The following is a 72,089-nucleotide window of genomic DNA, read 5'->3' as shown; positions in this document are numbered from 1 at the left end:
TTTTGGCAGTGCTGATTGTCACTCACATCTAGTTCAATGACTGGGCATAAAACCCAGGTGAGAAAAGAAAGCAGCGAGCTGCTGGAGTTTCCATTAGTTACTCTTTAACCCTTGGCATTATTTCAGCTGCATTGCACCTTTTTCTTCTTTGTGCATTAGTAGATTTAAGGATTATTTGTTCAGTGCTTGTAAAATTTTCAATCTAGGTCCGGATTAGGATAATACTTCTCTTTCGGTATTCTCCTGCTAGGAGGGTGGGGGCGGGCAGGGGAAATCCTTATTTGCCTATCTCGAAGCACTATTGTGAATTATATCTGTTGCTCAGGAACTTGACAAGGCCAATATTTTTTCTTGGTAACAAGACACTACCCTCACTTTTTACTTACAAGGGTCCCTGGCAACCAGGTGGAACATACATCATTGGCTTACTGAATAATGAATAGATTTTAAACTGTGACTGGAAGCTGCTCATTTACAGTATATTAAACCAGAGAAAAGGTTTAATGAAAACCCAGCTTTCTGCAGTAGAATTAACTACATTAAAATGAGGCTGCTTTTTTGGTCAACCTTATTGAAACTCATTCAACTTTCCAAGAACTAAAAATGAGCTTCCTGTCTTGACTGTTTGGAATTACTTACTGTCATCTGTTTCAGACGTTAAAGGATATGATTTAATATCAGCAATAAGGACCCCCTTCCTCATTTGGCAGGTGTTAATTATTTAAACACCACTCATTTTAATTTGATTCCAATAACTCTTTTGAGTGATTTGCTTCACAGGTTTCATTATGTGCTTTTTTTTTTTGTAAAGCAGAAAAAAACTAAACAAAACAAAAATCAAAATAAAGGCAGAGTGAAAGCCTAGAATGGTACCAGGAAAACTATTGAGAGGTGGGGCGAGGCAAGGCTATATTCCATGTATTATGATCTCCATGATCTCTGCTGATGGAATATAATATACAATACATCATTTTTATCTTCTTTGTAATAAAAAGTTGCTCTAGGCATAAAGCCTCAGGTTCCTGCATGCTAATGATGCTGGCTGCTTAGAGAAAGTCTTTGCATTTCCTGATCTGCCAATTAGAAGTAAGCCACAGACATCCAGAGGAGTTAAAGATACAGGAGGGACATTTTTCCCAAAGAAACTGCTTCTTCCTGGCATTCTGGGCATCTCCCTCTTTGTCAATTCTTGCTGCTTTCTCCCCTTCAGCTAAACTGGATTCGGCTCCTCCCCAACTCTTGCTATAGACTGCCCTGGGCTCTCCTGTCCCCACACCCACACATTTGTCAGAGCTGTCTGCCCACAGGGAGGCCTTGTGTGTGCTGGGATGGCAAAGGAGCTTTGCACTGAGCAGAAGTGCTGGCGTCGCTTTCGCAGGCCACTAGTCTAAGGGCTTGATAGAAAACTTTGAGAAATCTAACATCTAAATTTGAAAAGCAGAGGGGTGAGGAGAAGGAGAAAGAGCTTTCACAGCCCCTCTGGGAGAAGAGAAACTGACAACCCCAGTCTTTTTTCTTCTTTGTCTTCTTGTTTCATTATCCACAGCAAAGTGATTTCATCTCAGTGTGAAATGGAAAAGGTGGGTGTTTGTTTAGATTGAGGCCATTCGGTAATGATTTTAACACTCGTTGGAATCTCTTAGCCAAAGTATTCCAGGGACAACATCTGTAATGAACACTTCTTCTCCCAATTAAAGTTTCAGTCCCAATGAAAATGTTACCTGATATCCCCTTTGCCTGTTTTCAGAATTTCAGTCTTTGTATGTTTTTACCTTCGTGATTGGTGGCCTAGTGCATCATTTTCCTAGTGAAATTATTCTTCCACTGGCAACCAGAAGGCAAGGCCAAGTAGGCTTAGGAATTGGGTTCATCAAATTCATTCTCCCTTTAGATTTGAAAGTCAAAAGAAATGATTGAATTTCTATGTAGAATAACTCCTTGACTAAATGAAATGGGGATTCATTAGGAGTCCTTGTCAATAAGATGTTAATAAACAAAACTCCTTCTATGTTTCAAACGAAATTCAGTTACTGAAGTTAACTCTGTTTCCCAGCTCTGAGATCGCTCAGGTGATTTTGGTGATAGAGGGATGCGGATGGGTGGGTAAAGTGGTGGCAAAGATATACAATGTGAAATCTTCTTTGTGATGCAAATCTGAAGAGCTTTCTTGTCATTCCTCCCCATGTGTGTGTGATGGTGAACACAACACGAGAGGCTTCATTGGAAATCATTGCAAGAGTTGGCAAGGTTGGCAGGCTCACATGGATGAGAAGCAAAATGAGAACCAAGCCTTTGCAGATGCATCAGCTTTCCTTCTTTTGCTTATTCATTTATTCAACAGAGCCATGCTCGAAACTTGGTGGATCAGACAAACCTGTCAACAAAGAGTTCATAGAGTGTGCCACATGAGCCAGAGAAGCAGTTTTCCAGAAGGTACTCTTTTTCATAGAAAAAAAGAGCAGCTGACTATCTGTGGGAGCTTTGGAATGCTTCCGAGAGGAGGTGTCATTTGAGTTGGGTATTGAAATAATGGGTAGAAGTTTGTGGCGTAGAAATGGTCATGGGTTGGGATGACTGAAGCTAAAGGGTATTCTAGGCAGAGAGGGGCCTGGACTAGTGCTGAAGATAGGAGAGTCCTCAGGGCTTGGCAGAGTGCCAAGATGTGCCCAGATTGTCCAAGGCTATGCAAAGATTAGTAATTGTCCTTAAAGCATGTGCGATGCTCTAGAAGTATAATATAAGAATGAGTTAGTATTCAAATTGAGTATTGGAAGATAACACTAATGACTGGAGGGTGAATATATCCAATAGGGGGCACAATAAAGATGAGAGAACACTGAGGAGACCACAACCCAGTAAGAAATAGTTGAATCTACTCTAAGGCATTTGCAGTGAGTGTTCTGTCTAAAATGGGAATGGTCCAAGATTTTATTCTCCTTGCAAGCTAACAAGTCAGTCTGCCCCAGTTTTATGTACAAATGCTGACAGAAGACTTAAGAGCTCTGGGCTAGAGGCACAGATGGTTTATTACAGCACAAAACAGCAGCCAGATGCACGACTTGCACCTGTTCCCCATGCCCTCGGGATCTTTCCTGTATGAGCAGAGATATAAGTGTGGGAGAGGACCCTGAGATGGTTGGAGAGAGAGAGAGGATTGCTCATCACTGTACAACAGTGGTGGTGAGGCTATGGCACTTGTGCCACAGTGGGCTGTTTGTATCATTGAAAGCTCTAAAGGGTTCGCCATCTGTGCCCTAGAATGAAAGCCAACCCTCTCCAGGAGAGAGAGTCACTGTGGATTTATTTCTAGGGATGGAAGTCTCTGGGGACATGGATCTCTAAATCTTTCTGGAGGGTTATAGCATCTCTATCGGGTTGCTATTTAAACATGGCCTTTGCTCAGGAAACATACTATATAGGAACAAGAAACATCCATATAATATTGTTTTCTAATATGAATATGGAGGAAGTGCTAAATGTGAAATCCATGAAGAATATCTGGGGGAAGGCCTGGATGCTGAGTGTGTGGGGAGAAAGTTGGGATGGAGGCTGAGGGAGGTTTAGGTGTGTCTGAGGTTTCTAGTTTGATCGGAAAGTAGTGCAGTGCCTTTTGGTTAGTTAATTACCTATTGATTTATGACGGTGATGGTGGGAGTGGGTGCAGATCTATGTATGAGTTAGTTTTAGAAGTTGGTTTGTGTAAAATTGAATATAACTGAAGATATTATGAGATTCTTTAGTGACCACTTTCAGAGTCATCTGCTATTACACAATTAATAGAAAAATACCCACATGTCCTGTGGACTCAGATTTTTTTAACAGGGTGGTAGTGGGATCTTAGTAGACAAGGAAGAACTCAGAGCTCTGTATTCACTTAGCTCCTACCTTGAGAAATGATTTTCAAAGGGAACTTGAACTTGCCTAGAATAGAGTTCTTAAAACATTTTCATCTCCCAAATAGCTCGAGTAACCTCAGCTCTTACTTTCCACCAAGCAGACCCTTGGAAGGCTCTGGAGATGTGAGAAATAAAATGGAATAGATGAGAATTGACCAGTTTGATGATCTGTTCTTAGGACTGCTCTACTCCTCACGGTTGCTGGGGTTGGGAATTCAGGGGTATGTTCTACATTGGTATGGGGTACATTCAGCACAGTGTGGTGAAGAGAGCCCTGGGTCAGAGGCTAGAAGATCAGTGTGACAGGTGATTCGTGGACTGACCATGGAGTCCCGAGACACTGCTGAAGTCCTCACCACTGGAGAAAGCTGTCTGCTTTGTAGTGTTTTGATGATCAAATGAAGAATACGTTGCACCCTAATCTTTTCTTGTAAAGTGGTATTATTAGAGTACCATTGCCTGTGCATTTGAGTCTGGATTTTTAAAATATTCAGTGAAGGTATTCAATATTTATTGGATATTTGAAGTAAAAGATATCGATGCCAAGTTTTTGTCTTTTCTCTGAATATAAGAGAAACTACTGTCTCTCCTTTCCTCAAAGCTTATGAATTGGGTCAGCCATGGTTTCTTTGTGTGATGGTAGGTAAAGCTGCTTGCATGAGCCTTCCTCTTTCATGTACAGGAAACTTTAGAGAGCTTGTACCTAAATCAACATAGCAAAAACAGAAAATTGCATTATAAATAAATAAATTTCTTATTGTATTTGCTAAGTTTAAAACATGAGTGGTTTTTGGAGAAAATTAATTTTCATTTTTTTTCCTGGTTCAGATTTACTTTTAAGTGGAAACTCTTTCTCTGGCATCTATGGTATTTAAAATACAATTTCATTACCCATGGTAGCAATTGGCCATATATTATCCAATGTGCAAAAGGTACTCTGTCGGGATTGTTATTAAAATGTCAATTATAATTGCATCATTTTAAAAGTAGGGTATTTAATCTGAGAAAATAAACTAAGTCCTCACCCTCCTCTTGCATTCCAGGGATTTGGGTACTAACTTCTTTCTGATATGTAACTACTGGCTGCTAAATACACGAGACTCTACTTGATTCTAATGTAATAAATCAAACCCTTGTTACAACTTGTCTGCAAAAGTTCACATGCTTTCCTTCTTTAGTCATTTTTAAAACATTGGAAGCTACCCTTTATCTTTAAGTATTGCTCTTTTATAGACTAATTGCATAGGCCGGCATTGGGTGCCTTTATAATGTTGGTACTGCTTGACATTCTGGATGTGTGCATTTATTTCAGGGATGAGCTGAGCACCTAATGAAGGTGGGAAGGTGCAGGAAAGTGCAGTTTGGCTTCACAGGTACAAGAGATGTGGCCAAGACAGCTCCATGCAGGTGTCCAGGGAGCCCAAGAAGCAGGGGAGTGGCCGAGATAAGAAAGTCTCCCTCCCAGAGAAGAATGGTGCGTGGCACCTGGCGTTAGTGTTGCGAGCCGTGGAAGTGATAAAGAAATCTGTCAGCTGGATGCAGGCAGTCAGTCAGCTTTTTCATCAGTGGCCCAGGTAGACAAAAACCCTGTTCAGAGTTGCATCTTGGCCATTCTGCTCCTACCTCAGGCTACGGAAAGAGCTCCAAACAAGGGAGAGAAGGGAGAGACCCAGTGACAGGAGCAATGGTAACTCATAGAAGAGGTGTTAATGGAATTGAGCTCGGATTTCATTTCATGGAAAAGAGATCAGTCAATGTTATGAAGTACTAAATGTGACTAGATTGCTTAAGAACTAGTGAAGATTTGCAAACTCCTTGGGCTATTTCCTCTGAATTGCAGTAGATTTTCAGACAGTTCTTGTAGTTCAAGGCATGCTGGGTTGAACAATGAATCGAACTTTTTTGTTTCACACTTGTTAATGGTTCATAAATTAAAGCTTTCTTCTTTGCAAAACAAAGTATTTCCAAATAATTTAAATATTGCCCAGTCTTGGATATTACAAACAAATTCTTTGTACTTGGGTCTTAAATAGCGACTCAGCTAGTTGCTGGAATGGTGAGAATAATCACGTGAACCCAAAACACCTGGAATCCTCATCAATTCCTGGGAAACACTGCTGTCATTGTCCACTGGTGGGGTGAGCTAATTGTGGAGTTACTGTACAATAACCTTTTATTTGCGTCTAATAAAATCATAACTCCATTGGAAAGAGTGGTACTTACCCATTGGATTCTCGAATATGCTCAGTAATTTTTAAGAGAAATAGAAACACTCTTCTACTGCTAACAGAAGAAAATTATCTATGTATACCTAGGGACCATAGCTAGAATACTTCTTCAGTAAGATTGTGCAGTGTGTGCGTAGTTGCCCGTGCCTGTGTATCAGCACACACGTTGCTGCTGGAGGAGTATGGACACAGTCATGCAAAGACCACATAGAATTTGGAGGCCCTGGAACCCAGCGTGTGGCGGACAAGGTGTGTGCAGGGCATGCACTTGGTTCCCGTGGGAACAGCTTACCTCCATGTCATCTCAGTATGACAGGCAGAGGCCGTGCTGCTGAGTTTCCCTAAATGCCACAGCCTAACTTCCAGAGTCACAGGATGGATTGATCATTAAGATGTCTCCTCATGTTTTTAAAGAGACAGCCCACTGACAAACAGGATGGGGCCTTAAAAACAATCTTCACTGGGAAAGAAGACAGAGAAACTAAAACTGTTTGCAAGATTGTTTTGAAAAATATTTCCACCTAGTGCTAATTTTTAAAGTTCTGGTAAGTGCAATGATTTCAAAGATAGACAAAATTCTCTCAATAAAGCTCTCAACCCTGCGCCCTTTATGTCCCTCTTCTGCCTCTAATGTCCAGTGTCATCAATTGTCCTTCTTACCTCGTTGCCAGTGAATCTCATCTGCACTGACTTTTGCTCATTATTTAAATTTTTGGGTGCAGGCTGACTTTGCCTTTGTTGTAAAAAGCTCTGATTTTTCCTGAGGGGGAAGCATCCTCTTCTATGTCTTATTTTTCTCCTAGCAGAGCGACTTACATATGTCTCAAAAATATGTCTGTTGAATTGATTTGCTACAGAATAACTTGAGTGCAGTTAAAGAAGTAATTTCACTCCTCTCCTCAGCAGTAAACAGCCATTGGTTTGTTATTGCAAGGTTGCCTCAGGGCGGGCTTTCAGACTAAAAGTGAGTGTGCAGCATCTATCAAGGACACAGAATTCCTTAGCACAATAAACATTTTAGTGTGCATTTGGCCTAGGGGAAATTTTTTGTCTATCTGTATGGCCCAAATTCTTCAAATAATGACTTATTCTTTGTGTTTATGTTCCTGGTTATCAGGGAAATCTAAGTCTAGTCTAAGAAGGCAGAAAATGCACTCTAAATGTGGTCTAATGGTGAGTAAAATGCAAGGATAATTTTGAGAGTGTCTCTTAGAAAACTGTCAATAAACATTCCGACTTGAGACTGGGACTCCGGGACTTAGATCTCGGGGTAGAGGCCTGCACTAGACTCTGCAAATGATTAAGATTGCAGGTTGCTGGAAGCACACACCTCCTGGGTACAGCAGTGTTTCTGTTCACAACGTCCGGTCGTGGTCATCACTGGTCGCAGGGAGGAGGAAAGGAGTTTGCCATCCAGCCTGTCTCCTGACCCTGGGAAGCCTCAAGAGTTCTTAATCAGTTGATTTCATGTTTTTAGGCTAATTCCATTTCCTATGCTGAAGACAGAAAGAAAAACATTGGTGCTTAAAACAACAGTTTAGGATTCTTGCTTTTATCTTTGGGAATGTAATTATTAATGGCTATTTTAGAAGTGCTTTTAAATTTGAAGACATTTTCCCCGTCCTTTTTTATTCATGAATCCTGAAGCTGCAACCAGTCTGGCTTCTCCCCTTTCTTCCAGATTCTTCCCTCTTACTGTTTCAGACCCTCAGGCGAGTCTTTCATCCTCCTCCTTCATGCTGCAAAGGGGAAGAGCTAGTTTGAGACCTGTAGCTGTGTGTGTGTGTGTGTGTGTGTGTGTGTGTGTGTGTGTTTGTGAGAGAGAGAGAGAGAGAGAGATCCAGACTTCTTTAATACAGCAGCACCCACTGGCCACTCCATCTCCCCAGTTTCCAGATCCGTCAGTATCTCCCCAAATCCTTTGGCACCCCTTTCCTTGGAACCAAGGCCCAAGGAGGCTGGACAGCCTCTCTTGCTCTGCCAACCATCACTCAGCCTCAGCTGAAGTAATGTTTACATATATGATCTTTCCATGCCATTTAAAATATGTAATGGATACTGTGAAAACAATAGGCATATTCAGGCTCCAGTGTTGTGCACAAATGAGAGAAATATTCCAATACTCATATCAGAGCCTAATAGGTATAATTTTGCTCATGATGGAGTAATGCACAGCAGCTTTCCCCGGACTGCAGCGTAAAACAAAGAAGTGGTTGTCAACCTTTTCAGAATCAGATGTTAATGATATTTCGTGTCTTTGTTGAGTCTGTGGAAAGTAGCTACTGCACCTAGAAGGGAAATGACTTCCATACCATCCGCCCTCAGCCAAAGTCATTCAGAGTGGGAAAGCTGGACTGAGTCCATATTTACATTTCAGAAAGAGGTGTGAAAGAAGATTTCAAGACAGCATTGACTGAGCTGCCGCCCATTTGCATCACCCTCTGTTCAATCTTATCAGTGCTGTGAGGGGTCTTATTATTCCTGACATAGAAAGGGAAAATGTAACGTAAACAAAGGGCCCATGTGTTTTGGCAAAGGAGGGAAGTGTTTTCTGTATTTTTGGAAACCCCTGGAATCCCCAAGTCATACATCTTCCAAGGTTTGGAGGAGGATTTATTCAAGCCTGGCCTGGACTCGGCAGCTCTGAGTCCTTAACTTCACGATGTCTTCTGCAGCGAGGAGCTGTACAAGTCTTTTTCTCAGAGCGATTTGTAATGATTGGCTGCAGCCTCAGATGGCTCGCCGTTCACTTCTTACATTCTCCTCTTGCATCACAACTGTTCTGTCCTCATTTCAGCAAAATTAGGTCTCATTTGTTTTAAGACAAGGAGTTCATTCCGATCTCAGGCCCATCCAAAAAGTAGGGCCCCTCAAGGCTGTGTTCCAGCTGCTGAGACCCGGGCTGCTCTTTGAGCTGCATTGCAGTTGTAATCTGCAGTCTTAGATACTGTACAGCTAACTCAAGACTCTGATAGAAATAGCTCTCAGGGTTGGAGTCATAGTTTTCATAGGACACAAGGTCCACGACAACTTTGGAAAGGAGAACAAATAGCAAAAATCACTTTTTAAATACCATGCCTAACATCAAAATTTTACTTTCATAATAATAGTGAGGCATTTAAAAATAAATGTCTTCCTGTAGTTGTGCAAATTAAAATTGGAGGATAGTTCTCCCCGTTGTGTATGACCAGTTATTGAAGACTGCCAGTTCATTGCTGTCACTCTGAAACTTTATTGTATAAATTAAATCCCAGGCAACATGTCTGCCAGTATGGAACTTCTGATGTGTACATAGGTCCTCATGTCAGAGTTCCATGTGAATTCTAACATACTATACAGGCGGGATTGTGAGACATGTCAAGTAAGTCATTTTCTGAACTTGGCCTATTAAGAGGGCTGCACTGGACAGCAAGGCCCTCGTGGACCCTAAACTAGGTGTACAGGTTATTTTCAGAGTTGAATGGCTTTGAAAATATGTATGCATTTTTCATAATCCGGAGAGCATTATTACATATATGATTAAATAAAGTAGTAATATCATCTAAGTTACAATGTAGTTTTCTAAAAACCACTTTTTATTTTTTTTTAGTATTTTTCGGTTAATTTATTAATTTATGAACAATAGTGAGTATTAGGAAGATTATGGGAAAACACTGTACATTTACAACCAGGAATCTTAACACTTTAAGAAAGTAATTAAACATCTCTAGAAATCAGAAATAATAAAAATAATAATAAGCAATATTTATACAATTCTCAGAATGTCTAGACACTCTTCTAAGCACCTTTCATTCAGTAACCCACTGAATCTTGCTGACAATCCTGTGAGACATCTTATTGTTACTATGCCCACTTGAGAGATGAGGGAACTGAGGCGAAGAGAAGTAACAACTTGCAGAAATCCACAGGGCTAGAAATGGAGAAGTCAGGATTATTCTGATTGCTCAGTAGATAGTGATTAAGCAAGGACCTGAAGCTGGGATGGGCCTTTAGAGGTCTGCATGCCTTCTTGTTTTATATATATAAAGAAAATGAAACAGAAGAGCTGTGAGTTCTCTATAACATTAGAGATAAATTAGGGGTAACTGGGAACATAACTCAGTACCCTTGTAATTTATACATTTGGGTCTTAGAGCTTCCTGGGAAATAAGCAGGTTCCTTGATGTCAGACAGTAATGCCCATAAATTGAATGTTTCTTGTGTGGTAGAATTGCTTCTTTTCTCTTTTCTTTCTTGTTTTTATTATTTTCATTTTATGTGTGGTACTGGGAATTGAACCCAGGGCCTCACACATGCTAGGTTCTTTCTGTTTTTTATGTGTCAGCTCAGCCTCATGTGGTTGAGCTTTTTCGCACTAATCACCTTGGTTTGTGCCATTTGTTGACATGCCCGTTCCATGCCAAGACATGAGAGCTGAGGCCATGTTTGATTCTTTCTTACGGCCCTGGTAATTATGATGGAATCTGACACATGGTAAGCCCTTAGGAAATTGGTGCCCATGGGCAAATGACTGCTCCCCATCACCTTACTTGGCATATAGTCCAGATTGGCTGTGAGGCCCAGATGGCTTTTGCAGGAGTAGAAGGAACTGAGCCTAAGATCAGCATGGAAGACTAGAGTTTGGTGGACACGGGAGGTTCTGGTAGTGCTTTTGTCATTTAAGTGCACATGTCAGTGTTGTGGTTGCTTCTTTCCCGTGTCTCCTCATGAACACGTTTTTGCTTTGGTTGTAAGTCTAAAGGCAGCAACTTCCTGTCTGTACTTTTTTGCATGCAGAATCTTTGTATCTCACAAGAGGAATGTGTGTGGGATAAATGCATGTGGGAATAATAGTGAAACTGCTAATCTTCACCTCAGAGGGTTTATAGTACAGGATGAGCATCCCTGATGTGAAAATTCAAAACCCCAAATGCTGCAAAATCTGAAAATTTTCGAACACTGACGTAATGCCTCAAATAGAAAATTCCACACTTGATCTCATGAGATGGGCTGTAGTCTAAATGCAGGTGAGCTAAAAATACTGTATAAAGTTACATTAGGCTGTGTGTATCAAGTGTTTGTGAAACATAATGAGTTTCATGTTTAGAATTTCATATTTGGTCCCATCCTCACAGTAGCTCATTATGTATCTGCAAATATTAAAAAATCTGGAATATTTTATCAGTATCTGTGAACAACTACCAGGGAAGACAAGGTGAAAGAATTTGTGAGCAGAAAGGAGCTGCACTCTAGCATGCTTTGGACAATTATTCTTGAGAGTCCATAGAAAACAATAAAAGAATAATACAAATACTTAATATTTATAGCAATTTAGAGTTATAAAATACTTTCCTAAATACCGGATGTCCTGTAGATTCATATTAATATATTATGTATATCTTTGTGAGCAGTAACTATAGTTTCTTTATTTAACAGTTTTAATGGTAACTAATGAAGACAAACCATGGGTTATTAGGTGGATCTTTAGAATGGAGAAGAGTTCTCATAATTAACTAATGGTCAGTTACAAATTAAACAGAATTCTGATATTTCCTTACGGGAGCAACCAAACAATTTGCAGTTGTTTTTTTATGTTTTTGTATTAAATTCTTTTATTGGTACATTGTAGGTATACAACACAATTACATTTCTCATTGGGAATTGTACCTTTACATGATGCATCTTGGTTCTTATTTTTTCCCCATTCCTAGCCCTTCCTTCACCCCCTCCACCCTTCCCTATTTACAAAGACTTTATTTCCATTTTTTCCATTTCTCATCATTTTTCCTTTCCCTTCTTTCCTTTCCCCTGCCCCTCCCACTACCCCTACCCCTTTGGACCATTTCTCCCTATTTTACATTATCGATTATTCATTCTAATCATTGGTACATTTTAGGTATACAATATAATGACATTCATCATTGGAAATCTGCACCTTTAAATAGTCTCTCTTGGTTCTTATTTTTCACCCTTGCCCAGCCCTCCCTTCAAACCCTCCAGTCCTCCCTATTTACAAAGATTTTGTTCCTATTTTTCCATTTTCTCATATTAATCCCATTCCCTTCTATCCTTTCCCTTAGCCCTCCCACTTCCTTCCCCTTTGCCCCTTTTCTTCCTATTTCACATTGCCCATTATACATTTAGTCCTTATTTACACTTTCAGTTTCTCACACCAGAGAAACTATTTGGTATTTACACATGTGTGTCCTATTTATTTCACTTAAGAGTATTGCCTCAATGTGCATCCACTTAGCTATAAATGTCTCTAATTTCTCATTTTTTATGGCTGAGTAGTACTCCATTTTATAAAAAACCACATTTTCTTTATCCAGTCTCCAGTTGATGGGCATTTGGGCTGTTTCCAAGTTTTAGCTATTACAAACTGCGCTGCTATGAACATGGGTGCACATATATCCCTGAGTTATGATTCTTTTAATTCTTTGGGGAAGATCCCCAGCAGTGGAATAGCAGGGTCAAATGGGACTTCAAGTTCTAGTTCTTTGAGGTATCTCCATACTGATTTCCACAGTGGTTGCACCAGTCTACACTCCCACCAGCAGTGGAGAAGGGTTCCTCTTTCCCTATAGCCCCGCCAGCATTTGTTATTGGTTGATTTCATGACAGCAGCCATTCTTTCTGGGGTGAGGTGGAATCTAAGGATTGTTTTCATTTGCATCTCTCGAATGACCAGTGGTGTTGAACATTTTTCCATGTATTTATTTGCTATTTCTACTTCTTTGTCTGAGAAATGTCTGTTCATTTCAGATGCCCATTTTTGGATTGGGTCTTTAAATTTGGGAGGTCTGATCTTTTTAATTTCTTTATAGATTCGAGATAGTAGACCTTTGTCTGATGAAGAGAAGGTGAAGATTTCTTCCCACATTGTGGGTTGTCTCTTCACACTGCTGGTGGTTTCTCTTGCTGTGCAGAAACCTTTTAATAAGAAGAGATCCCACTTGTTGATTGTTTGTGCTAGTTCATGGGCAACTGAGGTTTTGTTCATAAAATCTTTTCCTACACTGACGTCTCCAAGGGTTCTACCTAACCACTATTCCAACTGGTTCAGAGTTTCTATTTTAATATTTAAATCTTTAATCCATTTGGATTTTAGTTTAGTGCATGCTGAGAGATATAGGTCTATAATCTTTGGCAAGTTGAAGCCCAATTTTCCCAGCACCATTTATTAAAGAGGCTATCTTTCCTCCAGTGAGGGTGTTTGGCTCCTTTGTCAAAGATGAGATGGCTGAGTGTGTCTGGCTTTGTTTCTGCATCTTCTAATCTGTTCCACTGGTCCTCAAGTCTGTTTCTTTGCCAGTACCATGCTGTTTTTATCACAGTAGCTTTGTAGTAGAGTTGCAGGTTGGGGATTGTGATACCCCCTGCCATGTCTCTGTTGCCTAGAATTGCTTTTGCTATTCTGGGTCTCTTCTTGCTCCAAATGAATTTTTGGATTGTTTTCTCTAGGTCTATGAAGTATGCTGCTGGTATCGCAATTGGAATTCCATTAAATCTATATAGCAGTTTTGGAAGTATGGCCATTTTCACTATATTAATCCTTCCTACCCAGGAGCAGGGGATGTCTGTCCATTTTCTGATATCATCTTCAATCTCTCTTTTCAGAGTGCCATAGTTTTCAGAGAAGAGGTCTTTGATTTCTTTCATTAGGATGATTCCTAGGTATTTCAGTTTTTTGGATGCTATTGTGAAAGGAATTATTTGCCCTATTTCTCTCTCAGTGAGTCTGTCATTGGTGTAGAGGAAAGCTATTCATTTTTGTGTGTTGACCTTGTAACCAGCTACTTGACTGAATTTGGTTATTAAGTCTAGAAGACTTTTGGTGGAGTTCTTAGAGTCTTCTATATAGAGTATCATGTCATCTGCAAATAATGACAATTTGACTTCTTCATTACCTATCTTTATTCCTTTTATTTCTTTCTCTTGTCTAATTGCCATGGCTAATGTTTCCAGAACTATATTGAACAAGAGTGGTGATAGTGGACATCCTTGTCTTGTTCCTGATTTGAGTGTGAAGGATTTCAGTTTTGGACCATTTAGTATGATATTGACTGTTGGTTTTTCATAGATGACTTCTATCAGTTTGAGGTAGAGACCATCTATTCCAATTTTTTGTAGGGTTTTTAATCATAAAATTTTTGTCAAATGCTTTTTCTGCGTCTATGGAGATAATCATATGGCTTTTGTCCTTGGCTCTATTGATATAGTGTATTACATTGATTGATTTTTGTATATTGAACCATCCCTGCATCCCTGGGATGAATCCCACTTGATCAGGGTGTACGATCTTCTTGATTATCTCCTGCATTCTGTTTACTATTATCTTATTAAGGATATTTGCATCTATGTTCATTAGTGAGATTGGCCTATAGTCCTCCTTTTCAGTTGGATCTTTCTCTGCTTTGGGGATCAAGGTGATGCTTGATTCCAGGAATGAATTTGAGAGTATTGCTTCCCTTTCAATTTCATTGAATAGTTTAAACAGTAGTGGCAGCAGTTCCTCTCTAAATGTCTTGTAGAATTCAGCAGTGAAGCCATCAGGGCCTGGGTTTTTCTTAGTTGATAAGTTTTTAATTACATTTTCAATATCATTGGTTGATATTAGGTTGTTCAGAATTTTTAGGTCTTCTTCATTCAACTTTGGTAATTCAAAGGTATCTAGGAATCTGTCCATTTCTTCTGTGTTGTCCATCTTATTGGCATATAGGTTCTGGAAGTAGGTATTGATGATCCTCTGGATTTCTGCTAGGTCTGTTGTAATTTCACCATTTTCATTCCTAATTGCATGGATTTGGGCCTTTTCTTTCCTTTTTCTGATAAGGTTGGCTAAGGGTTTGTCAATTTTGTTGATTCTTTTGAAGAACCCACTCTTGGCTTCATTGATTTTTTGTATCGTTCTCTTAGTCTCCATTGCACTGATTTCTCCTCTGATCTTTATAATTTCCTCCCTTGTATGAGCTTTGGGGTTGTCCTGCTCTTCTTTTTCTAGAAGCTTGAGGTTCAGCATCAGGTTGTTTAATTGGGCTCGTTCTGTTTTCCTAATATGCGTATTCACTGCTATGAATTTCCCTCATAAGACTGCTTTCATTGTTTCCCATAGATTCCAATATGCTGTATTGTCATTGTCATTTAATTGAAGGAACTGTCTGATTTCTTCTTTAATTTCCTCTGTGACCCATTGGTTATTCAGAAGTGTGGTGTTCAATTTCCACGTGTTTATGAAATTTTTCGAGTTTCTTTTGCTATGGACCTCCAATTTCATCGCACTATGGTCTGATAATATACAGGGGATAACTTCAATTCCTTTGCACTTACTGAAACATGTTCTATGTGTGAGTATGTGGTCTATTTTTGAGAATGACCCATGTGCAGCAGAGAAGAATGTGTATTCTGATTTTGTGGGGTAGAAGACTCTGTAAAGATCTGTTAAATTCATTTGTTCAAGAGTTCAATTGAGTTGTAGTATTTCATTACTTATTTTTAGTCTAGTTAATCTATCTATTTGTGACAGTGGGGTACTGAGGTCCCCCACTACAATTGTATTAGTGCATATATGACTTTTCATGTCCGTTAATATTTATTTTATGTATTTGGGTGCACTAGTGTTTGGTGCATAGATATTTATGATTGTCACCTCTCCGTCTTGGATTGTTCCCTTTACAAGGATGAAGTGTCTTTCTTCATCTCTCTTAATCAGTGTTGGTTTAAAATCTACTTGATCTGCCAAGAGGATAGCTACTCCTGCTTTTTTTCGGATTCCTGTCACATGCAGTATTGTTTTCCACCCTTTAACTTTCAGTCTATGAGTTTCCTTTTGAATGAAGTGTGTTTCTTGTATGCAACATATTGTTGGATTTTGCTTCTTGACCCATTCTGCCAGTCTATTTCTTTTGATTGGTGAATTGAGACCATTACCACTGATGGTTATAACTGAAATGTATTGACTTGTCATTGCCATGACTTTTTCTTTTTGTTGGGTTCTCCCGCTTCACATATAATTTCTTGTCATGCCAGATGAGTTCATTCTGCTTTGCTTCCTGGGGTTGTGATCCTCAATGTCTGTTCCTAGGATACTGTGTAAAATTCTTTGGAGTGCTGGTTTGGTATTCACGAAGTTCCTAAGGTGTTCTTTGTCATGAAAGTATCTTATTTCTCCATCCATTTTGAAAGATAGTTTTGCAGGGTACATCAATCTGGGTTGGAGGCTGTTTTCTTTTAGGGCTTGGAATATGTCACTCCAAGCTCTTCTTGCCTTGATGGTTTGTGTTGAGAAGTCTGCTGTGATTCTGATGGGCTTTCCTTTGTATGTGATTTGTTTCTTTTCTCTGACTGCTTGAAGAACTGTGTTCTTCTGTTGAGTTTCTGGAATCTTAACAATTATATGCCTATGTGTAGATTTTTTTTGATCAAGGCTATTTGGAGTCCTATATGCCTCACTTATCTGTATGTCAAGCTCTTTTCCCCTGCTTGGGAAGTTTTCTGCCATTATTTCTGTGAAGAGATTTTTTATGTCATCTCCACTCTCTCCTGTTTCTTCATTGAGCCCAATCAGTCTTATGTTATTCTTCTTTGCATCATCTAGCAGCTGCTGGATTGATTTCTCATGTTCCCTTATAATTTTGAAGCAATTTTTCTTTTCCTGTTCACTAATTGCAATCTTATCTTCTATATCTGAAATTCTGTCCTCACATTGGCTCATTCTGCTGTGTAGACTTTCAGTGGAGTTTTTCATGTCCTGGAAATCTATTTGCATCTGTTTTATGGATTCCATTTGTTTCTTATGTTGGGATTCCATCACGTTCCTGAGGTCCTCTCTAGATTTATTAATCATGTCTTGCACTAGGGCACAATTTCTCCTGTTATCTGAGAAATTATTTCTGATTTCATGTTTTCCAGATCCCCTTTTGTTGCCAGTTCAGTGGATCCAGGTGGTTGAGTATCAGAGTGTTCCATCTCATTTCCATTTGGGGTTGCTGTAGGTGATCTGGAAGTCTGGTTTTGAGACTTATTTACGTGTTTTCTCATTTCGACTGGGGCGGGGGACTGTTAGCGCCTGCATGGATTACCTCCTCTGAGCTGGGTGAGGTGGGACAGGGGCTGGGAGCAGCGGTAAGGATGGTGACCCAAAAGCCCTTTCCTGTGGGCTGGGAGCAGCGGGAGGGATGGTGGCCAGGAAACCCCTTCCTCTGGACCAGGAGCAGTGGGATGGTGGTTCAGAAGCCCCTCCCTCTGGGCCCGGAGTGTTGGGAGGGATGGTAGCCCAGAAGCCCCTTCCTCTGGGCCAGGAGCAGTGGGACAGAAGGTGTCCCAAAAGCCCTTTCCTCTGGGCTGGGAGCAGCGGGAGGGATGGTGACTGGGAAACCCCTTCCTCTGGACCAGGAGCAGTGGAACGGCTGCTCAGAAGCCCCTATCTCTGGGCCAAGAACAGTGGGACTCAGTACCTTGGCCTGGTGGTCTGGTGTCCTCTGCGTCTTTGTAGTGTGGAATCCGGTGACTGCCTGTCTGCAGGGGGTGATTCGGTGTCTTCCCTGCGACTCAGGACCTCAGTAGGGCGTGCACAGACCTGCCTGTCTGCAGCGGGCTGATTTGTCATGTGTTCTGTGTGACTGGGGACCTTGGTAGGGTGTGGGCAGACCTGCCTGTCTGTAGCGGGCTGATTCGGCATGTTCTGTGGGACTCAGGACCTGAATAAATTGAATAATGAAACATCCTTAATTTTGTTTCCCTTTTCTTCTCCTCTCTTCTCCTTTCCCCTGTTTCTTCAAAATATATTAAAAATCTCCAAGAAATTATTGCAACTTCTTTTTTGATAGTTTGCAGAGGTTTCCTTCCATAGTCAACTGGCTTCAAGGCAGGGTCACATGGAAGAGGGGCTTTGCAAAGAGGAAACAGTCCATGGCAAAGCAAGTGGGAGGAAGTGAACCAGGAAGCAGCAAGGAACCTGACTTTCCTTTTTATCTCCTGCAGTTGTTGAACTTGCATTTTCAAAGGTTGCTACTATTCCATATCCTATCTGCAAAAATGATTCAGAATCTTGAATTTTTACTGCAACATTGGGAAACTTATCTTCCCATGAATAATGTCACACCACAGGTTATAAAGCACTGACCACTGGCTTTATTCAATGACTAATTTGGGTATTTCAAATTTCGGAACATGTCGTGTCTTTCAAGGCAACTCAGATTTTACATAATATGGATTTCTATCTTATGGTGGGGAAACAAAAAGAGTTGATCTTATGCTGATGACCTTCATTGACTTGGTCAAAGTAGGTTTGAGTTGAAATCTGGCCAATTCCAACTGGTCTCACTCATTTATGTCACCTCCCACTTTAGGTTAATGAATAATTCTGAAAAAATTTCACAAAATGCCTTTGAGGTTTGTGCATTCCTGTAGATAAAATAATACAAGAAAGGTATAGGGTATGAGATTCCAGAATTGTATCCAAAGCTGTGTTCTCATTATGAATTATTATCCTAATTATTATCAGAACCTGTAAGTGGAACTTAGAACTGGAATTTGGAATCAATTTATTATCTAGTTAGAAGATGTCATAATTATTTTAATATTGTCTTATCATTCTTAGTACATTTTAATCTTCAGTTACATGTGTCAATGAAAAATGTGTTTAGCATTGTGACGTTTCATTAGATTAGATTATAGATTAGGTTCATATCATAGAGAAATTAATATTTATTGGGCACTATGTGCTAACCACTTGCTATATTAGTATTAAAATTTCTCACACAGTATCCCCTTAAAAAAACTGATTTTCACATTGTAGAAAAGGCGACTAATGAAGATGCAGTAATCTCTGCAAAATCCACTCGCAGAAATACACGAAGTCTGTCAATTTGGAAACTCACGAACTTTTCTTTAAATCCTGTTTTCTTTATTCCTCTTAACCGCATCCCCATTTTAGTTTAATTTGTTCAGAATTTTTCCTTTCCAGGTGCTTTACACCAATTACTTTTTCCATGAACCATGTTTTGTGAGTCAAGACTGCTTTTCTTAGATGGAAAATTGTATAGAAATCGAAGCTATCTTTTGACACATCTTACATTCCTTTTCGTTTTTCTACCACTGTCCTCCCCCAAGCTCCCTATACATTTCATTCCTTAAAATCCTGTGAGTTTGAACACTACTGTTCTTGCTGTCATCACTGCAGTGCCTCAGAAAAAATCTCATTCCAGATGCTTTCAGGCATTCAAGGAACCGAGACATGAAAACCTGGAATTTGTCATTACCCATTTGGCCTCTGCTCCATCAAATCCAGTAGCTTGCCTCCAGGAGAGATCAGTCCTTGATTCCTCAAAGAATCTCCGTTCTCTATTGTAAATTTGGTTAATTGAAAAATGCTGCTTTTTTTCTTTAAGGTAAAAGATCCTGCACTTGGATTGCAACCAAGTCAGCCATATGGGAAGGAAAATAATCTGGTGACTAGGAAAATAGGACATCGTGGTCCTTGTGTTACTTCGGATGGCTTTTTATGGGCTATGAGGGACTCTTTGAGCTTCAATTTATAATTCTTATAATGGAACTCTCCTTGGCTTTATTATAAAATTGGAGAATATAATGAACAAACACATGTAACCAAATTTTTTTATGGGGGAAAGAGTTTCTTTGCAGTATTCCCTTTCCATGACCACTGAGAAATGCAACTGAATGATTTGACACTCTTCACAAAATTAGAGATTTCATCTCTTTTTATTTCATGTTCTAGTCTGTTGTGAAAATGGGTGTGTGTGTGTATATGTGTGTGTGTTTTGTGAGTCTGGTTCTTTTTTATTAGAGAGTAGTACTAGAAACAAAGAAGTTACAGCAAAATGGGGCAGAAGATTCAGAAATTTTCCATACACTCTGTGTCTCCCCATATACGTAGTTTTTGTCCTTATCAATGCCCATATCAGGGTGGCACGTATGTCACAATGGATGAGCCTACATCCACATGTGGCAGTCACCTCAACTCTGTAGTCTACACTGGGCACAGCTGCACTCTCGGGGTTTGGATGGATGGATCATAAGATGGATCATAAGATGGATCTGCCACTGTAGTGTCACACAGAAGTTTCCCTGCCCCAGGATCCTTTAGGGTTCTGCTTACTCTTATTCTCTGCGAACCCTGAAAACCATGCATGTTTTTACCATATTCATAGATTTTCCTTTTCCAGAATGTCAAACAAAAATGTTGAAAATATATCATTGGAATCATAGAGAATGTGCTTTTTTATATTGCGTTTTCACCTAATAACATGTGTGTAAGACTCCTCCATCTCTTTTAACAGTTTGATGTCTCATTTCTTTATCAGAGTCTGGATGTACTATCATTTGTTCACTTATGGGAGGATATGTTGGTTTGCTCCATCTTTTGGCAGTTGTGAATAAGGCTGTCATGAACATCCATGTGCAGGTTTCTTTGTGAACATAAGTTTTCAAGTTAAGGAAAAAGTTTATTAGTATTTATTTGTGATACATAATAATTACATGAGTCTCGGGAGAACTGCTACATATACAGGACATATTGCACCTTGGCATATACTCCAGATGGGGTGGAAGACCCAGGTGGGTTGGGCAGGACTGGAAGGAACTAAGCCTGAAATCAACATGGAGGACTAGAGCTTGTTGGACCATTGGTGGTGCTGGAAGTGATTTTTGCATGTAGTACACAATGTTCAGGTGAATGTGTTTTGTTTCCTATGTCTCTTCATTTAAATATTTGGCAATTGTGAATAAAGCCACTATAAACATGCATCTGCAGGGTTCTGTGTGGACATAAGTTATCAACTTGTGGGAAAAGAATATTATCTGCATGCACTACATAATAATTACATTCGTTATGAGGAATTGGTACATATGCATGTCAGATCTTGATCACTTTTACTCCTTTTCACCTACACTTCTGTTTCACCTCTTTCCTGGTCTCATTTCCATCTCTGCAAAGTCTACCTCTCTGTTTCTTACCATCTCTCTTTTTTTGCTCTTTATGTTATTTATGTTTTGGGTTTCTCATATGAGAGAAACTATGTGATATTTAACCATCTGTGCCTGGTTCGTTTCACGTAGCATTATGGTCTCAGGAGGCATCCGTTTTCCTACAGATGACTCAAATTTATGCATCCTTGTGGCAGAGTAGTACTCCACTGTGTATAAATACCATATTTCTTTATCCATTCCTCTGTAAGTGAACATATAAGCCACTTTTATCCTTCAGCTATTATGAATTGTACTGGCATAAACATGGGAATGCATGTATCACTGTAATATGAATTTAACTCTTTCAGGAAGACCCAGGAAAGGTATAACTGGGCCAGATGGAATTCTTCTGTTTAGTCTTTTGAGGAATCTCCATATTGATTTTCACAATGGTTGTGCTAATTTACATTCCCACCAAGAATTGTAGAAGGGCTCCTTTCTCCCTACAACTTCACCAGTATTGGTTGTTTTGTGTCCTTGAGGGCAACAGTTCATACTGGAGAAAGATGGAATCTCAGTGTTTTGATTTGCATTTCTCTAATGGTCAAAGATCCTGAATATATTTCCATGTGCTTATTGGCCATTTGCAATTCTTTTGAAAAGTGTCTATTCATTTCAATTGCCTATTTTTGGATTGGATCTTTTGTTTGTGGGGTCTAATATTTTTAGTTCTTTATTCTCTATATTAGTTCTCTACCTGAGGCAAAAAATTTCTTCCTATTCTGTAGGGTGTCTCATCTTATTGGTTATTTCCTTTGCTGTGGAAGAAGCTTTTTTTTGGTACCAGGGATTGAACTCAGGACCTTGTACTTGCAAGGCAGGCATGGCACCACTGAGCTAAATCCCCAGCCATGAAAGAAGCTTTTTAATTTGAACTAATCACGTTTGCTAATTCTTGGTATTATCTCTTGTGCAGCTGGGGTTCTGTTTGGAAAGTCCTTGCCTGTGCTTATTTCTTCAAGAGTTTTATCAATTTAATCTTCCAGAAAATTCGGTGTTCCTGTTTTTATATCTAGCTTTTTCATCTACTTTGATTTGATTTTACTATAGGGTGTGAGTTCTGCATATAGATAAGCAGTTCTCCCAGCACCATTTGTTAGAGAGGTCATCTTTTCTCCAGCACTGGATTTTATTCCTTTGTCCAAGATCAGATGTTTTGAGACACATGGGGCTGTCTGCGTCTCCTGTTCTACTTTGGGCAACATGGCTATTTTTGTGCCAATAACATGCCAATTGTATTACTGTAGTTTTGTAGTATAACTTGACGTCCAGGATTGTGATGCCTCCCCCTTTGTTCTTTTTGCTCAGGATTGCTTTGGGTATTCGGGTCTCCTCTGGTTCCATATAAATTTCAGGACTTTTTTCCCCCCATCTGTGAAAAATGCTATTTTTTATTGTAATTGCCTTAAATATATATATTACTTTTGGTAATATGGTCATATTGACAATATTGGTTCTGTCTACCCAGGAACATAGGATGTCTTTCCATTTCTAATATCCTTTTCAGTCTCTCTTTTTAAGAACTATAGTTATTGTTGTATAGGTCTTTCACTTCCTTGATTAGGTTAATTCCCAGGTATCTAATTTTCTTTGATGCCATTATAAATGGGATTGCTTTCTTGATTTCCCTCTTGGTAAATTCTTTGTTGGTGTACGGGAACATTATTGATTTTTGTGGGTTCATTTTGTATCAGTTACTATGCTGAATTCACTTATTAGTTCTAAAAATCTTCTGGTGCAGTTCTGGGGGTCTTGTTTCAAAGGATCATGTCATCTGCACATTGGGAGAGTTGGGCTTCTTTTCCTATTTGTGTCACCTTTTTTCTTTCACTTGTCTGGCTGCTCTGTTTAATGTGTTGAGAACCATATTGAACAGGAATTTTGAGAGTAGACACCCTTGTCTTGTTCCTGTTTTTAGGGGGAATCCTTTCCAGCTTTTCCCCATTTAGTATGATGTTGACCATGGTTTGTCATAAATGGCTTTTATTAATTTGAAGTAAGGTCCTTCCATGCCTATTTTGTCAGGGTTTTTAGAATGGATGGATGCCAGATTTTCTCAAAAGTTTTTTTTGCATTTATTGAAATGATTGGATGATTTTTTTTTTACCTTTCCTCCTGTTGATATGGCTTATTTAATTTATTGATTTAGGCATGTTGAAACATATTTGCATTCCTGGGATGAACCCAACTCGATAAAGTCTACCATTTTCTGTCCTTTCACTTTCAGTGTACGCTTTTGTTTGTGGGTGAGGTGTGTTTCTTGCAGGCAACATTTACATGAGTTTTATGTTTTGATCCAGTCTTCCAGTTTGTTCCTTTTAACTGGGGAGTGTGTTATTATTGAAAGACATTTACCATATTCTGTCATTGTATTATTTTTTTCAGTGTTGATTCTTTTCTTTTTTCCTTTTGTCTACTTTCCATTTAGCTGTATTTCTTCCTTTTGGATCTTTGGTAGTATTGGCCTTACTGTCTCCCTGTAAGTTTCCCTTGAGTATTTCTTGCAATGCTAGTTTGGTGATGATGAATTTCTTTACATTCTTCTTGTCATGGAAAGTCTTTACTTCTCTATCAAATTTCTTTACATTCTTCTTGTCATGGAAAGTCTTTACTTCTCTATCATTTTTGAAGGATTTTTTTCAGAACATAGAAACCCAGATTGGGAGTAATTTTCATTTACAACTTCAAAAACCTGGCCCCATGATCTCATGATCTTTACAGTTTGTGGTGAGAAATCTTCTGTTATTCTGGGCTTGTCCTCATACATTACTTAGTACTTTTCTCTAGTAACTTTAAGTTTGTTCTCTTTGTGCTAAATTTCTGGGACTTTGATTAAGATGTACTATGGGAGATTCTTTTTTGGGTTGTGAGGTTTTAAATACCTCACTTACCTGTATATTTATTTTATGCTCTAGATTTGGTAAATTTTCTGCTATGCTTTTTGCTGAAAAAAATTTATGGTGTCATCTTCTAATCTTTCTTTATCTCATAATTTTCAGGGCTTTGTTTTGAGTCATGCAGCAGTTGTTGGATTTAGCTTTTCTGGTGTCTTCTTTTTAGAGTAGCACTGAGTACATGATCTTCTACATCAACCTTGTCACCTTGTCTTGAGATCCTCCCCAGGTTGGTCACACTTGTTGCCCCTACTTTCAACTGAGTCTTTGATATCCAAGATTTCTACTTGATTCTTTGTCATATTCTTTAATCCTTTACTAAAGTGGTTATTCATGTCTCACAGTCTTTAATTCAATTGACTATTTGTTTGCATCTTCTTTATGCTCACTGAACATCTAATTAATTAAATCTTTTATCTGTTTCTTTACATCCTCTTTGAGCTCACTGAACATCTCTTGCATTTGCTTATTTGACTTTTCTTCCATATCTTCAAAAATTTTAATCATTTGGTTTTCCAGTTCTTTGCCTAAAACTTTCTCCACTTCTTCTTCCATGAGGTCAGCTTTTATGGGGTTAAGAGTTTTTGGAGGCATCTTTTTACCTCGTTTCCTTGTGTTTCTAGTATTTTTGTGCCGAGGATTGAAGACACGTTAAGTTAGAAAACTGTTTACTGTCTGGAGAGCTCTTTAGTTAGTGTCTATCTCCTTGGCTATGTCCTTGGCTTTGGTTACATTTTGGTGTTCATGCACCTATCCAATCCACTCAACCTATTAGCATCCATCTTAGTCACTTCATTGCAAGGACAGAACAAGTACTGGGTATCTCAGCATCTAAAGAAGCAACCATATATCAATTATATAATTTAAAACTTGTTTTAAAAATTTTACACTTTTTTCAATAACCCAGGAAGACCATAAAATAGTGCTGATGATGAGTAGGCTGTGACATAGAGGATGAGGGAAGGGAAAAGGAAGAAAATAGCTTAGAAAGAAAGAAAAGGAAAAAAGACAATGGCAAATGAAAGAAATAAAAGAGATATGACCTTGGTGATATTATTTTTATAACCAGAATGGAAGAAGGGGATTTAGGGATTTGATGGGTCATTTGGGGGGTAAGAAAAAGGAAGAAGAGGGAGAGAAGTATAACTGGAGATTAAGGGAAGCTGAAAGAAGGTTGGGACCAATTAATATGCCGATAGGAAGCTTGTGTCCGAATAGCCCTGCCCTTTTGTTGAGGGTTAACATGGCATGACTTTGGAAGATATTATAAGCTAAGTCAATGATTGATTTATTCTTCATTTCATAGACAAATATCTCACATGTACATTCTAAGAAAGGAAGAAAGGAAAGGCAAAGAAAGAGAAAAATAAGTAAAAATAAAAGCAGACATTGTGCTGACAGAGTATTTTTGTCTCACAAAAGCAGGGAGTGGGGTGTTGCTTTGAAATGGTGTTCAGAGGGAAAGGGAAGGAGGTGGGGAGAAGTTTAAAAGGAGGTGGATGGAAGGTACAGGGAGGTTATGTCTGATTCTTGGCCAAACCAGGAAAACTGATTTAGCTAACCCTATGCTAAGAAACCACCTTTGGCATGAGTTGACTAGGTAAGGACTTAAGCAAATAAAAGCATTAATTCTTAGTCTATACTCTTACTAGGTTAGTGCCAATCTCATAGCTCATACTAAAAGCATGTGAGAAAAAAAGGGAACAGGGAAGAAAGAAAAAATACGTTGTATTGTGTTATTTATGTAATGCAAAAGAAGGGGAAAAGGAAGGAAGATTTGGGGTGGGGTATGAGAGAGGCGCTAAGTACAGCAAAAGGGAGGAGAGAGTTTCAAAGGAAAGTTGGGGAGGGTACAGGAAGACTGGGACCAATTTACAGTGAAACCCAATAGGTCATTTAGTTATCCTTAGGGGACAACACTTGGCATGGGAAATGTAGCTACTGAACTCGAGTGTAGCTTGCTAAGAGCAATAGCTCAGATTCCTACACTCTTGGTAGCACACAAGGCCCAGATCTTTCAAAAGGCCAAAGCAGATAAAAGGAGACCAAAAAAATCACACACAAACACACACACAAAAAGGCAAAAGTGAAGATTCCGCTCAGTCCTATTCATCATGCAGGCAGAAATCAACCAGTGTGCTCTTCCTCCTCAGCCTAGGAACGGAGAGGCCTCGTCTTGCAGCACTTGTGGGAGGGAGGGTTGAGCTCTGTTCTCTGTGGCTGTGACTGCAAGGCTCTGTGTGTCAGCCAGGCCCTGGTTCCTCTCCAGTGCCTTGGCCTCTTGCCTACTGGAGAGTGACGGTGGTGGAGAGGTCCAGGTGGACTGCTTCTCCTTCCCCTGCAAGCAGAGCTCTGGTAGGTTTCAGAGGTGTTCTCATGGGTATGGTTAGGTGGAGATTTTTGCCTCTGTCTTACGATTGGCTCCCTTCAATTGTATCAGAGGAGAGGGCACAGCAGGACTGGTCAAGCCCTCGGTCTTTCTCTGATCTCTGCAGGGCGTTCCACAATCTCTGTCTTCTTGCTCCCACGGTAATTCCTACAGCTGTCCGCTCTTTCTATGACATCCTGGGTGCGTACACTGCTCTTCTCCAGCTTTCCACCCATGCCAAGCTCTGTCTGTGCCTCCTCTCAGACTCTCTCTCTCACCCATGAATTCAGTGGAGTTTGGGGCTTGGCAAAAGAGGGCCCTTCTACTTAGAATTCATAGAGTTTGGGGGACCATGGGAGGGAGGTCACAGGGGCACAGAGCTCAGCAGCTTCTAGTGGGCAGTGGTAAGGGTCTCACACAGGCCCCCAGCTCAGAGCCACTGGGAGGGTGGGGGGTGTCATAGGCACTGCCTGGGCCCAGAGCTCAGTGGTGTTTGGAGGTGGTGGGAGAGAATCTTCTCTCCACTTGTGATTACACCAGTCCCAGCCCATACATCTCTCACCTTGCTATGGATGCCTCAGCGTCTGTTCCTGGATTCCTAACCAGTCTGTGCCCCTGTTCCTTGCTGGCCCTGTGGCTCCAGTCCTAACCCCGCAGTGGCATCTGGGTGATGCTCCATCAGAGGTGGCCTTCTCCAGCAAATATCTCTCTTGCTGGGCTCTGTCTTGCACTGGGGACTTGGGATGGGTAGGTGGGTGGTGGCTGCTAGGCTGGGCATCACAGCCTTGCAACTACTGCTGCTGTTGTGTTTGGCTTCTTCCCTTGAGGGTGAGATTTTTTTCCCAAGATGGTGCATTTATTAGATTGGGCTATAAGCAGTGCTGGGGTCAAGAAGCGACCCTGCTTCTTTTTCTGAACGACCTTTAGACTAGAATTCATATGGTGGGCTTCTTCTTCAGGTTGGCCTCTTGAGGTTGAGCTTTTGTTCAGCCTCTGCTTCTGAGGACCTGTGGACCTGGGCGAATGTCTTCTGAGTGTCTGGGAGTGCTGCTGCCTGCAGCTTGCTGCAGTGTCTCCTCCCGTGTTGAGACCTTTAAATTCTCAGGTGACAGCCTTGCTGGAGGAGGAAACTGACCAATAAAAGCCAATAATACTATTTCATGTTTTCACCCTCCTATTCCTATGGATTTGTCTCAGATCCATCGTATCACTTGAGAACAAACACAAAAGTAAGAAATATGGCAGAGACAGTGACAGAGTCAGAATGGAGATGCCAGACAAGGGGGGGCGGGGAGAGAGAACCAAATAAATTATTTAAATAGACATTATGCATTGTCAAGAAATCTTCTTCTACCCAAGGGATGAAAAGAAAAGAGCCTCGATACGGTATTTCATGAGAATTGGAGGAACACTTGGCTGGTGTTTTAAGCAATATATTGGCCAAATAGAAGACTGTTACTTGTGTAAATAAATCAAGGCTAATGAGTTGAAAAAATGTTTATTTCTTTCTGAAGCCTACAGGGAATTTCATACAATTGTAGTTGTCATTCAAATGCTGAAATTATGCAAGTGTTTCAAAATGGCAACGAATTCATTCAAAATGTCTTTTGAGAAAGATTTAACTTTCGGAGGTGTCAGTGTCCCCAACGTGGTCTTTATAATTTATAAATCCATCTTGTTACTTCTAAAAGGATCATTTTCTTTTTTTGGGGGGGGAGATGATACTGGGGATTGAAACTTTCACCTTCACACTGAGCTACACTCTTGCCCTTTTTAATTTTTTTTATTTTGAGACAGGGTTTTGCCAAGTTGCTAAGTTGTCCAAACTCGGATTGAATGTGTGATCCCCCTGCCTCAGCCTGCCAGGGTGCTGCTCATATTCTTTTTAACAGATCTCGTCCTAGACTCCCCTGGTCTACACAACAAATCTTTCTAACATGACTTGAGAAGACAGCATGTCTAGAGAAAAGGAATCAATCGATCACTTATCTCCCTTGGGCCTTTGGAATTCGGTGACCTTCTGAGGGAAATCCCACTGGTAGAGAGTGAACAATGCACTCCAGCTTTGTGACAACGTATTTCTTATCTGCGCACATCTTTAGAAACTTCCCTCCATGGAACATGAGAATTTAACTAGAAAATAGACAAAAAGGTCTAAAATATCCTTCTAAGGAATCATTAAGAAATATAGCAGGACCCCTAAGTCCGAAGAACCTCATTGGCCAGGGACCTCATAGGGTCATGTGTACTCAATTTATGATATGGTTTTGTAATGGATCTGAAACTAATCATTCCTTAGCAGGCTATCTTTGACCCCAGTTCAGCCACATGACTCATGGTTACTCATAGTGTTATTTGCCAAAGTTCAAAATTTGGCTAAAATGGAGCAGTTGGTAAAAATAATAAAAGATTGACTAAATTTGTTGGTCGTGAAATGGCAGCAAGAAACACAGTGTTAGCTATGGAAAGAAAAATATCTATGAAAAGCTGAAGCAAAATGATCTTTAGCTTTTTGCACAAACTGCTGGTAGGGGCATTCTGTAGAGTCCCCTCTCTCTGGTGCTGAAACCGTCTGGCTAAGGATCCAACTTGGTCAGTTATTCATACTTTTTACTTTATAGACAAACTTTCTCTCTGGAGTCTGGAAACAGTATCATCATACTCTGAAAAATCCACTGATTTTGAGGCAAATAAAGTCTCCACTTCTAAAATATCTGTGCCGTAATCCAAGAGAGAGCTCCAAGTTTGGGCATGCACACTGCCAAGTTGCCTAGCCTCACGAGCACCTGCGAAGGAACTTCTGAACATACTGCTAAGCCACATTTTCTCCTTCTCCAGGGGAGGATATAGGGAGGCAGGAAATGGATTTTTGTATTTTGATTCAGATACTGTTGTGAAATCACAAATGCAACATGAATGTCATCGACATGTGGTTCTTCCTAATTCTGGCTATATTTCTGGCTCGTGAGTGACCACTGGAGGAGTTAATGAATGGCCACAACTTGAAGATTATATTTATATATTTATATATATGTATAAGAAATATTTATATTTATTCAATGCCAGCAGAATAATTTAGAGATCTTTCCAGTCTTTTGAGATGCTTCATATAATAAAACATTATGACAGACTTAGGGGTATTATATTTTACAGGGTTTTTTTCTCCTTAAATTCTTTTATTGGTACATTTTAGGTATACAATGCATTTACATTTATCATTGGGTGCTTGTACCTGTACATGATGTATCTTGGTTCTTATTTTTTCCCCATTACCTGTGTGCCCTTCACCCCCTCCACCCTTCCCTATTTACATAGATTTCATTCCCATTTTTTTCTTTTCTCAAAATTTTTCCTTTCTCTTCTTTCCTTTCCCCATCTCCTCCCACCATCCCTACCCCTTTGGACCTTTTCCTATTTCAAAGTATCAATTATTTATTTTAATCATTTTCATCCTTATTTACACTTTCAGTTTCTCACACTAGAGAAACTATTCAGTATTTACACATGTGTGTCCTATTTATTTCACATAAGGGTATGGCCTCAATATGCATCCATTTAGTTATAAATATCTCTAGTTTCTCACTCTTTATGGCTAGGTAGTACTCAATTTTATTAAAAAAACCACATCTTTATCCAGTTTCCAGTTGATGGGCACTTGGGCTGTTTCCAAGCTTTAGCTATTACAAACTGTGCCGCTATAAACATGGGTGCACATATATCACTGTGGTATGATTCTTTTAATTCTTTTGGGAAGATACCCAGCAGGGGGAATAGCTGAGTCAAATGGGACCTCTAGCCCTAGTTCTTTGAGGTATCTCCATACTGATTTCCACACTGGTTGCACTAGTCTGCACTCCCAACAACAAGGGAGAAGGGTTCCTTTCTCCCCGTAGCCCCATCAGCATTTGTTATTGGATGATTTCTTGATAGCAGCCATTCTTTCTGTGGTGAGGTGGAATCTCATCTTCATCTCTTGAATGACCAGTGATGTTGAACATTTTTTCATATATTTATTTGCTCCTTTTACTTCTTTTTCTGAGAAATGTCTGTTCATTTCAGATGCCCATTTTTGAATTGGGTCTTTGAATTTGGGGGGGTCTGATTTTTTTGAGTTCTTTATATATTCTAGGTAGTAGTCCTTTGTCTGAGGTACAGCTGCTAAATTTTTTTCCCACATTGTAGGTTGTCTCTTAGCTCTGTTGGTGGTTTCTCTTGCAGTGCAGAAGCTTTTTAATAAGATGAGATCCCAGTTGTTGATTCTTTGTGCTAGTTCCTGTGCTACTAAGGTTGTGCTCATAAAGTCTTTTCCTATGCCAATGTCTTCAAGAGTCCTACCTAACTTATCTTCCAGCAAATTTAGTGTTTCTGTCTTAATATTTAGATCTTTACTTTACTTTGATCTTAGTTTAGTGCATGGTGATAGGTATGGGTCTAGTAGATTTTACAGCTTCTTCATAATAAACATACCTCACTGGTCATCTCTAACTGATAAAGCTTTAATTAGTCAGGTTATTTAAATGTGAAATGGTGACCCAATGGCGCTTTACACTTGATAATAGCCAGGTGAAAAAAAACACATGAATGAAAAGATCCTTGATCTTTACAGAGATGATAAGCAAGTCCATATCTGTAATTTTAAAAAGTTTTAATAAAGTTCCAATGCTTTATTCAACCTCATCTCTTTTCTTTGGCATTATTACTTGTTTAGGATACACATCCTGAAGCTGAGTTTGTAAAGTAAAGAAATGTACTGAAAGTTTAGGTCAAAAATCTTTGGAATAAAATATTCATATATATAACTAGTATTAGAGGTTAATTCATTTTATGCTAAGGAGGCTATAACAAAACCATTGTCTTTACACGATGGTAGCAAGACTACATAACTTTGAAAGAATGTTTGGAAATAAGTCTTCAAACAACTAATTTCATGGTTGGGATATTATCTTAAGAAAATAGTCTGAAATATGAAGGGAAGAGGTGTATCAACAAATATATACATAGCCACATCTTTATTTACACTAGTAACAATCAGAAACAAGTTAAATGTCCAAGAATAGGTAATTTATATTATGTGATGTCACATTACTTTAAAAATCATGTTTATATTTTTATTTATCAGCATAAAAATGATTATATCATAATGTTAAATGAAAAATTATATATTATACATATTTCTTTAGTTTGTTTTCTTGTGCATATGTTTATGTAGTTATAACCACTTCAAATCTTTCTTAAATATGCATATAATAAACAGTATATAATAATGAATAAATATATACAATATGTATTTTATATATATTATATATGTATTTTATATATATATTATATGATATGTATTATATATATTATATGATATGTATTATATATAATATATTATATGATATGTATTTTATATATTATATGATATGTATTTTATATATAATATATTATATGATATGTATTTTATATATGTAATATGTATATTATATGATATGTATTTTATATATTATATGATATGTATTTTATATATAATATATTATATGATATGTATTTTATATATGTGATATGTATAATATATTATATATTATACATATTTATTCATTATTATATACTGTTTATTATATGCATATTTAAGAAAGATTTGAAGTGGTTATAACTACATAAACATATGCACAAGAAAACAAACTAAAGAAATATAAACAATTGTGTTTCAGAGTATCATTGTCTGTTTTTTATCTTTTGTAGTTATTTTTATAATGAAAAATTATAATTAAAAAATAAATCTTACTGGCCAAGGATGTAGCTCAGTGGTGCTGCTCCTGCCTGGCAAGTGCAAGGTCCTGAGTTCAATCCCCAGTACCAAAAAAAAAATCCTACTGTATACAGTAACCTCACCCACACTCCACAGGGAGGAAGGCACAGAGGGATGAGAACGAGAAAGTAAAAAGAGGGTCAGGTGAAAGGTGAAGGGCAAAGCTGGAGGGGAAGAAATACCTAAGTCTCAGCACATTCCAGGGGGAAGCCAAGCAAATTGGGCAGATACCTAAGTGGTCTAGAAGTTCACTTCAGACAACTGAAGCTTGGTGACCAGCTCAAGGTGAAAATTGTATTGAAAACGAAAACAAAACATACCAGCCTCCCAATGTGGTGGAAGCCTGATGAAAATTTGAAAAATAACATGACAAATGGGGAGATGAGGGGCAATTAATCATCCAAATCACGTCCAGTTCCTCGGCCAATTCTCAGTACATTGTCTATGGGTTCTGATGAGTGCGGAGTGGCAGGACCAGTTCTCAGCACTGGGATTGGGTCAGAAGCAGGAGTCATCCTAAGGAAACTTGGCCAAGTGAAAGCCTGTGAAAGAACTGAAGATACAAAGTTATTTAAATAAGTTATAAAATACTGTGCTGAGGCAATGTTCTCTTGCAAATGGAACATTGGTGTTTCATCATCATAATCTTTAGGAAAAGTAGTATCCAAGTTACCTTTGGGCTGACTTTGGCAGAGTAAACAAAACAAATGGCTGTAATTAAACATGTACTTTTGGAAACTTCATATAATGATTTACTTCCTATGGAGTTTCAAGCTCTCATCTATCCACCATGTGTCTTCATGTAATTCATAAATAATACATGTGTGCTCTCTCCATGTGTGAACAGAAGGAACTATTTGCTAAAGTAGAAAGATTAACTGATTTAAGAATGAATGGTACATTCTGAAGAATCACCTGTTAGACCCTAAGCCCTGCTGATATGATGTATTATATTTTTATCTTTTTATATTGTTGCACTGCCAAACCAAAAGTAGTCAATGCTTATGACCATTCTCTTATTCCATATTTATTATTGCTTAATTGCTTAAAATTTAGTTTCCATTGTCACACTTCATTAATGTACTTAGACCCTCTTATTAGTGACAGAGACCATTGGTGTTTTCTTTGTTCCTCTGTTTATTTCTCCATTATATGCACAGGACTTGGGTACCAGTTGGTTTCTTCTCCTGACTGGGTAAAAGCAGCTAACATTTTATGACCACTTACTGTGCACCATACATGGTACTCAGAGCCTCACTGTTCTCTGCTTTGAGTTCTGTCCGAGTCCAGGTTTGACCAAGGGAGTCCCTGAGGCTGGGCTGAGACAGTTAGCCAGATCCATTTTTCTTGAAATCAATTGCAGATGGAGTTCTAGGCTATAAAAAAGAGCAGAGGAGCTCACTATCCAGAGACAATCATTTCCGCCAAGTATTTTGGATATACTACTTATTAGAGGAGTGCATTTGGAATTTACACAAGGAAGGTTTAACTGTGTAATTACACAAGGAAGGTGTGACATGCATTGCGCTTGCACAATAATTTACTATTATGCATGTTTACTTCCATTTCTTTCCTAGCTCACTGTGAAGTGGACTTTCGGTCAGCTGGAGGAGGAACACTTTTTGTCCTGAGCTATTCACTTATCTGTTCGACTGGTAATATTAACCGAGCAATTATCACTGTGTCGTGTAGAACTGAATTGAAAATACCTTAAAATGCCACAAAGAATCCTCGCTTCTCCACTGATATGGTGAATTTTATTATAGATACTTAAAGACCCTAAATGTGGAATGTCTGGAAATTATAACAAAAATAGTTTTATTTTGGATCCTCTTCCCTGAGTCCTAAGTTTAAGGTGGAAAGAAGCAGAGACAGGAGAGAGGACATGACTTTCCACCCAAATGCACACGAGCCTCATTTCATGTTTTAATTCAGCATTTCACTCTCTGCCTTCATTTTCCTCCTTGTTACTGCATTCTCTGTCCTTTCCCTATATTTAGAGACCTCCATTGAGGGTAGAGCACATCTAGGCTCCTGCAGCAAATTTTTATACCTTTGCACACTCTTCCTTCAGTAAGCATTGCCTGTTAACTATAGAGTGGACTCTCTCTCTCTCTCTCTCACACACACACACACAAACAGACACACACACACACACACATGTGCACAGCCCACTGCAGAGCTCCTGAAAACTGCTGCCAAGTGGCTATTGCCCAGGAGACTGCAAAATCCCTGGCACCAAGCAGAATGGATGGCTGGGGCCAAGTGAATGTTGCTGCACTCACCTGTGTGGAAAGGTCAGCCTTGTGCTGCGAAGGCTGGGCACAGGTCGCTTGTGAATGGAGCCTGAGGCTTGTTCTGCACTTTGCAACTGGTCTGGCAGGCTCAGCTCCACCTCCTCCCACCTGCCACAGATCTGAGAAACAACTGGGCAGCAACAAAGGTGGTTCAGGTGGCTTCGCCAAGGTACAGTCTCAATTCCCTCTGCTTCACACACGACGGTACAGTATTACCCGTGTTGCTAGAAGCTGATCATCTAATACAGTGCTGCAATGAGAAACTCATCTTTGCTTAAAATGACTCATTTCCTTCAAAACTTCAATGCAAAAGTCATCCGTTGAGGGGACCCTGTACTGATTTGTGTATCTGTACCAACTCAAGAAAGTACTAATGAGTTAGGGAACAACATAAAAACTGTTTTGTGTGGATATTCCTTTGCAGGGGAGGGTTCACAGATTTAAAAAGAACCATGCACTATCAAAAGAATACAAAGGAACAAAGTTGTCTTATTTTTTTTCCCCTAGAAAATGCTGAATACCTCTCAAATGCTATCATTTCTGTCTTAATGTGGCTCTTCATGAAACCTTTTCAGTATCACCCTTGGTTTTGTCTTAAAGCTATTCTAACAGCATCCCTGTGATGCATTTCTGTTGTTAGCTTACGTTTATTAAGTACCTACTATGTGCCTTACATTTCACAATTTGAACTTTCCCAACTTGATTCTGGTAAAAGTTGGATAGAGAAATGACAACTCTTCCTTGTAGCCTGCAGGGTTAGACATTCCTCTACATCACACCATTAAAGATGAGATCCCCCCAGGTCTGCACAATCACCCTAAAGTCATGTTCTTCCCTACATTCTTTGCCACAACTCGATATCCTTGTTCAGAACATCGCATTTCAAGAATGTCTAAGTAGTTAAGTAATGACTTATCTGATGTTTGCTATTCCAAATTGAAGTTATAACTTTAAGCTCTTAGAGATAAAATCAATATTGAAACCCTCAGACTCCAGCCTTTAAGAAAAACTTTTAATCTACTCAGGACTTCAGCCTCACCAGAAATACTTCTTAGATTTCTTTATTATGTTTCCACTTCCCTATATTGGGTGCTGGTTGTTGAGTCTAATATCTCAGAGCACTGTCCACTACATCTCAAAAATGTGCTCCAAAAAGACAGCAGACACTGATTGTTCTTGTTGCGCACTTGTTGTACAGTAATGAAACAGAAAAGACTCATACGAGGAATCTACAAAAGTAGAATTGGTCTAATTCAGTTGGCTGGAGGACAACTAATTTTCTGGGGATGGGGTGTGACTTTATTCTTCCTCCTGGAACTTAATAATGTCTAGAGACATTTTTAGTTGTTAGAACTTGGGGAGTGGATATCACTACTGGCAACTAGAAGGTAGAGAAGATGAGGAGGCTGCAAAACACTGTAAAGTGCATAGAACAGCTCTAACCTCTTCTCCCAGGACAAATGGCAATAAAGCAGAGGTCAGGATGAGAACTTCTGCTGTAAAGAAAGAGGGGAAAGGAAGAGAAAGGTGACTTTGTAATTTTGAACTTGGTGACTCCAGATATGGTGATTTCATTGGGAACAATTCGAAGCCCAAAAGTTTTGTTGAAGTATTGGATAAAGGGAGAAACTTTCCAGCCGACTTGAGCTCCAGGTTGGTGTGCTACAGCTGGCAGAAAAGTTGTTCAACTGAAGCAAGTGAGGAAGTGTGAGTGTAGAAATAACTCACCTCTAGGTGATAGTTGAGACCACAAAAGTGGTTGAAATGTTCAAGGACATGTGGAGAAACAGGAGTAAAGGCATTTTACCACTGCTTTAGCAATATAAATCCTTCATAAAGAGTGAATTTGTGAGTGATACACAGTAAGAATTATTTCTGATTTTCCCATCTGTTTCAACACACAAAATTAAAATTTGAATACCAACCTTTCTAAAATAAAGGTTCTTGAGTAGTGCGGAAGATGCTGAATCAGCCCGCTGCAGACAGGCAGGTCTGTGCACGCCCTACCGAGGTCCCAAGTCATGCAGAAGATGACAAATCACCCCTCTGCAGACAGGCAGACACCTGTTTCCACACTACAAAGACGCAGAGGACACCAGACCACCAGACCAAGGTACTGAGTCCCACTGCTCCAGGCCCAGAGGTAGGAGCTTCTGAGCCGCTGTCCCACTGCTCCTGGTCCAGAGGAAGGGGCTTCCCGGTCACCATCCCTCCCGCTGCTCCCAGCCCAGAGGAAAGGGCTTTTGGGACACCTTCCATCCCGCTGTTCCTGGCCCAGAGGAAGGGGCTTCTGGGCCACCATCCCTCCCACCACTCCCGGCCCAGAGGAAGGGGCTTCTGAACCACCATCCCACTGCTCCTGGTCCAGAGGAAGGGGTTTCCCGGCCACCATCCCTCCCGCTGCTCCCAGCCCACAGGAAAGGGCTTTTGGGTCACCATCCCTACCGCTGCTCCCAGCCCCTGTCCCACCTCACCCAGCTCAGAGGAGGTAATCCATGCAGGCGCTAACAGCCCCCCGCCCCAGTCGAAATGAGAAAACACATAAATAAATCTCAAAACCAGACTTCCAGATCACCTACAGCAACCCCAAATGGAAATGAGATGGAACACTCTGATACTCAACCACCTGGATCCACTGAACTGGCAACAAAAGGGGATCTGGAAAAAATGAAATCAGAAATAATTTCTCAGATAACAGGAGAAATTGTGCCCTAGTGCAAGACATGATTAATAAATCTAGAGAGGAGCTCAGGAACATGATGGAATCCCAACATAAGAAACAAATGAAATACATAAAACAGATGCAAATAGATATCCAGGACATGAAAAACTCCATTGAAAGTCTACACAGCAGAATGAGCCAATGTGAGGACAGAATTTCAGTTATAGAAGATAAGATTGCAATTAGTGAACAGGAAAAGAAAAATTGCTTCAAAATTATAAGGGAACATGAGAAATCAATCCAGCAGCTGCTAGATGATGCAAAGAAGAATAACATAAGACTGATTGGGCTCAATGAAGAAACAGGAGAGAGTGGAGATGACATAAAAAATCTCTTCACAGAAATAATGGCAGAAAACTTCCCAAGCAGGGGAAAAGAGCTTGACATACAGATAAGTGAGGCATATAGGACTCCAACTAGCCTTGATCAAAAAAAATCTACACATAGACATATACTTGTTAAGATTCCAGAAACACAACAGAAGAACACAGTTCTTCAAGCAGTCAGAGAAAAGAAACAAATCACATACAAAGGAAAGCCCATCAGAATCACAGCAGACTTCTCAACACAAACCATCAAGGCAAGAAGAGTTTGGAGTGACATATTCCAAGCCCTAAAAGAAAACAGCCTCCAACCCAGATTGATGTACCCTGCAAAACTATCTTTCAAAATGGATGGAGAAATAAGATACTTTCATGACAAAGAGCACCTTAGGAACTTCATGAATACCAAACCAGCACTCCAAAGAATTTTACACAGTATCCTAGGAACAGACATTGAGGATCACAACCCCAGGAAGCAAAGCAGAATGAACTCATCTGGCATGACAAGAAATTATATGTGAAGCGGGAGAACCCAACAAAAAGAAAAAGTCATGGCAATGACAAGTCAATACATTTCAGTTATAACCATCAATGTTAATGGTCTCAATTCACCAATCAAAAGAAATAGACTGGCAGAATGGGTCAAGAAGCAAAATCCAACAATATGTTGCATACAAGAAACACGCTTCATTCAAAAGGAAACTCATAGACTGAAAGTTAAAGGGTGGAAAACAATACTGCATGTGACAGGAATCCAAAAAAAAGCAGGAGTAGCTACCCTCTTGGCAGATCAAGTAGATTTCAAACCAACACTGATTAAGAGAGATGAAGAAGGACACTACATCCTTGTAAAGGGAACAATCAAAGACGGAGAGGTGACAATCATAAATATGCACCAAACACTAGTGCACGCAACTATATAAAATAAATACTAATGGACATGAAAAGTCATATATGCACTAATACAATTGTAGTGGGGGACCTCAGTACCCCACTGTCACAAATAGATAGATTAACTAGACTAAAAATAAGTAATGAAATACTACAACTCAATTGAACTCTTGAACAAATGAATTTAACAGATCTTTACAGAGTCTTCCACCCCACAAAATCATAATACACATTCTTCTCTGCTGCACATGGGTCATTCTCAAAAATAGACCACATACTCACACATAGAACATGTTTCAGTAAGTGCAAAGGAATTGAAGTTATCCCCTGTATATTATCAGACCATAGTGCGATGAAATTGGAGATCCATAGCAAAAGAAACTTGAAAAATTTCATAAACACGTGGAAATTGAACACCACACTTCTGAATAACCAATGGGTCACAGAGGAAATTAAAGAAGAAATCAGACAGTTCCTTCAATTAAATGACAATGACAATACAACATATTGGAATCTATGGGACACAATGAAAGCAGTCTTATGAGGGAAATTCATAGCAGTGAATATGCATATTTGGAAAACAGAATGAGCCCAATTAAACAACCTGATGCTGAACCTCAAGCTTTTAGAAAAAGAAGAGCAGGACAACCCCAAAGCTCATACAAGAGAAGAAATTATGAAGATCAGAGGGGAAATCAATGCAATGGAGACTAAGAGAATGATACAAAAAATCAATGAAGCCAAGAGTTGGTTCTTCGAAAGAATCAACAAAATTGACAAACCTTTAGCCAACCTTATCAGAAAAAGGAAAGAAAAGGCCCAAATCCATGCAATTAGGAATGAAAAGGGTGAAATTACAACAGACCCAGCAGAAATCCAGAGGATCATCAATACCTCCTTCCAGAACCTATATACCAATAAGATGGACAACACAGAAGAAATGGACAGATTCCTAGATACATATGAATTACCAAAGTTGAATGAAGAAGACCTAAAAATTCTGAACAACTCAATATCAACCAATGAAATTGAAAATGTAATTAAAAACTTATCAACTAAGAAAAGCCCGGGCCCTGATGGCTTCACTGCTGAATTCTACAAGACATTTAGAGAGGAACTGCTGCCACTACTGTTTAAACTATTCAATGAAATTGAAAGGGAAGCAATACTCCCAAATTCATTCCTGGAAGCAAGCATCACCTTGATCCCCAAAGCAGAGAAAGACCCAAGTGAAAAAGAGAACTATAGGCCAATCTCAGTAATGAACATAGATGCAAAAATCCTTAATAAGATAATGGCAAACAGAATTCAGAAGATCATCAAGAAGATCATACACCCTGATCAAGTGGGATTCATCCCAGGGATGCAGGGATGGTTCCACATACACAAATCAATCAATGTAATACACTATATCAATAGAGCCAAGGACAAAAACCATATGATCATCTCAATAGATGCAGAAAAAGCATTTGACAAAATCCAACATGCATTTATGATAAAAACCCTACAAAAAATTGGAATAGATGGTCTCTACCTCAAACTGATAGAAGCCATCTATGAAAAACCAGCAGTCAATATCATACTCAATGGTCCAAAACTGAAATCCTTCACACTAAAATCAGGAACAAGACAAGGATGTCCACTATCACCACTCTTGTTCAATATAGTTCTGGAAACATTAGCCATGGCAATTAGACAAGAGAAAGAAATAAAAGGAATAAAGATAGGTAATGAAGAAGTCAAATTGTCATTATTTGCAGATGACATGATACTCTATATAGAAGACTCTAAGAACTCCACCAAAAGTCTTCTAGACTTAATAACCAAATTCAGTCAAGTAGCTGGTTACAAGGTCAACACACAAAAATCAATAGCTTTCCTCTACACCAATGACAGACTCACTGAGAGAGAAATAGGGCAAATAATTCCTTTCACAATAGCATCCAGAAAACTGCAATACTTAGGAATCAACCTAAGAAAAGAAATCAAAGACCTCTTCTCTGAAAACTATGGCACTCTGAAAAGAGAGATTGAAGATGATATCAGAAAATGGACAGACATCCCCTGCTCCTGGGTAGGAAGGATTAATATAGTGAAAATGGCCATACTTCCAAAACTGCTACATAGATTCAATGCAATTCCAATTGAGATCCAGCAGCATTCTTCATAGACCTAGAGAAAACAATCCAAAAATTCATTTGGAGCAAGAAGAGACCCAGAATAGCAAAAGCAATTCTAGGCAACAGAGACATGGCAGGGGGTATCACAATCCGCAACCTGCAACTCTACTACAAAGCTACTGTGATAAAAACAGTATGGTATTGGCAAAGAAACAGACTTGAGGACCAGTGGAACAGATCAGAAGATGCAGAAACAAAGCCAGACACACTCAGCCATCTCATCTTTGACAAAGGAGCCAAACACCCTCACTGGAGGAAAGATAGCCTCTTTAATAAATGGTGCTGGGAAAATTGGGCTTCAACTTGCCAAAGATTAAAACTAGACCTATATCTCTCACCATGCACTAAACTAAAATCCAAATGGATTAAAGATCTAAATATTAAAATAGAAACTCCGAACCAGTTGGAACAGAGGTTAGGTAGAACCCTTGAAGACATCGGTGTAGGAAAAGATGTTATGAACAAAACCTCAGTTGCCCGTGAACTAGCACAAACAATCAACAAGTGGGATCTCTTCTTATTAAAAGGTTTCTGCACAGCAAGAGAAACCACCAGCAGTGTGAAGAGACAACCCACAATGTGGGAAAAAATCTTCACCTTCTCTTCGTCAGACAAAGGTCTACTATCTCGAATCTATAAAGAAATTAAAAAGATCAGACCTCCCAAATTTAAAGACCCAATCCAAAAATGGGCATCTGAAATGAACAGACATTTCTCAGACAAAGAAGTAGAAATAGCAAATAAATACATGAAAAAATGTTCAACACCACTGGTCATTCGAGAGATGCAAATGAAAACAATGCTGAGATTCCACTTCACTCCAGAAAGAATGGCTGCTGTCATGAAATCAACCAATAACAAATGCTGGTGGGGCTGTGGGGAAAGTGGAACCCTGCTCCACGGCTGGTGGGAGTGTAGACTGGTGCAACCACTGTGGAACTCAGTATGGAGACACCTCAAAGAACTAGGACTGGAAGTCCCATTTGACCCCTCTATTCCACTGCTGGGGATCTTCCCCAAAGAATTAAAAGAATCATACCACAGTGATATATGTGCGCCCATGTTCATAGCAGCACAGTTTGTAATAGCTAAAACTTGGAAACAGCCCAAATGCCCATCAACTGGAGACTGGATAAAGAAAATGTGGTTTTTTAAATAAAATGGAGTACTACTCAGCCATAAAAAATGAGAAATTAGAGACATTTATAGCTAAGTGGATCCACATTGAGGCCATACTCTTAAGTGAAATAAATAGGACACACATGAATAAATACTGAATAGTTTCTCTGGTGTGAGAAACTGAAAGTGTAAATAAGGAGTAAGTGTATAATAGGTAATGTGAAATAGGAAGAAAAGGGGCAAAGGGGAAGGAGGTGGGAGGGCTAGGGGAAAGGATAGAAGGCAATGGGATTAATATGAGAAAATGGAAAAATAGGAACAAAATCTTTGTAAATAGGGAGGACTAGAGGGGTTGAAGGGAGGGCTGGGCAAGGGTGAAAAATAAGAACCAAGAGAGACTATGTAAAGGTGCAAATTTCCAATGATAAATGACATTATATTGTATACCTAATATGTACCAATGATTAGAATGGATAATCGATAATGTAAAATAGGGAGAAAAGGTCCAAAGGGGTAGGGGTAGTGGGAGGGGCAGGGGAAAGGAAAGAAGGGAAAGGAAAAATGATGAGAAATGGAAAAAATGGAAATAAAGTCTTTGTAAATAGGGAAGGGTGGAGGGCGTGAAGGGAGGGCTAGGAATGGGGAAAAAATAAGAACCAAGATGCATCATGTAAAGGTACAATTCCCAATGAGAAATGTAATTGTGTTGTACACCTACAATGTACCAATAAAAGAATTTAAAAAAAAAATAAATAAAGGCTCTTGGACAGATTTTTACTTGTGTTAACTGTTCACTTCTGTACCCTTGATGTCAGTCTTTTTTTTTTTTCAAAAAATCTGTTACCAAATTTAGTATTTATTTTTGGTTAGGGTTTCCATGTAGAGATTACAACATGACAATGCCAAGAAAGTTTGAAGGTATTTTTTTTTGCTGTAAGTCAGGATTGGGAAGGTTGTCCACAAAGAGGGGTGTAGCCTGTCTTATTTTAGGGTTGACTGCTCACTGGCTTGGTTTCAAAGCACTAATAGTCTCCGATTATAATTGCTAATCATGGAATCATTGAAATACCACACCCTTGTGTTGCTTATAATGAATAGTGTCTTTAGCATGAACTTTTTTTTTTAGTCAAAGCACCTAGAGACAGGCAGCTGCACCCGTCATGTTATTAATGTGCCACATTCCTCAGCTGCCCAAAATTTCTTTGGGGAAATTGTGGGGTCGGGGGCTTCTCAGGCAAGCTACTCAAAGCTGAATAATTTTAATGACGGCCTAAGGATTACACCAATGCATCTGTGCCACCCTCTAAAGCAAGACACATAGCCATGTTAAGAAGTTCTTATTTATAGATGCTTGTAACTCCGTTTATCTGATCCTAGAAAATCCTGGGTTGTTTGGCAATGTTGCTACTGAAAAGACACCCACCAGTTCTGTAGGAGGATGAGTCGGCAGCAGTTGAGGCTTCCAAGGCCTTCGGGCACAGTGAGCTTTGGAGTTTCCCTGATTGGAGGAACCAGTTTGGTTCCTCTTAGCTCCCTTATAAAAATTTCTTGACTTTATTGCTTGTGTCTTGTGAGTATTCATGGCTTCGTCTGTTCTGTGTTTTGAATAATATTTACAGCTCTGTCAGCCATGGCCTTAAATATGGTCTTAACCTTATTATTCAAATAGATGTCTCATAATGCTGACTAACACATGTCCCACACATGCCAAGCATAAACTGGATGGTGCCATGAAATCTTCCACCCACACTCGTGGAGATGCAAGGAATGCAAAACTGGATCTCAGCTGCGATGCTGTCTGCAGCGATGGCTCTTCTTGGAGAGGAAGCCACCTGCTCTTCTTATTCATTGAGGAATCTGAAAATGTGTGTGTGTAAATTGTTCCCTCAGGCCTGCCATTGTGTTTGCAATTCTCCCCATCGCACAAAATTCTTTATGGAAGGAATTCCTTCAGAGAGAGTATCTTCAAGATGTCTACAAATACCCTGCCCAAATAGGAACATTGATTCACTGGAAGCCCACTTTTATTTTAGCACAAATAGGTTTTCTTTTTTCGAATATTTCCTCCCTTTCTTAGAAAGTAGAGTTTGAAGAAAGTAGGAATCAAGAGACTATTTATCAGCGTAGGAAGACAGCAGTATTCAGGCAGAATGGGCAGGATGCCACATGGGCCTGTTGGATGGAGGGCTGGGGACCAGGATGGAAGGGAAGACACCCAGAGGAACATGTGGACCCTTGGAAACACTAGTATAGGTTTTTTCTAATAATAACATGTGTGATGAGATAAAAACAACTACTTCCGGTACTCTTTACTGGCCATTATGATTTAAAATTGTGTTTCACATTTTTTATCTCATTTAATTCTCATAACAACTATAGCTGAATAAGCTCAGAAAGGGTAAAACTGGCATCTGTATTAATAAGGATTCAAAATCAAGTTGGTCTGATTCCAAACCGATGATATTAACCATCATTCGCATTGCCTCTTTACATTGCTCTCCTTGACTTTCTTCCTTTTTGTCACTTCTTCAAACTTTTGCTCTAGGGCTGAGGATTTAGCTCAGTGGCACCGCACCTGCCTCAAAAGCGCAAAGTACTGAGTTCGAGCCCCAGTACCAAAAAACAAACAAACTCTTGCTCTATTGGCTCTTTTCCTTGTCTTGACTACCTTAATTTTCTTTTATACCTGCTAGCATATTTTAATTCTTTGAGGGCAATGTGAAATGGTGAAATAGTACCTCCTTAAAAGTTCTTCTTTATATATGATTGATCGCATTCATTATCAGAGTTAAATGGGGATAGTTTGCTCTATTCCTGCCAGATTATGAGACACTTGAGAACAAAAGAGTTCTTTTCTACCTCATGTATGAAATACAGAGCCTACGTTTGTCATTTAAAAATAGTAATAACCAATAGACACTTTTGAATGAATGAATTTGGTCATAAATGTCCTATACTAAAATTGAGAAATAAGTCAACTTCATCCTAAACTTACCAACAAAGATTTAATGCTGTTTACTGGAATCTATTTTAGAAGGCAGGAAACTTATGTAGCACTTTCAGGAATGTCTTTTTTAAACCTAAAGTTTTTATTAGTTGTCCAGACAATTTTTATGCAGGTCACTCATTTTCTTGTGATTAGGTAGTTGAATTTTTTTGTGTATCTTCAAGTCGCACAGGATAGAAACAAATACACCTTTGAGGACCTGCAATTGTGAAATTTTTTTGCTAAAGGAGAGAAAATTGCAATGCAAAGCACTATAAGAATGAGGAAAACAAAATGCTTGCCAATTTATTATTCAAAACATCTAAGAATAAATAATATGGGTGGGAGTTAGGAAACACAAAAATATATCCTGCAGATAGAAAACATCTGCATAACCCTCATGGAGACCCGTAGAGGTGCACTGAGGGCAGAAAGCGAGTCACATAGGCCACTAGAGACACAGATGAAATATCAGAGTGACAAGTTACTACTGTTTGTGGCCAAAGACCCCAGAGGTGTATGTGTCTATATTTCTTCATTTTAAAAATTTATTTTTGTGCTTTAATGACACTAATTTTTTTCTTCAAAAAAATTAGACAATATAACATTTTTCTACCTATTTATATATTTTTAGACAATTATACTTGTTTTAAATTTCTCAAAACTAAATAGAATTGATTATATTTGAAAATGCAAATACTTCTGAAATGGAGAAAAATGTATTGAGGTTTCATCTTGCCCCTACAGCTTCCTCTTTCTTTTAACTTGTGGGTTGAGCTTTATTAATTCTGCAGAATGGGATTGGCCAGACTGCCTGTGTATTTGTGTGCATATGTGAACATTTCCTTGTCCTTTTTTAGTAACAAAAAATAGTTGATAGCTCTATGGGAGGACTGGATAAAAGCTCTCACTTTCAACAGTTACACGGGCTATTTTCTGACTTTGAACTAAACATCCACGCGTCCATCCATTCATTCCTTCTCTGTGCAATAGCTGAGAACTAATTATTTTCCAGGCCTATCTCCAGGTGATGCTACCAATGTAAATGTGCCACAGACTCAAGCATAGGGACTCTGTAGCCCAGTGAGATAAGCACAATTATAGAGGAAAAATTTTAAAATATCCTAGGTGCTCTATATGCAGATCTTGTGTGATTTTAACCTTAGGTCCCAGGTAAATGATCTACTGGAAACATTTGCCCAAGAAGAGCTACCAGTGCTGGTCGCTGTATGTCCCACAATTCTGTGCAGATTGTAAAAATTCTCTAAGTGCTGAAAGCAGCACCAGTGATTGGCCTCAACTTGACGGCCACCATCAAGAGTCTACCGCTGGAGCTTCCCTGACCTACACGGCATCTGAGTCATCTGAAGAGCCTTTTATTTCTGATCCAGATGTTAGACTAAGAGAGAGCACCAGATAGCACGAGAAGTGCTTAGCATCCAGCAAGATACTTAACTGGTGTTCATTTCTTCAACATAAATGTAAAATGAGATTGTTCTGTGGATTTCATTAATTAATTCATGCAGAGCAATTAGAACAGTGCCTGCCAAATAAAAGTGCTATTATTGTATTACTCAGTTTTTATGGAATTCGTTTCTATTGGGCCCAAAGAGGTTTTTAGACTCCTTCCTAATATAACACTGTAGACAGACACTGTCACAAGATTGGAATTGGCGCATCCACAAAAGTAATTTGTTATTTTTTTCTATGGAGATACAAATGAACTTTATTTTTACTTTTATGAACCTGGAGCGTTCTCAGAAAAGTCTGCTCTATAAAGCCTTGTAGGATATTGCTCTTATTAATCTGTCCACTGATCCTTTTATGGAAGTGGTCAGGCTCCTTCCTAGACTTACAAGGGATGATCGAAAAGTAAGGTGAGTGTTCGAATTTTCAAAAACATATTACACTAAAAGACTCGGGATGGCTCTTAATCCTCCTTAAAATACTCCCCTTCACTTCAGACACATTTAATTTTTCTTGCAACTTTCTGAAGCAGTTCTGAAGTGTTTTTATGAGGTGTGATCAAAACTTCAGTGAATGCTGCTGCTGAGCGCCAACCAACAGAAAGGCAGGCTTGAGAAAACGTGACAGTGTATCCTCATCTACCTCATTCACCAGATCTGGGGCTGTGCAGCTTCTGGCTCTTCCCCAAAGCCAAAATGGCCACGATGGGTCAGCATTTGAATTGATTCAGGAGATCAAGGTAGCCATGGCAATACAAGTGTAGACATTTGCATTGTAACAGAGATTTACTGAAAATACACATGGATTTATAATCCTTCGGTATAATTTTTGATGATGCCTTTCCAGGCCAACGGATGGATAGTCACTTGCATCCCTTGGTTCTCTGCAAGAGCAAATGATTTCCCTAATTCCAAATGAAGTAGTCCAGGTCCCCTACAGTGAAGATCAAGAAATATGCTACAATCAAAGATCCTAAAATATACGAGGGTGCAGTATCTCTGATGGACCGCAGATTTAACTGCCAAGACACTTGAGTTTTTCAGACTTAGATATATTGAATACTGCTTGGAGTATTCTGTGTGGCAGCTCTACATGTCATAATTGAAGATGTAAAGGAGTGGAGAGAGACACGATGGTGGACTGGAGACCCTGGGAAGACACTCATAGGGTCCACAGGGGCTCAGAAATGGGGAGAACAAAACTCCTGAACACAAGAATGCAAGGTGAAGGAGAAGCCCATCAGATGAACTCCAGTATCAGAGGTGTTCGGAGAAAGAATAGGAAGAATGGGGCCAGGCCTGGAAACACATCCCAGTGGGAAAGGATCTCATCCCCTGAGGAAAGAAGCTGGGTACTTGGGCTGGCTGGGCTCCTGGAAACGACACACTTTTTTCTTGATACCAGGGATTGAATGCGGGACCTTGCGCTTGGGAGGCAGGTGGCAGAACCACTCCTGCATTCAGTCCTGCTCAGTTCCCAGCCACCCTAGTGCTCTTCCCACTGCGGGATGGAGCTCAGTGAGTGAGTATTTGCGGGAGAGAACCTCCTCAGGTTAGAGCACTAAGGAAAAGAAAGGGTCAAAGGCACGGGCCTAGTTAGGGACCCAGAACCGGGAACGGAACAGTACGGCACAGCAAGTCACAGGGGCGCCCAATGGCATGGCTGCTGCGATCTGGGTACAAAGGAGATGCGGGAACAGTGCCAGAGTGGGCACCGAACGCTGCCAAGCTCGGTGCCCATGAAAGCTGCCACCCACGTGAGCTCCCAGATGCTTCTGAATTCCAAGCAGAAGGGCCCGCACTCAACAAACCCTAAAGGCCACTGAATTCACAGGCTGGACCAAGACCTGAGAGGCGTGGACAGAGTCTGGCACCTTGGAAATCAGAGAGGAATGGTGGGTGAGGTGTGGCACGGTGTATTCACCTGGAGAGGCAGAGAAGGAGCAGATGTAGCAGCTGCAGGGATCATCACAGAAAGAAGGGAACAGAGATGGAGAAAATCTTTCCAGAGATCAGCAGAAGATTGGGCGCTTGACCAGTTCCACCCTGGCCTGCTCCCCTCCGGTACAATTGAAGGAGTCTCGTCATAAGACAGGAAAGAGCCACCAGCTAGACATGCGCATAGACGCACAGCAGAAACCTAACAGAGCTCTGCCGGCGGTCTAACCAAACCCCTGCAGTCACTGGAAGGTGCGAGAACAAATCCCTGGAATGGACCGGCTTACATACCAGGCAGAACATCCGATTTGCTAGTCCGCACCAGAGGACTGGAGCTCCGGACCCACGGCTGCTGCAAGACAAAGTCTCTCTGCCTTTGAACTAAGGGGAAAGTGCACATTGGGCAAATTCAGACCGAAGTACACATAGGATGGAGAGGACTTTATTTTTGTGTCTTTATGTGCATAGTAATTGGTTCTGCGCTTCTCATAGCTTCCCGCAGTCACCAGGCGCACACTTCCTTTCCTGTTCTTGCTTTTCCCTGCCCCTAAGAGAAGCTCTCAATGCACCTTCCCCTCCACTCCAACCATCAAATAGCATCACCAACGTCCTACCTCTTTTATTTAGTTTGCTGTGATCTCTTTTTTTCCTCTTCACTTCTTTCTGAACTGTTTTCTTCCATGCTTCTTCCCTCATCCTCTATATCCCAACCTACTTTTATCATCAATAGCATTAAATTGTCCTCCTAGGTTAATGAAAAAAATGTCAAATCCTTAAAACAAGTTTTCAATGTATTGAAGCATGATTGATGCATGGTCAATTCTGTACATGCTGGTGGAACCAGGAGGTCTCTCCTTGCTACAAATGACTGGGACGGACCCTGTTACACTGAGCAGGGTGAATAGATGCACAGTCACCAAAAACAGGACCAGAGCTGCCGTTGCAGGTCACATAACACGAACTAAAGCAATCTCCAGATAGCAACAGTTGTTCTGGCCTAACTGATCTTCAACACTCATGGAAAATCATAGCAGTACTAAGATACGAGCCAACATGATGCCTCTTAATTTCTCAGAAACTGATCTCACAGACATTGAAGTGGAAGAAGTTTCAGACAAAAAAACCTCAAACACCAAATGGTTAAAATGTTTGAAGACATTGATTAAGAAACAAGAATTCCAGTGAGCTTAAAGGGCATGCAAATAAAGTGACAAAGAATCCAATTTATAAAATGTTTAATGAGCTTAATGAAGATGTAAATAAAAAGTCAAAACTGAATTAGAGAAGACACTGCAAGCTATGAATGATCACTTTAATAAAGAATTAGAGATTATATCTGCGGATTTAGCTCAGTGGGACCACGCCTGCCTCGCAAGTGCAAGATCCTGAGTTTGAATCCGGTACAGCAAAAAAAAAAAAAATTAGAGATTATGAAAAAGAATTAAGAAGAAATCCTGTATATGAAAAACTCACCTGAAAGTATGGGCAACAGAAACCATCAATCTGAGGAGAGACTTTTAGAACTTGAAGACAAAGTTGGTATTGCATGTCATGTACTCGGTGACAGCTTTGAGATAACAAGGCACAATGAAAGCAGATGACTCAAAAAACCCCTAAAAATTAAGGGGCTGAGGAAAGCTTAGAAGGTGATACCATAGCTGTAAAAATTAAATTAACTGAAAACATAGAAGAAAAATTTTGCAAATCTAGGGCATGAAATAAATATCTGTTAAATGAGGTATTTGGAACCCCAATAGCCACAACCAGAAAAGAACCTCTCCACAATACTTCACAGTCCAAATCTCAGGGATTCAGCCCAAAGAGAGAACACTAAAAGCTACAAGAGAAAAGCATCAGTAATGTATGGAGACAAGAGTGTCAGAATAACAGCAGTTTTCTCAACACGAATCTTAAAGGTCAGGAGAGTTTGGGGCAAAGCCCCAAAAAGCCCTAAAAAAATAAAAAATAAAAAAAAATTGTCAGTCCAGATCAGGAAACAGCTAGTATCAATACTCATGAAACTCCTCTGTGAAATTAACAGGCACGGAACACTTTCAAACTCATTCCTTGAAGCTAGCTTTATCCTGATACCAAAACCAGACAAGGACTCAGCAAGAAAGGAAAACCCTAGGCCAGTTTCCTTAATGAACATAGATACAAAATTCCTCAACAATATACTTGCAAACAGACTGCAGCAAAACATTAAAAAGATCATACATCTTGACCAAGTCAGCTTCATCCCATGGATGCAAAGATATTTCAACATACCTAAATCAATAAATGTAATCCAGCTCATAAATAGATGTATGGATAAAAATCACACGACCATCTCAATCAATGCAGAAAAAGGCTTTGACAAAGATCAACGGCCATTCATGCTAAAAACAATTCCCGATAAAAATAAATACAGGAGTACCTTACTCCAAATAGATAAAAGCCATTTATGACAAACCTACAGGTCACATCGTGATAAATGGGAAAAACTGAAAGCATGCCCTTCTGGGTATTTTCCTCAATGAGTTAAAGACATCATATTATACTGATACATGCATACTCTTGTTTACAGTAGCATGATTCATAAATGCTAAATTATGGAAATGGTCTATACGTCCATCAGCAGTTGAATGGCTAAAGAAAATGTGGTAGGTACACAAAGCAGAGTACTACTCAGCCATAAAGAAGGATAAATTTGTGTAATACATACATTTTGGGACCATAAAGATAAGTGAAATAAATCAGATTTCTCAAGATAAATGTAATTATTAGGTATTGCAAACATATACCAATAATTTTTTAAAAGTCAGCAAGAGAGAAAGAGGATGCAAAAGATTCTAAAAATTTACCATTCAAACAATAATATTAGAAAACAATAAATAAAAATTTAAAAGGAAACTTTATAAATATGAACAATATTGTTGAGATAATAATAAAATAAAACCCAAAAGATTGTAAAGTAACATATTAGTACCAAGGCCAGAAGGAACATTTCCAGTATAGAGAATGGAAAATTGCTAGCAATGGGTGGAAGTGTTCCAGAACTGATAGAAAGCCATGAGTCTTCAGATGTGAATATACTATAATGCACCTTCAGCAGAATAAACAAGAAAAAACTTGTGCCTAGGTACATTTTTATGAAATTACAGAACATCAAAGACAAAAATGACCCTAAAGGCAGCCAAAGAGGAAAGAACAATGAAACCAGGATGCAGTGGGATGGCAGCTTCCTTTTCTTCAGCTGCCAGTGGCACCAGCAGACCATGAGATGATACCTTCAAGTGTTAGCAGGAAATAATAACTTTCAGCTTCGTAGTGCACTCAGCAAAACTATCACTCAGTACTGATTCCAAAATAAAGATATTTTCATAGAAAAGTTAAAAACTAAGTTTACTACTGACACCTAATAAAAGCATTAAGGGATTTTTAAAATGGTGTTTCCTAAACTTCTTGGTCTTTGGCCCCTTTTATGCTTTGAAAATTACGGGAGGAACCCTAAGAGCTTTTGTTTATGTGCCTTACATCTATGAGTATTTACCACATGAGGATTAAATCTGGGAAATTAAAAATAATGTTCATCAATTAATTTGAAAAGAACTACAGTAAATCTATTTATATAGCAACTTAAATATAAGGGATTTTCATGAAAATTGTAGTATTTAGGAAATATAGTGATGAGTGCTGTCATTTGTGGCAGCACGGATGCACCTGGAGGTTATTATGTTAAATGAAATAAACCTGACACAGACAGACAAAACCACTTGTCTCACTCATGGGCAGAAGCTGGAGGAGCTGATTAATAGAAAGAAGTTCTGGGCCGGGGATTTAGCTCAGTGGTTCTAGCGCCTGCCTCGCAAGCGCAAGGTCCTGAGTTCGATCCCCGGTACAAAAAAAAAAAAAATAGAAAGAAGTTCAGAGTAGAGAGAGGGGTGGGTACCAGTGGCTGAGAAGGGAATAGCTACAAACTTACATAAGGGAGAAGGAGTAAGCTCTGGCATCCTGTGACTCAGTAGGAGGAATACAGTTAGCAATAGTTTACTATGTATTTCAATCTCACCGGAAGAGAAGAGTTTGGATGTTCTTGCTGCAAAGAAATGATAAAAGTTTGAGGTCATGATATGGCAATTGCCCAGATTTGATCATTATACAACGTATACCTGAACTGGACTATCACATTGCACCCCATAAATAGGTACAGTTATCGAGTGTCAGTTAAAAACAAAATAAAAATATACTCAGAAGAAAGACATTGTTTCACACTTTTGCACATGTCTTTGATTTCTGGCTCAGTAGCAGAGTTGGATTCTCATGTCTCCTTGTCATTCATTGTTTTGTATCCTATGCGACATACCTTCTGGAAGACTCCACTGACAGAGTGGGGGCAGAAAAGGCAAATCATTTTTATTATCCTTATGAAAATAGTTTTGCTGTCATAGACCATAGGTAGAGTCTTGAGCATGGAGAGGGATCTCTTACCACTCTTTAGTCTGCCATGACTAAAATATGTCTTAAAGGAAGAAAAAACTTGATACCAGAAGGAAATACTAGGTATAGAAGCAATTGTAGTAAGAATAAGGTGGTACATCTATGTGAAATTTCAAATATGTATTGCATGAATATAATCCTAAGAATGACATTTAATTAATGGAGTACATATGAACATGGATGACATGTGTTTGGAAAGGGAAACATAATAAATATAACAATATACTAATAGTATGCATTGAAAACTTGCCAGGTACTATGCTAAGCACAAGTTTTTTAGTCCTATACTAACTTTGCGACAATTTCTTCTTATTATCGTTCTTTTGTCATTGGGAAATGGGGGGCCAGAAAAGAAAAGGTGAAAAAGTCAGTAAGGGTTGCAGATGTCATTCTGTGCCTTGCAGTCTGACTTGGAGACAGCAATGAAACAAAAACAGTGTCTCAAGTTGGGAAATGTAATGTGAGGGGGTGACTTTGCTCAGGGTATAAACATATTCATGTCTAATGCATCTACTGTGTGCTCAGTTCAAGACTGGGTATCATGAAAAAACTGCAAAGTTCCCATTCTTAAGTTTATAATCTAATGGAAATACAAAGTCTTAAGCACATGGAAAAGTATTCATGACAGCACCCCCAAAGGGTAGCAAATGAACAAAAACTTGCTTTCAAAGCTATAGGCATTTCTAGGCAATAACAATGTGGAGTGGTTTCGGTACAGACGATGGAGGAAAATGATTTGTGATCATCTTAGAAGAGAAATTGACTTTGGATCGACAGACAGGTAGTAGGAGAGGATTTCAGTGGGCATTTGAGTGATCAAAAAAAGAAAGAAAAGTCATGACCTATAAAGGGGACCATAATAAAACTAACTTTACTTGCATATAAAATTTGTTTAGGAGAAGTTGGAATCAGGTAGTACCTAAATTTGGACCAGACTGTGGAAGTCATGGAATACAAAGATGAGATGAGCCAGGAAATATACCAGAACTTACCCAAAGTCCAGTGTTGTGCAAATGGTGAATCATCTAAAGGAATAATCGTTAGACAATGCAATGGTTTAATGCTGTGGAGACCATGTGTGACAGATGAGCAGCCTGTCCTATGTGATGTGTGATATGTGATGTGCGGTTATCACAGATGTTTTTAAGCCTCATGTGGATCATGTCCTGTGATTCTCATAGTCTTCATCTTTTGACAGATGACAGAACAGTTATAATGACCTCCTGCGTGTGTGATCCTCTGCAGTTTTTCCCGTTCTTTTTATCAAGTCTCTATATTCATCTGGTCACCGTATTTTCCTGCGTGTCTTTGAGTTGGGTTTGATGTGGCTGAAAAATGCTCCATGTCACAGTGTCCAGGAAATAAATCCAGGGAACAAACACTCTCAAGACCTGCAATAGCAAGACCCTTTTAAAGCTGTTCTATTGATTACATATGACCTGAATCAGTTCTTTATTCTTCAGTCATTTTATATATGGACTGGGGAGAGCATCCACATTACTGCTTGAAAATGTTGAAAAATATTGACACTCTCTCTGATTGTTAAAAATCACTGCCTAAGATCTTAAAGCTTTTCATTGCTACTGAATTTAAGCAACATTGTGCCATACGCTGTATTTTAATTACTAGCTAGGTTTCTAAATGTAGGCTGTAATTTGATAAAATATCTGTAATGTAGGCAAGCTACTAGAGCTAAATATCCTCGCCATTTGCTTATACATTTTGCATGTGTACATGGGTACCATATGCACACATATGGTAACTTGCTATAGGCCTGCAAGACTTGGACCTGGTTTTTCAGTAGCTCCATTTGGGGAGATTTGGAACAGTGTTTGTGGTTGTAAGAGAGAACAGGAATGGCTTTGGCAAGACTCAAAATCTGCCAATTTGATTTATCACATGCATCTTCCTGCTGACTCTGATAAAAGTAATAGTTGAAATGGGCTGCAGTGTCTTGCAGCTTATGAAACACTTGCTTCATTTTCACTGGGGTAGTAAAGCACTTAGCTGTGGGAACAAGGCCAGTGTAATAGCAGTGTGTTTGTTGTAGGGGGTAAGAGGGGAGATATGGCGAGCCAGCCAGCTAGGAGACATCCAGACTGCAGACAAGTATCTGGCCACTTGCTTTATATGCAGTAGGAAGCCACTGAGTTTTAAGCAGGAAAGTCACATTAATTTGCATCTTTAAGGATCTCGCTGGGAACTGCAGAGAAATGGATTGCAGAAAGATGAAGGTGAAAGCACAGGGCACAGTCCAGAAGCTCCCAAAGTTGTCTGGCTGAGAGGTGCTGGTGGCCGGGGAGGACTGACCTTGAAGCTAAGGAAGATCCAGCCTCAGTTTCCCTTGCCTGTCTCAGTCCCAAGTCAGGCTGGGGAAAGAGTATTGTGAGGTATCAAGGAGGATTTGTTTTTGCAATTTTTGTAAAAACAAGATATTTTAGCCACTAACATGTTTGGAGGGTTGGCTCTTTCCACTTGCCTGTCTCTCTGCCACCCTCCTCCTGGGGAAGAACCCCGTGGATGGGGCCTGACGGAGGCCCCTAAACCACCCTCAGGAACCTGGAGCCCTAGACAGCTCCTCCCAAATTGCAAGGTGGTAGAGGATTCACTTTATTTCTTAGATTTAACTCACCTGGTGGAAATCCCTCGAGCAGTTCAGTGAGATGTAAGCGGTCTGTCTCCAGTGCTGTCACAGGGAAGTGGACTCGGACATCTGTCCTTTTAGCCAGACTGAAAATGTATTTTGGAATGGCTCCATTAAACAAATGGAGGACACTTCTTTGATAATCTCTACATTTATGAGAAAATCAAGCAAATACAATGAAAAACTAGTAAGACACGAAACAAAGCAATAAAGATTGGCAACAAAATCTTTAGACACCAGAAGTGTATGGTGTAACCCTCAAATTTTCAAATTTCATTAATTCACTTAGAAGAAGAGATAAATTCCGAGTAGAAGTAAATTGACAGCTCATTGATTGTCTGATTATCTAATTAATAAAAAAGAGTAAATCATAAGAATATATTGAGAAAAGATTTAAAGCTTTTGCTGTTTGGTGAAATGAAAATAAAGTAAGATTCATAATACCTTATTCTCAATGAAAACATTAGCAGCAAATTTAATGAAGTTCGTAGATTCAAAGAATATTTAAGAGTAGTTATTGCAAAAAAAAAAAAAAGACTTGTACTGCTCCTAAAGTTTACAGCTTATATACAAAAGAAATTAGAAAATAGTATCTCCAAAGTTGACAAAAATCTCACACACTTACAGAATATTACAATAATATGTTACAAATATGAAATAAGCTTTATAAGCTACCAGGAACATCCTCAACTTTCTAGAGGAAAGACTGAATTATCTACTCTCTTTATCTAAAACTGTTCCACAAAAATTATCATATGAAGAGGTGATCAGAGAGTATGCAGCCAAAGCACTAAGAAAAATCACAGAAGTCAATGAATAAAAATAGCATGTCATTTTTTTCTAGGTTTTTGTAAGATTCATTGTAAATTTAAGGCTTAAAATTTGTTTCCAGGTGTCTGATTTCTCTTCTCACCCTAATGCATGCTATTCTAATTTAGATACCTAATTTTGTATTCATAGCCTAACCTGTCTCTCTGTAAATGTACCTCACACACCTCAGATGTCACAAAAATCTGAATCTGCCCCTGAGAATGGCTCGTGGCTGTGCAGTTGGAGCAAAGCGGACATTTTTATGTTGGATTGTGCAGGTAGAATGCACGCTCATATTTTACTGAAATACTTGAGCTGATTTCTGTGGGGTGAGTGAGTTAAAACTAAGAAGTCAAGTGGCTCGTCTAAAGCTGCCCAAATTGGAAGGCCTGGGGTTGGGACTTGAACTTGGATGCCTGGGCTCAGAGGCCTTGCTCAGTGGTCACGTGTGAAGCTTCCGTTTCGGGAGTGGAGGCTGAATCGGATCAGGACTACGGGGCGCTGGCTTCACATGGTGCCTGGCACCTTGTTCAGAGTCCAGCTTTTAGTTTTTATTCTTTTTTTTTAGTTCTTTTATTAGTACATTTTAGGTATACAATTCGTTTACATTTATCATTGGGTGCCTGTACTTGTACATGATGTATCGTGATTCTTATTTTTTTTCCCCCATTACCTGTGCGCCCTTCACCCCCTCCACCCTTCCCTATTTACATAGACTTCATTTCCTTTTTTCTTCTTTTCTCATAGTTTTTCCTTTCCCCTTCCCCTCCCTTCTCTCCTTCGTCTTTGGACCTTTTTTCCTATTTCAAATTATCAATTATTCATTTTAATCATTTTAACCCTTGTTTACACTCTCAGTTTCTCACAGTAGAGAAACTATTTGGTATTTACACGTGTGTCCTATTTATTTCACTTAAGAGTATGGCCTCGATATGTATCCATTTAGCTATAAATGTCTCTAGTTTCTCATTCTTCATGGCTGAGTAGTACTCCATTTTATAAAAAAACCACATCTTCTTTATCCAGTTTCCAGTTGATGGGTACTTGGGCTGCTTCCAAGCTTTAGCTATTACAAACTGTGCCGCTATGAACATGGGTGCACATATGTCACTGTGGTAATAGTTTTTATTCTTTATTAGCACATATTTGCAGCCCATAATGTTTACATTCTCTGTGCAGAGTTGGTGGATGTACATCACATACCTTAATTCCTTTTTTTTACCTCCTTCCCTTCTTCTCCCTGCATCTCTTGATCCTCTCCCTGTTTGAGGAAGATCTAGCTCCCTCCTATTACTATTTATCTTTTATTTGGCCCTTTAGTCTATTTATACTTTGGGTGTCTCACATAAGGAACCATGGGATAGTCAAGGTTATGTGCCTGATTTATTTCACTTAACATGACAGTCTTGGAAGTGTTGCTGTTCTTAAGATAATGCAAGGTTTATTCATTATGTGTGCATGGTCTTTTAAAGTTGAGGAAATGTTCTCTGTTCGTTTGTCAGTCTCTCTGCTGGAGCCAGGCCCTTCTGCTGTAGATTTCCACTTTGTGGGGAATAAAGGAGACTCTTCATTGCTGCCTACTTGTTACTTGTCAGCTAGCCAAGGCCCCGTGCTAGCAGCAAACCGGGGAGCCCTTTGGGTGACCGGCCTGCTGCAGAACACAGTGGTAGCAGAGCCCTTGGGGGAACCCAAGTGTGGGACGGATTCGTTCTGCTGCAGGAGGGGGCCTGCTGGGACCTCAGTTTAGTGGTGGGAGAAGACAGCCCCTCACTGCCAAGAATGCCACAGTAGAGGGCCCTTCTAGGACTCCAGGTCAACTGTCAGATCACCTACCTAGCTTGCTTACATTGCTTTAGGTAGATTTAAGGGGAGGAACAAGACAAAATGAGTAATTCTGAAAGATTTTTTACACAACAAGGCCACTCTGAGTGATGTGTTATTGAAACTTAGTCCAACATCCGACAGCCTTCTTTAGGGATTTCTCAACTACTTAGGTAAAATGTATTTTGATCGTCTAAGGGAGAATAATCAGATTTATCTCTACAATCTTATTAATGATTTTAGTTTCCAAGAGTTATCCTACTTCCTGCTTGATCACCTCATAAGCCTTTAGTTCTGTCTTTTTCCTTTTGATTTTCAGCTCTAAGAGGACAGAGCTGAGACTGTCAGATGTCTGGGCACATGCTTAAAATGCACCACAAGTTGTTTTTGCTGGGAGCAAACAAGAGCTCTGGGGTATTTCTGCAATGTTCCATCCCATCTCCACAGCAAGGGCTCGGCTTGTGTTCTCCTGGGCGGCATAACCTTAATTGGCCACCATAAACCCTGTGGCTCCCAGTGCCCGGTGCTTTGCCAGGAGAGATGGCAGTTCTCTGCTTTGTTCTTTCATCCACTGGCTTCTGCTTGTGGGGCTTCTAAATTAGGACAGAGCTTGATATGGACTTCAGTTATGATGCAAATTCTGGCCTTCAAGGACTCCTTCTCCTCCCGCCCTTGAACTAGTGTGGTCTGACCCACCAGGGCAGAGTCCTTGCTCTTTTCTGCAGACTCACATTCCTGCACCACAGCCCAGGCTTGTCTCTAGAAGTAATGCCAGCCAACCATGACTTACTCTTTTCCGGATGTCTCTAGTGTGGGAATTGAAACTGTGTAAGAGATCCTCAAAGACAATGAGAGGGGAACCAAAAGAAAAGAGAGGTATCCCAGGACAGGAGAAGGACTCCCTCAGGATTGACTTTGCTTTTTAAATTTTTAATGAAATCTCAATTTTTTTTTTTTTTTGTACTGGAGATTGAACTCGGGACCTTGTACTTAAAAGGCAAGTGCTGGAACCATGAGCTAAATCCCAGGCCTGAAATCTCAATTTTTGAGTTCTCTTCCCTATATAATTTTGGACTGAATAAAAGCAAACAAACGAAGTTTTAAAAACAGCACTTAAAATACATTTTTTAAAAAATCTTATCGTAGGCAAGCAAATTCTACTAAGGAGTGGATGATAAATTGCTCTCTTGGGCTCAGGGGCCATTCAGTATAAACATTTTGTGTGTGTGTATTGGTTCAGTACAGTTTTTGTATTGTAACCTTTATTTTTTTGTATCTAACAAGAGCAATTCCTGTTCTGATTTCCTAGTGGCATTGTGATGCTTTGCCTTCTATGTCTCTCTGTAAAAACTGCCCTCCCCACAGTGCTCTCCGTAAACATCCCTGTACACCCTTACAAGCGAGCTTATATTTATATAAATAAACAATGTGGCTTTTCTCCCTTTGGTCTGATTCCGTATTGCTAAATTGCTGTTGAATCAAACTCCTAACCAGGACAACAAATGGTATCACTTTTCTTCTTGTGGTACAAAATGTACAGTCCATCCAGTGAGTGGTGTTGCCTGAAGTTTTCTATTTTGGCCCAAGGAGAGTTAGGGAAGCCCAAGGCCCAGATCTCAAAATGGGGCTTCCCTCTTACAGTGAGAGTCTTGGTCCAAGGGTGACCACCACAGGGGAATGTGGAAGTGACAGTGGGGAACCTAGAGCCAGCTTCTCAAGCCTTGCCTCAATTCTTTTATGGAAAGGGGTGAACACTTTCTCATTGGTTTTCATCTGATACAATGCCTTGTCCGTGTTAATACCGTAGTTTTAACCCCCACTGGAAATGGAAGGGATGGTCTGATTACTGCATAATCAATACCATGCTGTGCCATTTGCTCTGTCTCTGTCCACCCCTCCTAGCAACCTCCTCAGGATGAGCTCCTCCTTCTTAATTACAATATCCAATCATTTAGAGTCTGACCTACTTGTCAGAGCACATGCCCAGAAATTCGATGCTGTGATTACTCCCAGAATTAGCAAAAAAGAAACAAATGCATAGCTAATTCATTCATCCTATCTCCAGCCCCTTATAGGAGCTGTTTGAAGCCACAGCGAATGTGGCTTTGGATGATGTCTTTCGTTCTTTTTGTTTAAATGAATGAACAAATAAAGAACATCGTTGGTACCTGGTACCTGGGTTGCTTTCAGAGCGACATGCTTGGAGTGGCTGTTTTAAATGCTTAGTCCGACGCCACCTGGACGCTGGATTCATTAGTCACTGTTGAACCTATGCCCTTACTTGTCAGCATCTGAGGAAGCGGCATCCGGTGACTCCAGTCGTTCAGCTGACTTAGAGATCGGACATCTGCATGGTTATCGATAAGGGGGTTTTTCTTTCAAACATCTGGGAATTTAAAATCTTTGAGATTAGTGGTTCTCAAATTCTTAAATTCATAGTTCATAAAAAACCAATGAGTAAAAACCTTGGTGAGTCTCTATAGGGTTATTTATTTTGTCCAAGTTTTAAAGAAAAGGAACAAACCTTCTCTACTTTTCCTCCCATTTCTTACAAGGCAGGGCATGTAAATATCAAAAAATGGGAGGAGGGTTATAATACCTCAAGAGGAAAGATGGTACACTCACTGTTTTTGTTTTTCCTCATTTCCTCCCAGACCTGGATGTGGAATCTGCAGCGGAACAAAGCAGTTCTGAGACGTGCTCTGGGGACCTGGGGGTCCCTCACATGTCAACAACATGCCTCATGTGTGTCCGTATGGGAGTCTAACCTGAGTGATGGTCGCTCCCGTTCCTGTGTGTTGCTTACTCCTAGCTGTGTGCTGTGAGTGGCTGTGACCTTCATCCTGTGTCCAGGACGATAACTCCACTGCGCTCGTGGGCTTGATACCAGATCAGCCCAACACTTAGGCAGAGTTAGTGCAGGCTTATGTGGCAAGATTTGTGGGGTGCTGAGAAAGCTTGACAATAATTCTTGTACTCGGTGGCCAGGCAGTCTGGAATCCTAAACATGGATGTTAATTCCTTTGGTTCCCGCAAGGCCCTCTGGGCTTCTGTCCCTGCTCTCCTTCTGGGTAATCTTTGTCATTTCAAAGCTTTAAACAGCACTGTTAGGCAGATAACCAGTTTAAGAATATCAGGGAGTGTTTTGGTTGTTCTTATCAACAGATTAAGAGATGAGGGCCTCTGAAGATGCTTTGTCATTCATAGATCTGCAGGAGGGAGGAGCATGGCAAGTCACCCAGGACCACAGGAGAAGCCCAGGGTAGGTCAGGAGGCAGGAGGGCCAGGGGAAAGCCAAGGCCAGGGCCCTTGCTGTGATTTTCATGCAAGAAATGAGCAAGGCTGGGCTAACAAACAGCAAGGTCGGGACTGGATCATGTGGGTGACTTGAATGGACCCTTGGACTGTCAGAGCGGTCTCTCTCTGTCTGCCATCTGATCCTGGCATGCCTAGGACATATGGGCTAGATTGTGAGATCTCAAGAAAGGAGGAATTTGGTGGTGTGGACCCCAGATTGGCTGGTTCACGTTGAAAGCCTGTGCTGAGGGGAGCCCTTGGGCATTTCTAGGAATTTGCTGGCCCTGGAGGGGCACCCTCTCCCTGGTCAGCAAGGACTTAGAACCCAGAGGACCAAGAATACAGAAAATGAGTTGGACATGGTGGCACAGTCCTGTAATCCCAGCACTAGGGGAGGCTGAGAGAGCAGGATCAAGCCCAAGCCTAGACTATGAAGTGACTTAATGAGACTCTTTCATAAACAAACCAAGGAAAAAGGCTGGGGATGTAGCTCAGTGTCCACCACCCAGATGGGCCCTTCATGTAGATTCATCTCTTTGGAAGCCCCTTGCGCTGCACCTCCGGAACACATTTGTACCCTGCTCGGCTTAGCTCTGCTGCCACACTGGTCCAAGCCAGCACTTCTATCTGGATTTCAGACTTCCCACCTTTTTAGTGTGAAGACACAGCAGACAACAAACCAACAATTGTTAAACAACCCCCAAAATGAGCAAATGAGCGTAAGTGCTACCAAAATATGCATGTGCTTTTTTCTTCCATCCTTCTAAATGTCCCACTGTTGCTGTCCTTTCTCATGGAATGTTATTTATTATCGCATCACCTGCTAGGGTGAACTTTTAATAAAGTCAAGCAGAGCATGCCACACCCTCATTTCTGTCTTTAGGGTTGTTAAGATTTCCAATGTGCTCAACATCAAGCATACCTACCCACCCGATAGGACCACTGGCAGACCTGCTACCCCTGACTCGTTCATGTGACAGCCCCGTGTGTTTCTAGAATGTTCTGAACCCTTTCTTATCTAAAGAATGAATTTGTCAGGTACTGCTTACTGTAGGTGCAAATTTTCTCTTGGGCTTCATTTGTTTCTCCCTTTTGTCCTGTGGGTATCTACGTCCCAGTTATTATTCTTCATAGAGGACTTCTCTGGTCATCACCTTTAACCACAACCCCCCTCACCCATCATAGCATCAATATTTTTCTTTTGTACTTTTTATATTGATGTTTGGTTATTTACTCTTTATTGCTTTGCTGTTTATGGTATCTGCTCTACACAATGCTTCAGAAGGGCCACCATGGTCTGCTTTTTTGTTATTATCTCTCATTGCCTACCATTGCTGCTTTCATGTGCAGGTTGAATGTCTCTCATCCAAAATACTTGATTTTGATTTTTTCGTAATTCTGGATATTTGCATAGACATACAGGGATAGCTTGGGACTGGAACCCAAATCTAAACATGAAATTCATTTATGTTTCCTGTACACTTCCTTATACACATAGCCTGAAGGTAGTTTATGCAATATTTTTAATAATTTTGTTCATGAAGCAAAGCTTTGTGGTTTGGAATTTTCCACTTGTGGTATCATGTCAGAGCTAAAGATATTTCAGATTTTAGAGCACTTCAAAGTTTGGATTTTCAGATTAGGGATGCTTGACTTGTAATAGGGATTTCATAAATACTTCCTAGAAGAAAGAATCATTCATGTAGACTATTTTCTCTCAAAATTATTGTTATTATTATTATTTTTTAAAGTGCACAGCATAGTTCTTAAGACACGAAAGTGACGGTTTATCATTTTCCTTTCCTCCTGGCTGCATAAAAATAATACACACTCAAAATGGGACGTAGTAAAAAGAAAGATTGCCAGATTTATATAAAAAGCATGAAGAAGCCTGGTGTGGTGGCACACGCCTGCGATCCCAGCATTTTGGTAAGCTGAGGCAGGAGAATTATGAGTTTGAGGCCAGCTTGGGCTACATAGTGACTCCTAGGCAAACCTGAACTTCATAGGAGACCTATATCAAATAGAATTACAAATAGAAATTAATGTTGAAAAGACCGATTTGTGGGTTTTAGGTTCTAAGGTGTTTTATTTCTTTGAAACTATCATATCTTCTGAGCTTACTATATACTGGGCTATGCTAAATGTTTTTTTATAATTATCTTATTTTTTCATCACAGTAACTCTATAAAGTAGATATTATTATAAGTGTTTTAAAAATTATTTACTATTCACAATAACTACAAACTAGGTATTCTGCTGATATTATAGATAAAGTCGATGAGAGTGACTTGTAAGAAGGCAATTTTTATTTGATTTCTGGTTTCATGGAGCCCATAAAAAGAGGAGTGAAGGGCTGTGGTGTGCGGCACACAGGGCTGGGTGTGCCATTCTGAGCCCTGTGATCTTGGACGTGTCACCCAAAAACTGTTTCCTTCATAGGAAAGGGAAAGACAACAGTGTCTCTTCCTAGGTTCCTGGTGACCACCAATTTAGATTAGATAATGGATAGATATTATTGTAACACATGGTCTGGTGCATAGAAAATGCTCCAAGAATCTTAGTAGTTATTTTTTTTTAAATTTTCTTTTATTGTTACATTTTAGGTACACAATATAATGACATTCATCATTGGAAATTTGCACCTTTACATAATGCATCCTGGTTCTTATTTTTTCCCATTCCTAGCCCTCCCTTCACCCCCTCCACCCTTCCCTATTTACAGACTTTGTTTCCATTTTTTCATTTTCTCATATTAATTCCATTCCCTTCTATCCTTTCCCCTAGCCCTCCCACTTCCGCTTCCCCTTCCCCTTTGCCCCTTTGCTTCCTATTTCACATTACCTATTATACCTTTTAGTCCTTATTTACACTTTCACTTTCTCACACTAGAGAAACAATTTGGTATTTACACATGTATGTCCTATTTATTTCACTTAAGAGTATCACCTCAATGTGCATCCATTTATCTATAAATGTCTCTAATTTCTCATTTTTTATGGCCGAGTAGTACTCCACTTTATTAAAAAACCACATTTTCTTTATCCAGTCTCCAATTGATGGGCATTTGGACTGCTTCCAAGTTTTAGCTATCACAAACTGTGTCACTATAAACATGTGTGCACATATATCACTGTGGTATGATTCTTTTAATTCTTTGGGGAAGATCCCCAGCAGTGGAATAGCTGGGTCAAATGGGACTTCTAGTCCTAGTTCTTTGAGGTATCTCCATAATGATTTCCACAGTGGTTGCACCAGTCTACACTCCCACCAGCAGTGGAGCACGGTTTCTCTTTCCCCACAGCCCCACCAGCATTTGTTATTGGTGGATTTCATGATAGCAGCCATTCTTTCTGGAGTGAGGGGGAATCTCAGCGTTTTTTTCATTTGCATCTCTCAAATGACCAGTGATGTTGAACATTTTTTCATGTTTTTATTTGCTATTTCTACTTCTTTGTGTGAGAAATGTCTGTTCATTTTAGATGCTTATTTTTGGATTGTGTCTTTAAATAGGAAGGTCTAATTTTTTTTAAGTTCTTTATAGATTTGAGATAGTAGACCTTTGTCTGAGGAACAGCAGGCAAAGATTTTTTCCCACATTGTGGGTTGTCTCTTCACACTGTGGTGGTTTCTCTTGCTGTGCAGAAGCCTTTTAATAAGAAGAGATCCCACTTGTCCATTGTTTGTGTAAGTTCACGGGCAACTGAGGTTTTGTTCATGAAATCTTTTCTTACACCAATGCCTTCAAGAGTTCTACCTAACCTCTGTTCCAACCGATTCAGTTTTTCTATTTTAATATTTAGATCTTTAATCCATTTTGATTTTAGTTTAGTGCATGGTGAGAGATATAGCTCCACTTTTAATCTTTGACAACTTGAAACTCAATTTTACTAGCACCATCTAGTAAAGAGGCTATCTTTCCCCCAATGAGGGTGTTTGGTTCCTTTGTGGAAGATCAGATGGCTGAGTGTGTCTGGAGTTGTTTTGGGATCTTCTAATCTGTTCCGCTGGTCCTCAGGTCTATTTCTTTGCCAGTACCATGCTGTTTTTATCACAGTAGCTTTGTAGTAGAGTTTCAAGTTGGGGGTTGTGATACCCCCCTGCCATGTCTCTGTTACCTACAATTGCTTTTGCTATTCTGGGTCTCTTCTTGTTCCAAATGAATTTTTGGATTGTTTTCTCAAGGTCCATGAAGTATGCTGCTGGGATTTCAATTGAGATTGCATTGAATCTATATAGCAGTTTTGGAATATGACCATTTTCGCTATGTTGATCCTTTCTACCCAAGAGCAGGGGATGTCTTACCATTTTCTGATATCATCTTCAATCTCTCCTTTCAGAGTGCTATAGTTTTCAGACAAGAGGTCTTTGATTTCTTTCATTAGGTTGATTCCTAGGTATTTTGATTTCTTGGATGCTATTGTGAAAGGATTTTTTTGCCCTATTTCAGTCTCAGTGAGTCTGTGGTTCGTGTAGAGGAAAGCTATTGATTTTTGTGTGTTGACCTTGTATCCAACTCGCTCTACTGAATTTGGTTATTAAGTCTAGAAGACTTTGGTGGTGTTCTTGGGGTCTTCTATATACAGTATCATGTGATCTGCAAATAATGACAATTTGACTTCTTCATTTCCTATCTTTATTCCTTTTCTTTCTTTCTCTTGTCTAATTGCCGTGGCTAATGTTTCCAAAGCTACATTGAACAGGAATTGTGATGGTGGACATCCTTGTCTTGTTCCTGATTTTAGTGTGAAGGATTTTAGTTTTTGACCATTTAGCATGATAATGCCTGCTGGTTTTTCATAGATGGCTTTTATCAGATTGAGGTAGAGACCATCCATTCCAATTTTTTGTAGGGTTTTTATCATAAATGCATGTTGGATTTTGTCAAATGCTTTTTCTGCATCTATTGAGATGATCATATGGTTTTTGTCCTTGGCTCTATTGATAGAGTGTATTACATTGATTGCTTTACATATGTTGAACCATCCCTGAATCCCTGCGATGACTTCCACTTGATCAGGGTGTATGATGTTCTTGATGATCTTCTGCATTCTATTTGCCAGTATCTTATTAAGGTTTTTTGCATCTATGTTCATTAGTGAGATTGGCCTATAGTTCTCTTTTTTGGTTGGGTCTTTCTCTGCTTTGGGGATCAAGGTGATGCTTGCTTCCAGGAATGGATTTGGGAGTATTGCTTCCCTTTCAATATCATTGAAGAGTATAAACAGTAGTGGCAGTAGTTCCTCTCTAAATGTCTTGTACAATTCAGCAGTGAACTCATCAGGATCTGGGCTTTTCTTAGTTGGTGAGTTTTAAACTACACTTTCAATTTCATTGATTGATATTGGGTTGTTTAGAATTTTAAAGTCTTCTTCATTCAACTTTGGGAATTCATATGTATCTAGGAATCTGTTCATTTCTTCTGTGTTGTCCATCTTATTGACATATAGTTTTTCAAAGTCAGTGCTAATGATCCTCTGGATTTCTGCTGGGTCCATTGCAATTTCACCCATTTCATTACTAATTGCATGAATTTGGGCCTTTTCTTTCCTTTTTCTGATAAGGTTGGGTAAGGATTTGTCAATTTTGATTATTCTTTTGAAGAACCAACTCTTCCCTTCATTGATTTTTTTGTATCATTCTCTTAGTCTCCATTGAATTGATTTCTGCTTTGATCTTTATAATCTTCTTCCTTGTATGAGCTTTGGGGTTGTCCTGCTCTTCTTTTTCTAGAAGCTTGAGGTTCAGCATCAGGTTGTTTAATTGGGCTCGCTCTGTTTTCCTAATATGCGTATTCACTGCTATGAATTTCCCTCATAAGACTGCTTTCATTGTGTCCCATAGATTCTGATATGTTGTATTGTCATTATCATTTAATTGAAGGAATTGTCTGATTTCTTCTTTAATTTCCTCTGTGACTCACTGATTATTCAGAAGTGTGTTGTTCAATTTCCATGTGTTTATGAAATTTTTGCAGTTTCTTCTGCTGTTCATTTCCAATTTCATCCCACTATGGTCTGATAATATACAGGGGATAACTTCAATTCCTTTGCACTTACTTAAACATGTTCTATGTGTGAGTATGTGGTGTATTTTGGAGAACAACCTGTGTGCAGCTGAAAAGAATGTATATTCTGATTTTGTGGGGTGGAAGACTCTGTAAACATCTGTCAAGTTCATTTGTTCAAGAGTTCGACTGAATTCTCGTATTTCATTACTTATTTTTTGTCTAGTTGATCTATGTATTTGTGACAGTGGGGTACTGAGGTAGCCCAGTACTATTGTATTAGTGCCTGTATGACTTTTCATGTCCGTTAGTATTTGTTTTATATAGTTTGATGCACTAGCATTTGTTGCATAGATATTTATGATTGTCATCTCTCCGTCTTGGATTGTTCCCTTTACAAGTATGTAGTGTCCTTCTTTGTCTCTCTTAATCAGTGTGGGTTTGAAATCCACTTGCTCTGCAAAGAGGATAGCTACTCCTGCTTTTTTTCAGGTTCCTGTGGCATAGAATATTGTTTTCCATCCTTTAACTTTCAGTCTATGAGCTTCTTTTTGAATGATATGTGTTTCTTGTATGCAGCATATTGTTGGATTTTGCTTCTTGACCCATTCTGCCAGTCTATTTCTTTTGATTGGTGAATTGAGACCATTAACATTGATGGTTATAACTGAAATGTATTGACTTGTCATTGCCATGACTTTTTCTTTTTGTTGGGTTCTCCCGCTTCACATATAATTTCTTGTCATGCCAGATGAGTTCATTCTGCTTTGCTTCCTGGGGTTGTGATCCTCATTGTCTGTTCCTAGGATATTGGCTAAAATTTTTCGGAGTACTGGTTTGGTATTCATGAAGTTCCTAAGGTGTTCTTTGTCATGAAAGTATCTTATTTCTCCATTAGTTTTGAAAGATAGTGTTGCAGGGTACATCAATCTGGGTTGGAGGGTGTTTTCTTTTAGGGCTTGGAATACATCACTCCAAGCTCTTCTTGCTTTGAGGGTTTGTATTGAGAAGTCTGTTGTGATTCTGATGGGCTTTCCTTTGTATGTGATTTGTTTCTTTTCTCTAACTTCTTGTAGAACTTTGTTCTTCTGTTGGGTTTCTGGAATCTTAACAATTATATGCCTATGTGTAGATTTTTTTTATCATGGATAGTTGGAGTCCTATATGCCTCACTTATCTGTATGTCAGTTTTTTTCCCCTCCTTGGGATATTTTCTGCCATCACTTCTGTGAACAGTTTTTTTATGTCATCTGTACTCTCTTTTGTTTCCTCATTGACTCCAATCAGTCTTATGTTATTCTTCTTTGCATTGTCTAGCAGTTGCTGGATTGATTTCTCATGGTCCCTTGCAATTTTGCAGCAATTTTTCTTTTCCTGGTCACTAATTACAATCTTATCTCCTGTATCTGAAATTCTGTGCTCACATTGGCTCATTCTGCTTTGTAGACATTCAGTGGAGTTTTTAATCTTGTGGAAATCTGTTTGCATCTGTTTTATGGATTCCATTTGTTTCCTATGTTGGAATTCCATCATGTTCCTCAGCTTCTCTCTATATTTATTAATAATGTCTTGCACTATGAGCACAATCTCTGCTGTCACCTGAGAAATTATTTCTGATTTCACTTTTTCCATATCTGATTTTGTTTCCAGTTCAGGGAGTCCAGGTTGTTGAGTATCAGAGTGTTCCATCTCATTTCCCTTTGGGGTTGCTGTAGGTAATCTGGAAGTGTGGTTTTGAGACTTATTTATGTGTCTTTTCATTTCGACCTGGGGGGGGGGGAGGCAGGGTGGATGTGTGCTGTTGGTGCCCATGCAGCTCCCTTCCTCTGTGCTCTGAGCATTGCTACGGTGCCCTGGAAGCCCCTTTCTCTGTGCCAATGGGCAATTTAGTGCCTTAACAAGACTCCACTCTGTTTTCCCAGATTGGTCCTCTTCAGCAATGTCTGGGAATGCTTGATGTTTGGGCAACAACCACTGAAATGCTCTCAGAGGATGTCTCTGCTTCCATGGCTTTGTCAGGTCGCAGGGCCTGCTGCTCACACCCGGGCTGCATGGTGTACTGGATGCGGCTCAGTTGTTATTGCTATCCTTCCCAATTCTATCATGTTTGGAGGCACCAGAGTGAAAAGGAAATGGTTGTCTTTTTCTTCCAGCAAGAAGATGTCCCTGTTCAGGAATGTTATGAAGCCATAGCAGGAAGTGGGTCTGTGCTTAAGTGTCTTTCCAGATGTCTGTCATGCATGTCATAACTGTATTTGTGATAAAGCAAGACAAATGAAGAAGTCGACAAAATAGGGTATAGAACATCCATAAAATATGCTCAAAATGTATTTCTAAATGTAGAAAAATATATTAATAAGAGCTAATGAATCAGCCTGATCTGTAGTCACATTTAAAGAGTAAGCTTCATCGCAAGTCCTGTTTTCCCTGAAATTCTCATGGTATTATTTGGGTGGTAGGGTCAGAACAAGTTCTGTTATTCTCTTTCCTCCCTGTAATTGCCCCTATCTCCTTCTATTGTCCAGGTCTTGTAGAATCAAAAGCCCTTAATAATCTATTTCCTAAGTTTTTATCCAAACTTGTTTAATGGGAACTCAAGTGGTGTGGCTCCCTTTGGAAGCCAACTGCAAGCTCATTAGCTCTCTTAGCCATCAAGGATTTTCCAAGACTGCCTTCATTTTCTCCTTCATAGTGTTACTCCCATTACTCCTCATTATCACCCTGTGCATTATCCCAAGTCATTCATTGCTTTCCTCCAGGTTCACACCCTTCAGGTATTAAGGGACTGTTATCCCAACCCCTCCCCATCTTTACCAGCCCTTACTCAGCCTTCCAGATTTAGTTCTTTTCATCTTTCCCCATAAGTCCACACCTAGGCCTACAATCATTTAGCCACCATTCTTGGAGCTCTTTCCAGTTTGTCTGGCTCTTTCTGGGAAGAACCCTCCCAGAATGACTGCATCCTGCAAATACATTCTCCGCAGAGCTCCTGGAGTCAGAGAGTTCTCCTCGGAGAAAAGACCCTGTGGAGTTGAACTTGAAATGTGATGGCGCATTTAGTGTGCCACATTCCACTTTATGTTTGCTCATGTCCACAAATCTTCACCTTGATGAGACTTCCAACTCCTCCAAAGAAGCAGGCACGCACAGTTTACTTGTTTTTGTTAGATAGCTGCCTTAACTCTCCGCTGTACACTGGAATCTCCTGGTGACCTTTATTGCTGCTGGTGCTGAATCCTACATATTCTGAATAAATTGATATGGGATACAACTGGGCATCATGATTTCTTTAAACCCCCCCAGATGATTCTAAATGCATAGCAAAGCTTGGTAACTACTCCTCAAATAATTAGTGCTTAGAAAGTATTTGGTGGATAAATAAGAAATGAAAACCGTCATTTATCTTGCCTCAAGGAATACTTTAGAGTATCTCCAGGGATAATTGTCTCCTTGGAGACAAATATTTTTGTCATGAAAAAAAATATATATATATTTTTGGAGACAGGTTCTCACCATGTAGTTCAGGGGCTGGCCTTGAACTCATGGCAATCCTCCTGTCTCAGCCTCCCGGATGCTGGGATTACAGGCATGCATCACCACACCTGGCCCTTGGTATGATATTTGTCATGTTTCATATTGATACATGAAACTTTTCCAGTTCACCACTCATTGAGTGGGCTTTTTGTCAGAATTTCTAAAAAGACTTAGAGGAATATAATCACGTGTCTGGCCTCTGTTTTCTGACAGCCTTCTTGATTTAGTAGCTTAAGTGTCTCATTTTACATCTTCCCGTGTGCCTGAGAATAAAATACCAGAATTGTCTCCCCTATTCCCCCATTCATCCATTTCTACCGCACTTATCAATGAAAGCCTACTTTATTAAAATGGCTACAAGCTTTCAATTTAATTTCCCTTGCAAATTTTAATTCAAGAGCAGCATGTCTATCCAGGTGAAATAAAGTCACTCATATTAGATAAAATTTCAGGGTGCAGTTTAGCATATTCATAAACAGCATGTCAGTTCAGTAGTATACTTTGTAAAAAGTCAGTAGACTTTATTTTTTTAGAGCAGTTTTAAGTTTACAAAGACACTGAACAGAAAGTACAGAGAATTCTCAAAGATTTTTCCTCTTCCACATGTTATCCGGGATCGAATCTAAGACATCTTATTGAGGAAATGCACTTTAGGTCTTTGCCTGATGCTTTAAATAACTGAAGAAATTAAAGATGTGCCATCTCAAAATATGCCAAATTGGTATACTGATTATTTCAAATTAGAAATCACTTGAGGAAATGTTACTCCAGAAAGGGCCATTTAGCCTGCCTTTTCCTCCCCACCACCAGCCACAAAGGTTCTTTTGAAAGTGATGTCCTTCATTTACCAAGGTGAGGAAATGGCCTCAATCATGAGGAAGTAGTAATCGGGGCTACAGTGAATGAACCTGTATCAACAAACTCTTTGAAGTAACCTTTATCTTCCTCTAGCGTTTAGATCTTCCCCACCCCATATATCCCTTATACCTAGAATTTACTACCTCACCCAGATATTCATTTGTTCTGTCATTCCTTTACAAATTTATTGTCCTTTGTCTGAAAACTATAAAAGGATCATGTTTTAGTTATTTCTTTGGCCTTCGTTGCCTTGGGAAGATTCCCGTGTATATATAAAATTAACAAAATCTTCATGCTTTTCTATTCTTAATCAGCCTTTGAATTAATTGAGTTGCTAGATCCAATCAGAAGGTCCACAAAAGAACAAATAATGTCCGGGGGACCACTGCCCTCCCTGCATAGGGAATGTGACATAGGAATTAATAAAAATAACAGGAATATGAAGCCACAATGCTAGATTTTGAATTATGGTGAGAAAAAGAATAAGGCTTAGGGCCAGGGATTTAGCTCAGTGGTTCCATCCCCTGCCTTGAAAGCGCCAGGACCCAAGTTCGATCCCCGGTACAAAAAAAA

The sequence above is a fragment of the Heterocephalus glaber genome, unplaced genomic scaffold (genome assembly GCF_053883595.1).
Source record: "Heterocephalus glaber isolate CG9 unplaced genomic scaffold, H.glaber_assembly_v1.0 deba00001555, whole genome shotgun sequence".
Classification (NCBI taxonomy): domain Eukaryota; kingdom Metazoa; phylum Chordata; class Mammalia; order Rodentia; family Bathyergidae; genus Heterocephalus; species Heterocephalus glaber.
Note: the sequence above shows the minus strand (reverse complement) of the source record.